This window comes from Seriola lalandi, unplaced genomic scaffold (genome assembly GCF_002814215.2).
Source record: "Seriola lalandi dorsalis isolate HSWRI2012SDOR001 ecotype SW California unplaced genomic scaffold, Sedor1 jcf7180002054568, whole genome shotgun sequence".
Taxonomy (NCBI): Eukaryota; Metazoa; Chordata; class Actinopteri; order Carangiformes; family Carangidae; genus Seriola; species Seriola lalandi.
The window spans coordinates 985,322-1,057,410 of NW_019525121.1; the positions used below are offsets into that span (position 1 = coordinate 985,322).

Sequence of the window (72,089 nt, forward strand, 5' to 3'; positions counted from 1 at the left end):
GCATTATGTGTGTTATTACTGTCTCTGTGTGTGGCAGGTATCGTGTGGTGGTGCCCTACCCCCCGCAGAGCGAGGCGGAGATCGAGCTGCGGGAAGGAGACGTGGTGTTTGTCCATAAGAAGCGGGAAGACGGCTGGTATAAAGGCACCCTGCAGAGGACGGGACAGACCGGCCTGTTTCCCAGCAGCTTCGTCGAGAGCTTTTGAACTGGAAAAAGTAGACAAAAGAGCACACAATGTTCCTGTTTCTGAGTCAGAAAACTCACAAACATGCTACCAGTTCACACAACAGCAGTCACACACAAAGGTTGGGCTGATATTGGTTTTCCAGAATGACACTTTTGGATTAAATATGGATACCGACCTGCAAAAACACCTGTGTAAATTTGATTTAAAAAGCTGCTAGCCCTAAAAAAAAAAAAAAGAAAGAAAGAAAAAAAAAAGTCTGGAATTCAATGGAGAATTTTACTTTCAAACTTTACCAGAATAATCTGTCAATAAATGCTGAACTAAAGAATATTTAATACTGTCACAAAACATCATTCATTTTAATAGTCTCAGAAACCCATATCGGTCCAACTTATTCCCACATACAAACACACACACACACACACATATACAGGAAAGCTAGCCCCAGCTTCGACCAGCCCAGCCAAATAGGAAGCAGGTCAGCTTTTCCCCGTCACTCGCCTGACGACAGCGTTGGGTCAGAGTTGCCTCGTCCGACTCAGTGTTCGGACTTGTGACGTTGACTACTGAAGGCACACAGACTCAAAGAGCACAGAAAGACAAACCTCTGCCTCCCAGTTCTCCTCCTTGGCATCATCCACCAGCAAACACTAGCACAAAAAGCATTAGCTCTGCTTTTCCACTGAGACCTCAGAACTTGAGTTTGGGTGCTTTCTTTGTTTGAGAAGTGAAGATTTACCACCAGGTGATGAGGGAAGTGTGTGAGCCTACACACCAGGATCATTGTAAGCACATATCTGTGTCTAGTTTGTGACAACAAGCAGAGGTGTTTCTTTTCAGCCCAATATATGTTAATAACAATGCATGTAGCATTATTATGTTTTTTATATGTTGAAATAGATGTTTGTGTTGTCCCAAACTAGCCATGCTGTGATGATCTGTCACAGGATTTTTAATTTAAAAAAAATAATTGGTACAAAAAGTAAAATATGAATTAGGTGATTCATTTTTTTTCTATTTATACAACCATTTTTTTTTTACATTTCATAGACCTCGCAGCTGCATTGAACCGAATGAACTGATTTGCTGAATGTAGAGAGAAACAGGAAGTTACGCGAAAATTCTCTAAAGAACTGATTTGTATTTATAGAGTTGTGTTTGATCTTCTGTGTGGGATTAGAGACAGAGAGATGCACTTGATGATATCTGATACAACTTGCCAATATAGCTACATATACAGTATTTTACACACTTTCATTATTTATTTGACAAAAGGGACTTCCATGGCTACTTCACAACATTGTATTTTAAGAGCAAGCATAAGTTTTCTTTAAGCAGGTACAACTATTTTTTAGTAGGATAAAAATCATAACAAAACTTTTTTACAGCCATTTCAGTTTGAAATGTGTGAGTTGATGATATAGTTGGTGCCAGTAAACAGCAACAGGAATTCCTCTTCCCTCAGCCCTTTCTTCACATACAGATTTTTTTTTTTGTCAGACTGCAGCAATATTGTGGAACAAATCATGTGCAGATTTGATGCTTGTGGAGGAATGTTCGGTTGAGGGGGAAACACCTGTGAGTCAGAGGACAGGGACACAAATTTGTCATCACGCAACTGCCAAACAACTTTTCCTCTGATCTTGTCAACCTTTAACAAGTATTTTTGTACCGTTTCAGTCAGTGTACAGTGTGGATTAAGGCTTGTCTAGTTTACATCCAGCCACAACTATCTACCTTGTTCCCCTGTTTCTGAAGATAGAAGCACAGTGAAACTCAGAGCTTGACTTGCTCACTGTGTGTGTGTGTGTGTGTGTGTGTGTGTGTGTGTGTCTGTGTGTGTGTGTGTGTGTGTGAGTGAGTGAGTGAGTGAGTGAGTGAGTGAGTGAGTGAGTGAGTGAGTGAGTGAGTGAGTGAGTGAGTGAGTGAGTGAGTGAGTGTAAGAGGTCAGCAGGATTTTAATACCGGCCATGTATTAGTAAATGGAGTGGCTCTCCGCACCTTCTGTTTTTTAAAGACACTTGGCCAGAATTTAGCACAAACTGCTACAGGTCATGTGCACACAGGTGAGGCTCAATCACTGGCTGAGCACACATTTGTCTAATTGGGTCTAACTGGACCATAACCAGGTGAGAGTCTGTCAGTGGATAAGCACACCTTGGTTAACTGGATTCAAGACAATAAATACAAACTTCCAGACAGACGAGCGACGGTACAGATGACGAATCAAAATCAAAAGCCTTATCAACCTTTTTCACGCCATTAGATCTAATGTTTTGATCCATATCATTATTTTCAGCACAATACTGACCTGTCATGGTATTGCCATTGAGGAGACAAAAGAACAGGCAATTTGTACTTGTTTGTTTTTCCCATTATTAGATTGTTGGGGGGAAAAAATTCAAACGTAATCCCTTAAACTGTGAAGGAAAATGAACAAAAACAGGGAAGGGAGATACATTTCACAAAGTGAAAACACACACAGTAATTACAGAAAGAAACATGGTCTGCAATCGTTTTCTGGAGGCTGGCAGTGCTCTATGGGTAATTCTGTGCATGTGGAGCAACAGATGAAACCAAAAACACTCTGCAATTTAGATTTTTTTTTTCTCCAGCAGGTCACAGCTCACACAAACTAGGGCTAGACTGACACATGAAGTTTTTCACTTACAATTTTGGCTATAAAGCAGTTGGTCTGATTTTTTTCACTATTTAATTTCCGCTATTTTAACCCCATTTTATGTAAGTGAAATGAGTAAAAGACTATGATAAATGTTACAGCTTTCAGTGGGGTGTTTTAGTTCAACCAGGTAAAAGTGCCATTCTATTTGCCATGAAAATGTCAGAAGATATTAGTTACTGGAAACTTCAATCCAAACATATCTGCATTGGCTTTCAAAACCTGTCAGTCAAACCCTAGTGCCTACAAACGCCAACACACACACACACACTCACACACACACACACACATATATATACACACACAAATACACTGTATCTGGCAGAACAGTCTGTCTTTCCTCTCAATCTCTTCTTTCTCACTCCCTTCATCTGCTATGTCGGTACGATGAGCCTGCTGGTTGTTTTTCTTGCAGATCTGTTCTGCTTGACTCCATTACAAAAAAAACCAGCAGATCCCAGAGCAGCTCTGCACAAAACCCTGAGCGAGCGTCTCTTTATCTGTTTGTACACCCGCTGAACAGAGGACTCTAATTTCTACTGAGTCAAACTTAAGCACAAGTCCTCGTTTGTGTCGGAGATGAACGTGTCTCGACAGTCTTTTCTTTTCCATGAGGCTGATGCTGTGAGGAGGAGGAGGAGAAGAGTTTACACGAGTCAAAACATCAGGAATACAACCACTGCACAGTGGTCACTTTACATGAAATAACTTGAACCGCTGGTTTCACAAATGTTTTCATGTGTTTTATTTACGTGATGTGAGCTTGTCTTTCGCCTCAGCTTCCTGGTTGTAAATACCACTTGAGTACAGCTTGAAAAATGTGAACAAGCCATTAACAGAGGTGGTTATTGCCACTGGACATGAACACAAACCATCGCACATCCAAATTTTTTTCATTGGACTTCATATCAAATTACTGTCCACTCCCTTTTTGGAACATCCTTCCAGGAAGTCTGAGCACTCACCCTGCCATCTTGAATTAGATGTCAGCCATATTTGTTCCTATGGATACTTGTGTGTCTGTGTGCGTGCGCATGTGTGTGTGTGTGTGTGTGTGCGCGCAAGGGGAAGGGAGGCCTCTGTATGTAGCTCTTTACAGGAAAAAGGAACTTTATGAAAAAGTTTGGCGTGATGTGGACGCTCATGCCTCATCAGGACTCAGTCGGGTTGTTTGAGTCGAGCGGTACAGCAAGAGAAACCGAAAAAAAAGAAAGTATATATATAATTCTATATTGTGCAGAATATTTATAGGCCTTTTGTGCCATTGAAGTCATGCTCTGCGCTGACCAAGCCCAGCGCTCTCTACCATGTGATCATTATACATCGTCTTGTACTGATGACCCGTGGTTGATTTGATTGTTTTTTCATGTCAAGTGCATTTTTCGCAATAAATGCCTTTGTTTTAAAACAGATTTTCAGTGTCTTTTTGAATCTGCGGCAGCTTCATAATAGAGATCAAACAGAGTGTAATTGGGAGCAATACACATTTGTGTACTCTAATGCGTAATAAACACATTACCTGTATAGCTCATTAGGATTTTACAGTTGTCCCCTGGATGATTCGACCTGAGAATCATATTATATTCTGCTCTAATTATAATTACATGAGCTCACAATGTGCTCATTATGAGCTCATGGAGTCTTATGAGCAACGCTCCAGGTGAGGTTATCTGCCAGTGTGAATTATTGTCTTTATCATGCTGGTAAAGGATGTTCAGAAATAAAAGCAGACACTCTTGCTATCTTTTCATCATTCCCTCCATCTTTTCCTCTCCATCCTCCTGCATTCATTCTCTCCCTGCCTCTCTCTCTCTTGTGTTCCCAACACTGGCATGGTCGAGGTGTGTAATTGGTAATTTCAGAGCGTCGCTGGCACTCCCCTTAAATGACAACCTCTTCTCTCCAGCAGCCGGGCCTGTCTCCAATGATCACCTCCATTTGCATTTAGAATGAGTGGCAAAAGGTGACAAGGGTATGTGTATGTGAAGGTCTGTGTGTGCCAGCACACGGGTGTGACAGTTATCTTGGATGTAAGCGCACTTAGAAAATCTTGACTCAAACACAGAGGGTCTACCAGGTGTATTTAAGGTGTGCAGGCAGCAGATCTAGATTTTTCAGTTTTCTGCAGTGTAGAGATAGTGTTTGCCTCTGCCAGGAAAAAACTGGGAGAAATCACTTTCCGCCCAATAGACGAACAAACCAGAGTAAATAAAGGTGTCTGTACATACACACATAATCTTTCTCCACCGTTTGTCTTGGTGAATGGTTATCATCGGGGTGTCTTCCAACCTAACATTGAGGTGCTGCAGACCCCTGCAGGGGGATCAGCATCTGGCTGCTTTACGCCAGACCTGTCTGTCTACCTGTCTGTGGGCCACCTCTGAGTCACATGAAGGGCAACAGAGCTGGAGGGTAAGACACTGCAGGGAACAAGACCTCTACCAGTCAATACAGGGCAGTCCCTCTGTGTGTGTGTGTGTGTGTGTGTGTGTGTGTGTGTGTGTGTGTGTGTGTGTGTGTCTGTGTGTGTGTCTGTGTATGTGTGTGAATTAAGCAAGTGGTGGGCAGGGGCTGCTGTCTCCTACATCTTTCTCTAAAGGGTGATCATCCTCTGTCCTCTTAGCTTCTGATAAAGGGAAAGAAATACACATTACTTTACATTGGACATTTTCCTTTAAAATGAATCACAGGGGTGTGGCGAAATTTAGTCAGGAGGTTTGAAAACACTATGCAGATGCCTTTACACACACCAAACAGCAAATGTATACTTCATACTGTATACTGTAACATTAACAAAATCACATGTTGATTTCTAAAAGGAAAATACTGGAACAAAAAAGCCCTCACTCAATACAGCCCAACCCAATATTTGGTGAACTCGTTCGCACTATGTTTGAAGTGAAGTCATATTAGATCATTCCGATGTGCCCTCCAAGAGACTACGTCTCCAAGACAACCGATTTAGGCATGCTAGCATTTGATTGACTGAAAGGACGGGGGCTGTCTGAAGGCTCACGTCATGTGAGAATATTACAGTGGTGATTAACGTCACCAGAAAAATGTCAACTGATGTTATTTAACCATGTTAGCTAGCATTATCTAGCAAGCTGACCCTGGCTTCTGTCTTCTGTCGGCTAGCAGTCAGGTTACTAGAAGGAGTAAACATAAAATGCTGCATATATCAAAGTATGAGTTTAATTTCTGTAAAAAAAAATCCCATGAAAATGTCACCATGAATACTATGACATTTTTGTGCCTTACTATACTATGACGTTTTTATGCCTTATTATACAACAGTTATACCAAGTAATTTGATGGAGAAGCATTCCATCTGTGCATGAAAGACAGAGTGCTAACATAGAGTGGGACTTTTAACTTTGTGTATAACTCCACTTTACAGGTTACTCAATAAATCATTAGTGTTACATTAATTGAATTAAATGAGGATGAATGGAAGAAGCCTGGATAATTCAGCGCACAACTGAGGTAACGTGTATACAAAGTAGCAAGCTAGTGTGTACTGTACATGTCAGGACAATGTTTATGTGTTCAGTTGATAACTGGCGACTCTAATGCCTTATTATACGATGACTTTTTATGCCTTACTGCACTACAATGTTTTTATGCCTTAGTATAGGTTAGTATTACATTTTTATGCCTTTCTACACTATGAATTTTCTACACCTTACTATACTAAGATTTTTTATGCCTTACTATGGCATTTTTATGCCTTACAATACTATGACTTTTTATGCCTTACTACACTATGACTGTTTTATGCCTTACTATGCTTTGATGTTTTTATGCCTTACTATATGATGATTCATTTATGGGGCTCGGTGGTGCAGTGGTTAGACCTGCCTCATAGTGAGAAGTTTCTGGGTTTGCAGCCCAAGCCCAGGGCCTCTCTGTGTGGAGTTTGTATGTTCTTCCTGTGTCTGTGTGGGTTCTCTCCAAGTACTCCAATGTCCTCCCACAGTATAAAGACATGGTAATGAGGTTAATTGGCGACTCCAATGCCTTACTATACTATGGCTTTTTTATGCCTTTTTATACCTTATTTTTACACCTTACTATGACTCATGACATATATGACATAAATGTCCCTATATCAAGAGGGATGTTACCATATGTGTCACCTATAAGAAGATATATTATAATGACATATACAGTATATACCTTCTCTGGATATATGAAGATATAAGTTTATTACATACATGAAATAAAATGCAACTTTATTAAAACATGCTTCTCAAAATTCTGTTAATATAGGATTGTCTTAAAAATTTCTTATTAATTTCTAAACATACATGTCTATATTTTATATTGACATGTAGCAGGGCAGGATAGTAAGTAGGAAGTGACATCACACACAAGAGGAGGGAGGAGAGGTTACAAATCAGAGACACCTGAGCTGGGAGAGGGGGGGAGCTCAAACAAAGGAGAACAAAGGAGGCTGAAGCAGAAACAGTGTGAGAAGTGAGACAAGGAAATGAAGGAAAAGAAACCAGTACTGGGATCTAGAACTGAAAACTCTGAGTAAACTGGAGGTGGCAAAAGAAAAACAAAAGAAAGGAACAAAGGATCGGTTTAAGGAGACGAGGATTGAGCTCCGGGGAACAGGCGACAGTCTCAGGCCGGTTTTGATCTCAGCGAAACACCTCTCTCTGTCCGGGTCAAAGCCCGCACTCCTTCAGATAAGTCCCTGCACCCCTCATTCTCCAGGCTTCTCCAGCTGACTGCCCAACTCACCTGCCCCTCACATGCTCACACACACTTACACTCATCCTCAAACTCCCCACTGACTTCCATTGCATTCATTCATTCAATTGCCTTCATTCTTTCATACACCCACACCCCACAGAACTCCTCTGAACTGAACTGAACTGAACTGAACTGAACTGAACTGAACTGAATTGAACTCTTTCAACCTAAACTGAGCTGAACTGCTAGCCTTTGATTATCATTATTATGAGCCTGATTACGGAGTGAATTAAATTTCTATGAATTAACTGTTTAATTTCTGTAAATTGATTTCTGAAAACCGGTATTGATGATTTATTTAAGATGATGATGATATTTGTTTTAGTTGCTGACTGATTTCTAAAGACCGGTATTAATGATTAATTTCAAATGATGATGATGATATTTGTTTGTGGTTGCTGACCTATTTAATATATGAATATTAATTTAAATAATTTAAACATTTGATAGGTTTAAGGTCGATTAACTTTTGCCTGTCTGGCGCCAAACCTTATTCTTTTTAGGAGAGGCAGCTTCTACGCTACAGACATATATAATATGAACATATACTGACAGGCTTTGGGATGGATACATATTTATGTAACATATATATAATAATATAAACAGACATACTAAATACATGTTTGTATTAGCTAGATATACATGTCAGTAGGTGATATTGGTCCAAACTATTTTCATGTAATTTTGACATATATAGGCTATACTTTAAATTAATATGATTTTACTTCATATGTACATATATTTCACATATGGAAATTCCAGACATGTACATATATTACATTTGCACATGGGCACCCTGTTTGGGTGAAGGCATTAAAAAGCCAACCTCTTTGTTTTGGAGGGGTGACAGGGTTGTTGTGTCCCTACCAATGTTGAGACCAAACTTACAACCTTGCTCTGTATATTCTCTTACAGAGAATGAGCGAACACAGCGCAAACAAGTTCCCGGGACGCCCCGTTGACCTTGGCATTAAGGCGCCATCCATGAACGGTAATGTCCCTAGTTCATATCTGGCCGGGGACCTTTGTTGTGTTATTTCCTGTATCTCTCTCTGTCTTTATTTCCTGTCACTTCTCTAACTGGCTGTCCACAGAACACCATAAAAGAAACAGATTTCTCTTCATTAGGACTTTGATTGGGAGTGTTCTGAGCAGAGAATTCTGGGTTGAATTCTACAGTTGTGTATGTTTTACAAATCATGTTTTCAATGTGGTTGCTTCAAAAGTAAAAAAGAACCCATGTTTCCTTGCATCAGTGATCTTCGAGAGATGGTCTTGCACGCATGCTGGTGTATGACTGATCAACAGTTGGTAGCAAATTGTGAGATCAACAAACAGACAAGAGTATATCATGACAAAAATACAAAGATTTATTTAGAAAGAAGGAAAAAAGCTCCCAAATAACACTGTTTATTCCTTAAATACAAGTGTAGTACAAATGGGTCTCAGACAGGCTTTAGTCCATTAGGCATCGGTGTGTTTCCCTGGATGTCCAAGTGGATAGTGTATAAACTTCACACAGGTAAGGCACTAACACATCTTAAGCTCTAGTGTGAATATAAAGTGGCAGCATTTGTGAGTAAATGTTGGTTCAGATATCACACTTGTACTGGAAACCAGCAATACAGTGTCATGATTTACTCTGTACTGTAAAAGGCTACGAGGTGTGAAACACCAGGGAGAAGTGAATAAAAAAAATTGCTTAAAATATAATCACAAATGCATCCTCCTCCTCTTCCTTTACTCCCTCAGCAAACACTGACTTGACATGTTTGTCAGCTCTTTTCAGACAGACTGTTTGTGTCAGCAGGAAAAATAGGGGAGCAAGTAAAACACAAGATATATAAATATATGCTGTAACATGTACCTAATCCAAAATCAAGCCTTGGCTTCACCCCCCTAGAAACCTGTGATTGGACGGGAGAAGTTCAACGTTCAGAAGTGAATCAACAACAGGAGTATCAGTGTCACTCCTGCAGGGTTTTAGTAAAGCTGGTGCATTCATATTGAAGGCTTATAGCATCAAGGAGGTGTGACAAAAACAAAAATCAGAATACACCCCAAAAAAAAAACATAATACACAAAAAAAGGAGAAGGAATTATAATGCCCTGTGACCATAATTATAACAACTCTGAAGAATGCGCTAAATCAAGCTTCAGAAATTATCAGATACCGCTTGAGCCCTTTTCAGAAATGGATTCTCTAACATTGCTGGATTTAGCTACATGTCTGTTAAATTAATAGAATATTTGGCCTTTCAAACATTTCTGCATATGCTGCAATGCACACACTATATACCTTCTCAGTGCAGTTGCACCACTGCTGGAGAACAGCGATTAAAAGGAAAAATAGTAAGGTGAAGTTGAATATTTATCTCTATAGCTTAATTAATGACCTACTTGGCCCCACTTCTCAGTACTGTAACCAACCCTGTAGATCCCCTGATAAATTTTTATCATTTATTTTATCAATTATTATTCTGCTGCCTATATTATTATTTTTAAATATAGTTGAAATTACATGTTGTATCTAAGCATCTTGCTGGATTTTCATGGTATAAGTAGCTGGTATGGATGAAAGCAGAAAAGGAGGACTTATGATTATTGTGTTTTTTTTGTTCTCCTTTTGTGAAGTCATGAAAAGAAAAACAAAATGAAAACATATCTTAAAATTACTTATTTGACATGACAGTAATCTCTTCTCTCATTTACAGTATTTGTAGATTATTAAACAGAATTTATTTTCTTTGTGGATTTAAAAATAAAAGAATGTAACCCTCTTTATCTTTTAAATGAATTCTGCATTTAATTACAACTTGAGCTGCATTGGACATGTTATGCAAATTTCAAGTTCTACACTGACAGATTGCCATTGCACCTTTTTTTGAAAGAGACTTGGGCATTTGCAGAATTCAAACTTTGAGACAAACATGTAAAACTGCTGGCAATCTTACTCCAGGAAATGCATGTCTGAAAGGGGCGGTATAATAATTTACTGTATGGTACAGATTATTTGGAAGGTCACAAGACTAGTTTGCTTCATTATAAAAGGAGGAGTCCCTCATGATACAGTAAAGATTTGGCAGACATAAAATGTGACTGATTAACTGTATTATTGGTACCTATCCATGTCTGTGTACAGCTTCTAGTGTGGAGGTGGTGAGGATCAATCCACTGAGGTATCCTCAGTCTGAGCAAAAAAAGGGAGGTATATGAAAAATAAATGTTTTATATAAAAATGAAAGGATAAATATAAAATATTACACAAAGAGGTATAAAACCCACAAAGGAGATTAAAAATACAATTGAGGAAAGTGTACACAGGGTTCTTGGGTACAGTCATTAAACTTTGGCACATAATCAAACTCACACTTGCACACACTGCTGGTTTGTGTGGGGTTTTCCTGGTTAGTGTTTGAGACTGGCCACAAAGGGCTGGAAAAGATGTGGACAGAATGCCACTGGTTATACTGGTCATAATGGAGTGTACTTCAGAGTCTTCACATAAAGCCAGAACTAAAAGAGAGAACAAGGAGAGACAGATGTACATCAGTGAGTTGAGAATCAATTTTACAGCATAAAAAAAAAACATACTGCACATTATATTGTTGAATTTGACAGACACCACAAGCACCTTTATCTTCCTCTTACATCTTTAGCCTATGTGGCCTTTCTTCCATTTCATTATGCAGTCCTACATATCATTAGGGCTGTGCAATTAATCAAATCTTATTTTCGATTACGATTTTGGCCTCCAACGATTATAAAAACAAGATAATCAAGAGAAAACGATTATTGTGCGCTTTCAGTTTCACAACAAATTTCAGCCTCCCTACAAAAACCATCCGACGTTATCAGGTCCACTCTCAGTACTGAAGGAATTAGGAAAATAGATTTTGTATTTTTTGTTGCAACATAAAAGTTCTCTTTCACATTCACCAACTTTGTTTCTGATGAAGACATTCATCTATGATGCATTTTTGCTTTTCTCCACACAGAAGTTCATCTGCATCTCTCTCTCTGACCCTGTGTGTGAGGGGCGGGGCAGCGCTCTCACACACCTTGGAGCACCGTGTGCAGGTGTGTTTTGTACGCTACAGCCTGGAGCCCACACACATTATACCAACATGGGTTAATGATGAAACTGACCATCATCCAGCTGATTGTTCTGGGTGTGTTCTTAAATTCAGTCTGAAATGGACAGAGTATCATCTGAACTGTCCTTTAGAAATTCAGTTTCAGATCGGTGTTGGTGGTGGGTATCATGCTCAGATATTTTTTACTTATATTGTGTATAATGGGAATAACCACATCGACACAGTGCTTTTTGTTTTGAAATCATCTTTTTCCCCGTTTTTTTCCTAAGTCAATGAGAAATCGTGCTGAATAATCGTGATCTCAATATTGATCAAAATAATCATGATTATGATTTTTGCCATAATCAAGCAGCCCTACATATCATTCTTATTTTATTCTTCTGTTCTTGTTTTTACTGTCAAAAACTAGAAAAACAATCACAATCAATATCTGATGAAGTCTGAAACAATGCAACAAAAAAAATGAACAAATACCACAAGTAGCATACAGTTACCACAAGTGTAATCAAACCCACCACTCGTCGTTAAGTATGTTGCCCTACATTAGTCTTTCCAGCAAGTGGCAATATGTGCACAAGTAATGACTCAGAAAGTTTGATTTCACCATTGCAATCAACAGAAGTGTTATTGGATCCTGAATCCTAAACATTTTCATAAAATACAAGCATCAGCTTTCAGAGAAGCCTCTTACTTCTTGCGGTCCTTGTCCTTTTTGCCGTTGGCGGTGAGACTCTGGGCCTGCAGGAGCTGAGCAGCAGCTCGTCTCTTACTGAAGGAACTCTGGTCCTCGTCCAGGAGTCTCTTCTTTTCCTCCAAAGCAGCTTTCTCATCTGCGTGGAGGCGCTTCAGCTGCTCAAAACGGCTCTGCAGCTGAAAACCACACAGTGACAGGGAACATGATTAAGATAATATCAAGGAGAACTAAGTACCATTTCATTTCAGTATCATAATGTGATTGCTCTCTTACGCCAAATCCAAATTTCATGTGAAATGCCAAAAAAAAAAAAAAAAAAAGGTTTTGTTTCTTGGAGCGGAAATATTGTTGTAATATCGATTTACTGAAATACTAGAGATGAGTAAAAACAACTTTAAAAAACCAAATGTTGGTAAAATCATGCACGTTGAATATATTCAAAAATAAATTGAGCTCAATTTACTACATTCAGTGGGAATTAAATAAAGAGTTCATTACACAGGGCTAACAAAGAAGAGATTTTGCTAAATGTAAGTTAACTGATTCATAGTTTCCAATATTTTATCAGTTTGAGAAAATCAATTCAGCAATTCATACCTCATGGGTGGATACACATCTGGCATGTCTACGTACCTCTCTCTCAGCCTCCTTCAGCTCGGCCTCCTTCTCCTTCACCCTCTGCACAAACATCTGCCTCATTTCATCCTCTCTCTTCTGCAGCTCCACAAGGAACTCCTGACGCTTGGCCTCATAAGTCTGCTGCAAACTACACACACACACACACACACACACACACACACACACACACACAGACACACACACACAGACACACACACACAGACACACACACACAGACACACACACAGACACACACAAATATGTATACAGGACAATTGTCAATCATGTCAGTTGTACATTTTTCTTTGCATAGATGCAGGTGTTTGTGGTTAACAGCTCACCTGACAGGTTTGCACTCTGGGTCTGTGTCTTTGAATCCCATTTCCTCCAGTTTGCAGCGTCTGTACAGCTCATAGTGGCGAGTGTGTGTCTGCTCTCTCAGGTCCTCCATGTTTACACAAATCAGCATCTCTCTCAGCTTCACAAAGTCGCAGTGATTCTCATTCTCCACTGAAACACACATCAAATAGAACATTAGACAAGTTACAGGGTTACCCGTATACGCTGAGGGATCTTTTTATGTCAGGCTAGAAAAGCCTTTAAAACAGCATTAAAACCAGGATGGGACACTAAAACAGACAGTGATGACAAATTTTACTGCAGGCTGGCAGCTGCTTAAAGTAGGACAAATTAGGTTTTTACACAGTAAGCCCAGTGAACAGGAATGTGCTGATTTCAAAATTAAATCACACTGTGTGGAGCTCTTTCTTGCAAGGGTAAAAAATGTTCTGAGGGGATAATAGATGTCCACTATATCAATTAACAGCAGGATTTTTGGTAATGCTAGCCAAGTTGTATAGAAACACACAGTGATCCATCTTACCTTGTACAACACCCCAGGGATACTGACGAGCCTTAACCATCTTATTGCCAACGCAGACTTCCTCTGTGCTACCGACTACAGCAAATGGCAAATGACCCTACAAAACCAAACACAGTATGAAATTTGACTGTGAGAAAATATATCACATAGTGAGATTCATACCACTGCAAAAAATGACTGGTGTTAGGTATAATATGTAACTTTATATACTTATTAAGTCACAACTGTCCTTTATACCAACTCCCACAGCAATTCTTCCTCACCCAAGCACAAATGCCCACATCTACAGTGTATCTGTATTATGTTTATGTACATTGCTGATGCTACATAGAAATTCAAGTTCAGTTCTGCAACTGAACTATATGTGAAAATAAAGACAACTGCACACCGACAGACCTTGGTGAGAAAACTGTGGGAGACACTATGGCACTTGCCGTCAAGTGTGTATGTATGTGTGCGTGTGTGTGTGTGTATATATACACACACACACACACACACACACACACACACACACACACACACACACACACACACACGTGTGCGTGTTCTCTTACGTTCATAGTAGTGTTGACTTTGGCCACGGTCTCATCATCCAGGGGGAACTGGTAGATTTGGACACCGTTGCTGACCAGCTCACTCATGATTTTGATCTTGAACTTATGCAGCTCACTCTTACTGATGGTGTCAGCTTTGGCAATCACTGGGATGATGTTCACCTACATCAAGATAGGACACACAACCATTAACCCATTTGTCTTCCTCAGCTATTATTTACTACAAATATTTAGGCTTCAGAAAAAAAATATAACACTGTAACTTATAATAATTGTTATAATTAAATGGCTAAATGTTCTGGCTACAAAAATTAAGAAGAGGTGACACAAAGTATTACAGCTTAAGAACTCAGGGGAGCACCAAGGTCACTATTTCAATTCTACAGTTAGGGTTTAAATGATTCACTCTGCTTAAAATAGTAGCAAAGGGTAAAACAAAGAAACCACAGAGCCTCCTCCTTGTATGTTAAAGAGAATTTTCACTTTATTGCAATTAAGTTCTCATCATAAGCACCTTTTAAACAGAGATCCTACATATTGCTGTTAAATGGACCCCTCATAATGCCGGCTTTACCTTTTTACACTGAACCAAACAAAGCCAGCATATTGCTGCCCCAGGGTGTGATTTTAGATAGTATGCCGTTGTTCTGGACACAGAGGTGTGATTTGTAACACAAGCGTCTGAATGTCTCCATTTTACACAGATGTTGATTCAGCTCTGTGACGACCCCCACTGCCGCATTATAGGCTTAACAAGAGTGTCCTCCCATTCCATGTTTGTACCTTTTATACAGAACAGTGAGGCGGAATAAAGGCGCTACATTCCTGTCTTGAACAGACTCTATAAAAAGGGGCTATAGATACAGTAGAGCATCTTTTCCATTGATTATGATAAATCATAGCCACTAATTCATCAATACCAAAAATTACATATATCAATATAGCCACTGTGGTGTTGTCATTGTACTTATTGTTCATTTGAAGGCAGTTTTTTTATATAACAGTTTGTTGGTAGGGTTAACTTCCCTAAACTAACTTAACTAGTAACTGGGCTAAAACAAGCTAATCTCACTGACCAACGTATCATAGCAATACATGCAGAAGCATTGAAAAGACACCAATTGGTCTGAAAATTAAAATACAAACATCAGAGCAATTCAACAAAAACTTTGACTATTCCAGCAGTATTTGTTTCTATTTCTTTATGTAAAATTCTTTTTTAAGAACTGCTTTTAGATGTGTTATATAAATCAAATCTACTGATGTTATTTCTGGCCCAGTAGCCCTCTCTGCTGTCCAGGTCATCCCACATTCCTGTCTGTCCGTCGTCTTGTTGTACCAGAGATAGAGGCCTGGAATGAGCTGCTGTCACTACACAAGCTTCTGGGCCAGACCACACACCCGTACACACATACAGAATACACACTGATCCCAGCAGGGAAAACAAAACAATGCTAGGAGATCTGTTCCAACAGCTGTCTGAGTGATGGACTGTCTTTCTGTCAGTCCTGCACATTCAACAAATGGCTCTTTCTGTTTGTATCCGTACAGTGACACAAAAGGACAACTCGAGTGTGTGTGCGTGAAGTGATTACAGCATTCCACTGCTTTTTCTACTCCATTCACACGCAAATCCGGGGCTACTGACACTCCAAAGCAGTGAAATCACACAAACACACAAAGAAACACAAAGTCACTGCACACAGAGAGCATGGGAAAGTTTCTGACCACTTCAAGAGCTGTGGGAGGGGTTTTAGCCAGTTGGATAGTGAACCACTCCCAACAGTCAGACAAAAAAAAACACAGGAAAGTCTAGAAACAACTACAGCATATGCCCATATCCAGAACCTCCCGCTGCACATACACATCACTTTATAATCAATTTTTCATGTAATGCTCACATTCACCTTAGTGCCCTTCTAATTTCCCACAATGAAACAAAAGCATGTGACACTGAATGTAAGTCAACATGCCAAACAGCGATGACTCATATGTTCTGGAATCTCGATCGACAGCTCATTTGATTTAATGAGTTCACAAGGGAGTGTTACGCAGCAACAGTTTCAGCAACTAATCCTAAAAAGGTAAATATAATGTCCAGTGAATATAATCTCCCATGAGACAATACTGTATATCAATAAATGAGCTAAACAGTTTGTCCTTCACCTTGAAAACAGCAGTTGACAGAACAGCTTTCACTCAAAGTCCACTTACTCGCTTGTTGTAGATCTTTTGATACAATCATTCTTGTCAATTGCTGTTTTCTAGCTCAAGAATAACCCATTAAACTTAATTCTTAAGCTAATATAATTAATGTGTGAAACAACTTGCACAGTATATTCTTGGTTACTCCATTAAAATGAGCCATTTGTCCAATTTCTAGATATTCCTCTTAGAATTCAAAAAAATTCCTGTCCATCTTTATCTGGGATACAAAGTTCCTCTCAAAATGTTGCTTCAGAAATCCTACATCAAAGTGAATATTAAAAATCCACTTGATGTATTATACAACACTGGTCTGACTCTTTAGCGCACATACACAGTGATCATTTGCCTACCTTGCTGTCTAGTTTCTTCATGGTGACCAGGTCCAGAGATTTGAGTGAATGACCTGAGGGGGAGATGAAGTAAAGGCAGGCGTGGACTCGCGAGTCATGGTAGTTGTGAAGAGACCGCTTGATTTTTAGCTCCTCCTGCAGATAACTCTCAAATTGCCTGTCAATGTAGTCCACCACCGGCTGATAGCTACAGAAGAGACATATAAGGCTGATCAGTGATGTGAGTAAACAAAGATTAGTTCACAACTGCAGTGAATTTAAAATAAGATGTTTACCTAAACTTTCATTCTTAATCACATTCACTCTTGTCAACACTCAAACTCTCTTTGAACACACTCTGAGACTGTCACTCTTCTTCCCCTTCCACACACTCTGCTTCTCCCACCTCTCTTGTTTGTTCATTTGGTCTCCGAAGCCCACAGTGTTGACCACAGTGAGGCGTAATCTGACGTTACTCTCCTGCAGGTCATAGGTCTGGGCCCGCAGCTTCACCTGAGGCTCAAAGTGGGATGACTCAAAGTTCTCAAAGTTGGTATTGAATAGAGTGTCCATCAGTGTAGACTTGCCGATACCGGTCTCACCTACAGCCATAAAGAGATGTGAAACCATTTTTAATTATTAAACTTCACAGTTGAGATGCAATACTATACTCTGAGCATCAACAATGCTAAGAAATCTAATAACCGTAAAATTCTCCTTTGCTAAGTGAGGGATGTCTGAACACCCAAACCATTTTACCAGCTGGCTGAGAGATTTGAACCAGTGTCCTCCTTATCACAGCACTGCTGCTATGACCTCATGTCAATGACTAACACAAAGCCACATTAACCAGATGGATACTAAGTTATCAATCATTGCCACTATGGCCAGAATGTATTCTAAGGGGAAACAGAAAAGGAGCTTTAAAATCAGACGGACCTAAGCAATTACATGCACCCATGACATTGGTAGTGACATCCTCAGAATGTGACAATATAAGTAACAGTGTGTATAATGTGTATGTACCAATGCAGAGAATATTAAAGCAGAAGCCCTGGCAGATGGACTTGTTGACAAGCTGATCTGGAAGGCTGTCAAACCCCACATGGCCTGCCAAGGACAGGGGCCGGACTCCTTTATCCTGAAGAAGAAATCACACAAACAAACAGATCATCCTCAAGAGCCTAAAGAATCTTTACTTCACAAAATAAGAAAAAGGATTATCCCAGGGAGGTGGGATCATTTTAGCAACAAATAAAAAAAAAGATAAACTTTTATAATTTGTTCACGTACATCCAATGAGTATTATTGTAGGGGAAATTGTAAGAGAAACTGACATATCACTTTAATACATTGAGATTTTGTTGTAGGGATGCACACTAATCCATATTAAGACAGATAATAAAAATATTCCTACACAATTACTGCTCAATACATTTTTTTTTAGTATATCTAACTTTCTTAGAATTAAAATGGCTTTGTGATTTTGAAGTATTGCATTTACAAGTGGCTCAGTATCTCACCCAATCAGACAGAAACATGGGAAAACACTACCATGAACCAATCTTCCTAAACTGTGCTCTTCCGTTGTCCTCCTCTGACCTGCTCCGATCTGAACTAATCAAAGATCCAGAGTAGAGCCTGGTATGATATTCCTCATGATAGACCTCCAACATACGATCATTTTACTCTATGATGATTATGTGTGAAACGATTAACGATCACACAAGTATCAGCAACGTCAGTGGCCACCAACTTTCATTCAAAAATGTAGCGATTTTGTGGTACTTATCGAGCTAGCCACTAAGTTAGCTAGCTAACGTTACCTACAAAGGTTACTCCTATTACATGAACTAGCTACATTTTTGCCAGTGTCGGTAAATGTAGCACACGAGTCTTCAACCGTGCGGCACACAACTATTTTCAGAAACTTTTGACTGCTGAATGGTTAAGTTAGCCAGCTAGTGCCCCCCGCGGGTGTATTTTGATTGAAGTTGTAATACGGAATCCCTCCTTAAAAGTTTTAAATTAAAGCCGAAAAGACCCGCATGATATTCTGAATATATGTCGACGTCGCTGCCAAATTTAAACTAAACGAAACTAAACTAAAAAAGTAACTTGAAAGACAGAAACTAGTCATCAGGCTAGCGGGAGCTAACATAATGGTAGCCCTGGACACTCCCTGCTCAACTGTCAAGAAAACTGTCATTTGTCAACCACAAGGAAGGAAAATACTAACCGGCTGCCGAGCAACATCCGAAGAAGCCATAGTTTTAGACAGAATTTAATATCCCCAAATAGTTTTACAAAAAATACAACAAAACTAACTAATGACTGACAGCTTTTTTTAGAATCTTGGTCAGGACCGCCTCACAGCGTCTACCGTCGACAACTGGACAGACTACACCACCCACAACAACGTAGGAATTAGGTGAGGTATTTAGTTTGTACATTTGCTTTAAAACTAACATTCTGCAAAAATTAGACAAACTGTGAGGGGATTCAAACATATATCATTTTCATGGAGCAAAATATGCTACAACTTTAGGAAACTGCAGTTAAATAATATTAATTTACTGTATTAATACATATCACCCCCCTTCTTTGCATAATGGTACGGCGCAACTTAATTTTCCCAGTCGCTTCCATGGTATGTTGCGGACTGTCAGAAAAAATTGTAAATCCAAAATCATTAAAACTATGCAGTTACTCCTGATGATGATGCTGTCAAACTTGAGTTTTGACCTTAAAAACAAGAATTATGAGACTCTTTTGAAAAGTACTTTATTTTGTCTGCTCGGTTAGTTTTGAAAGAAAGAAATCCAAAGCTAACTCAGGTTTTAGGATAAAACATTAATTTTACCAGGCTAGTTACTGTCTTTACATCATTCTGTGTACGATAAACAATTGTAACTTTTCACTCATTTAATTAAGCTTCCATGGACTTCCATTTGTTGTGTATCTGTTTACTGTATACAGTCTATGCCGTTGACCAACAAGATTACCATGGTTTGTCTTGTTAAAACAGATTATCAACGTGTTCTATTACAAATCAAAATCAGTTTGTTATTTAATACTGGTCCTAAGTATATTTCCAAATCATTCTTACGCCATCATGGCTAAATCGACTTTAAATAAACCCACACTTTTCTCCAAAAATCTGTACTTTTACTACATGGTCCATTTTTCGAGTTATTGAAAGTTCGAGTTTACGAGGAGCACGGGAACGCCACATGAATTTTGCAGTGGTGAGCGGTTTGCTCAGTTGTTTCAGCGACGTGCGACCCCTATCTGCCGGAGCCCGACACAGATCTTCCCCATGGAAAAGAGGAGGAGGCCGGAGAAGAAGATGCTGTCATCCGTTGTCACCGACCCCAGTGAATGACAGCAGCATGAACATGGAGTCATTTTGAAACGTCCTTGTGCGACTTGATTATCGTTGCGCGGTGTTTGGGCCGTCCAAGGATGATGATGGCGTCCCAGTGCACGGAGCAAGCCGTGCAGGAGTTCCTGATGGAGAGAGGAGGGAGGGTCCAACAGATGGAGTTGATCGATCATTTCCTATCAGGTCTGGGGGAAAATGACCAGTCGAAGGAAGAGGTGGATCGCGACGTGCTGAAACGCATCGTGGACAAAGTGGGTTTCGTGAAGGTGGAAAACGGTGTGAAATTTGTGTGTTTGAATACTGAAGGCAGCGCGGGGTCGGTGATGCGTGCGGACGCGGACGGCTACGATCAAGCAGAGTGCAACGGCAATATCCAGGAGACACTGGACAACAGTGTCAACGGCAACCCTGACAACGGACACCAAACAGGTGAGGGAGATGCACCATTTGTGTTCATTTTATCCGATATTATCCTTTGTTTTGTCCGTGATTTGTTTGTTTGTATTCCACTAAATTGATTACAGCTCGTCTTTACACATTTAACCAAGGTTATATTTATATTTTTGTTACTGTATGTCTAGTTATTTACTAATTTGGTAAGGTTGTACTGTCTCCTCACCAGATGATGAACAATATCAAGTACCAAGGTTGGGCCATTGTTCTGTATATGTTTAGACTAAAGCTGCCAAACTCCTATCATTATGCCCTCTAATTGTGGCCTCTTTAATGTCAAAGATGCGGTAAAACATAACAATTCATGATAACAATAATGACCAGAGATGATTAAGATCATTAACAAGATTTTACTTTACCTGTGCAAGATATAATGGAGTTTGAGTTCATATTATGCAACAACCTGTTCAATTCTACATGTACATGTAATCAACAACCACATCTTACAGTATCAGAGCTGAGTGACAATGACAAAAACATGTTCAATGGTTTCACAGGAGTACCCAGCCAACCTGGTGCAGACCTGGACAATGACAAGCAGTCAAATGGCAATGGGCAACCTGCAACCCCCTCCCAGAATAAGGCCAACACAGGGACACCTACTTCTGGTGGAGAGGTGAAGCTGAGGGACAGGAGGAGGCGAGAGTCAGCCCCAGTTATTGGGATGCAAGATGTGGACCAGGCTCACCCTGGTTGGCAGGTGAGAGGGGCACGTAGAGTGTCCAAAGGTTCCCAGCGTGCCATGCTGACCAGCTGCCTATCTGAAGACAGCGCCTTGGAAGGGCTGGACCCTGTTGGAGATATCAACACGCCCAAGGGAAGTCGCAGGAACTTCATAGAGCTGATGATGAGTAGTTCTCCTCAGGTAGGATACCACGTTCCTCTAGCATGACAAAAGCTTCTAAGTAGATTATTATTGTTAAGTCACAATTTATTTGTATGTCAACTTTACAAAGCTCTCTACAGGGCATAGCAGTTAGAACAAGTAACAGTCTAAGCTTGTAAAAACATCTGTTTATCGGCTTCAACCTCTAAAAACTGACTGATTCAGATGTAACAGAAAAATGCTGCAGCACTGCTTTGATTGTTTCAAACTTTGAACCATGTTATACTTTTGGCAACACCTAAAGCTGTGATGTCATGGCAGGTGTTTCACCTCTGGGTGTGCACCAAAAACCTGAATGGCACACAGCTGTTCATAGATGAACCTGAGCAGGTTCCTCTGCCTTTGCTACTGTGGCAGCATGGCCCAAACACAGAACTTTGAAAGCTGATAGAAAATAAATCACCAATTGGGGTGTGATCACAAATGCAATATGCATGACAAGTAATTCCACAGCAACAGTTATCTATCTTATGTAACTGGGTGATTTGACTCAGTGATGTAACACATTTTGCCGTAACTCTGGAGCAGGTTGACCTATAAGCTTCTTTTGATGATCATCAGAAGGCAACAACCGACAAAACTGACTATGTGATTTGTTGATTCTCAAAGATGTCTTTATACAATTTACTCCAGTTAAATGCTTTACTGTGATGAACAATAGTGGTCAGTGCCCTGATATCAGGCCTACTTTTGTTTATCTTGTCTTTTGAAACTGTTATTTATGGTGCAACTAAGAACCCGTGAAGAGCATGATAAAGAGCTACTGTATTATCTGGTGAAATACAAAACCATTGATGTAAAGTGTACTCCTCTTTCTCTCCCATGTTCTTCCTTTTGCAGGTCCGGAGGTCTCTGATCAATCGTGGCTCACGCCTCCGGGACTCAGTTAGGAGTGATGGCGATTCGGCATCACTTCTCTCATCAGCCACTGATGAAGACTGTGCCTCAGTGACCCTGGACCCACTAGAGCACGAGTGGATGCTGTGCGCCTCAGATGGCCTATGGGAAAGCCTGCAGCCCCTGCTATCTGTCGAACCCAGCCTAGTGGCCAAGAGAGACTTTGTGACCGGCTTTACCTGCCTCCACTGGGCGGCCAAGCAGGGCAAAGCTGAGCTGCTCTCCCAGCTGCTGGCCTTTGCCAAAGAGAATGCTATACCTGTGAATGTAAACGTGAGATCAAGTGCTGGATACACACCGCTACACCTGGCAGCCATGCATGGACACACACAGGTGGGTTGCTTCGATGCTGCTGGTGGTGATGGTGGGGTGTAATGTGTTACATATGCTCAGTGATGCAGCAGATAACACACTCACTCTGTCTGCTCCAGCTAGAATCATTGGAGGGTCTTCTTCAAAACATGGGAGATGATCCATGGAAAGAAAGAACTAACTTAATTTATATCACCTGTTGTTTCTTTTTTTTCACTTTTTTCACTTGCTATTAACTTAATCCCAAACACAGCCCATTGTAAATAGGTCTAATAATGAAGGTAGCAATCTGACAACATAAAAGTCTTCCCTACGCTAAGACATGGGGATGTCTTGGGATGCATCGTGTCTCTCTCTGAATTTTCCTCGTATGTGATTGACAGGTGGTTCGTGTATTGCTGTCAGACTGGGAGGCAGACCCCGAGGCTCGAGACTACAGCGGGAGGCGAGCCATCCAGTACCTTTCCCCACCACTGGCCGCTGACCTGCAGGAGGAAGGAGTGGTCACCTCACCGTGTGCCGAGTCAGACAGCGAAAACACTAATGGCAGCAGTGGCGGAGGAGGACGTGGCTGGAGGTTTCCTAGAGTCCTCCAGGGCAATCTGAATCCATTGCGGCTGCTGAATCCACCAGCTGAAGCAGCAGAGGAGGCAGTCGGGACTGGGAAGACCAAAGGGGGAATGCAGAGGAAGTCGTCTCTGAGCCGGCTGAACGCCCGGCTTCACAGAGGGCGCCACCGAGCCCAGATCATCCACAGCGCCTCCTTTCGAGACACGGGGGAGGTGGGAAGAGGAGAAGAGCTCCCCAGCAGTCCTCTCCGAACCCGACCGCTGTCCAACCTGTTTGGATGAATTTACATCCGTGTGAACCAGCGACATAGATATTTAAACCAGTTTGACATGTTTTACAGGATAAAGTTTACTCACCTTCATAAGCTGACAGGTCAGACATTTTTGTGACCAAAATGAATAGTACACATCCTAATATATAGTATCAAGCTGTTTTTAAAGTTTTATTATTATAGAATTTTCAATAAATAACCACAAATATGTTTTTCTAAAAATATTATAACTTATTTTTGTTCCTTTTGCAGTTGTTAAGCTTATGTTGACTACTAACTGGAGGACACTGTTCATGTAGATTTTTTATTTTATTTCATTTTTTTGCTGCGACAGTTCATTGATTGAAATCTGATCTACTGCTCTTTGAATTCATTTTGAACTTGATTTTTGTGTTAATGGGTTTTTCTATATTTTTTAGGCTCTGTAGGTAGCAGTTAGCAAGTATCACACCAGTTTTTTTTAGTTTAAGACCTTACACTAGAGCAATGTTCACACAAATGCAAAAGCAACAGGAAGGATTGTATTTGGTTTTCACTTTAGTTTTCACTCACAGTGGCAAGGGATTCAAAATAGCACTTGGTTTCATTCAACACAATCATGTTTTTGCAGAGTAAATTAATATATTTCTAGAACTTATTTTCTATATTTCAACCTCCTGTGATTGGTTGGTGCTGAATTTTTTTAGTATATTTCTGTAATGTGAATGAGTCCTTTTTTTTATTTTCAAGTAGCAGATTTTCTTATTCAAAGTGCTGTAACCACTGAATTCTTGTCTGTTTAAACAACCATGTACAGTCATCATGTTTGCACTTGTCACTTTGACGATGGTTGATGATAAAGGGAGGAAACCACGACAGCTGTTTTTGGTCCCAGTTCACATTTACATATTAATATTGTATACACAATTTAAGTGGGCAACCAAATTGTTACAAATCTAGATGTATGTATGTAATCTACTGCATATATAAAAGTATAAATGAGACAATGAAATTTTTCTATAACTTTTCACGTATGTTGATCAATAGTTGTCAAGAGTTAGCTGGTTACACTGATGAATATTTCCAAGCTACCATGGCTTTACCTGGATCCAATTAGCTATATAAGGACTGATCACTATCACTGTTTCAAAGGGTGGAAGCACAGGGAAAGCTGACAATGTTTATATACCTTTTTCTACTGACCATAATGTACCTCAGATCCACGGAGTCTTGTTTACTTATTGTTACATTTCTTCTTTGTGGGGGAGTTTAAGTGGTATGAGTCTCTGAAGGTCAGTTGCTGTGTTTCACAGTGTTTTCAGATATTTAATTGTATATATTTGACTAATTTCATTCCAAAAATTATTCTGAATAATGGTACAGATTCACCATTTCATGCAGGATTTACAGTTTAATAATTCCGTGACAATAGATACATAATGTAAATGAGAATTGGTCCAGGTCTAGACAACCATTGACGTTGACACCCAACATGGCACTGATCAGTTTTACAGTAAATATGCAATCAAACAAACTGCATCATATGATATTGAATATAAGGTCTATACTGTCCATGTGTAGATCTAACTTTGCATGTACACAATCACTTGCTCTTTAACTATGTCTGTTTCATCTGTGAATATTGAAGAGTCTAGACCAGAATATGCTGTATGTAGCTGAGGAGCACATGACTTTTTGACTGTTTTCCCAAATATGTGAACCTTACTTACTCAATGACACATCCTAGATTTCATGAATGTTCCCTTTTGTAACATTTGTACTCAAATCATAGGGCTTCATGTAATTGTGTGGTTGATGCATTTTGATGTAGAAATGTATTATACAGATGTACTTTGACATCACTTTTTCATCTGCATGAATATGGGAAATGTAAATACTGTGCACTGTTAATTTTTAAGTCTGTAAGACATTGTGTCTGTCTTCTTTGTGAAATACTGTGAAGTTGTTATGTGGTGTGAAAACACTGTTGTCACTGCCATTTTTCTCTTCATTCTCATCCCTGGATATGATAAAGCAATAATTATTTGGATAAAACTAGAGTCAGTAGTCTCTTCAGTTCAAATGTTCAAGTCAGTGCTCAGTTAGTAGACATAAGTTTTTTGGGGGGGAGGGGAGGGGGGTGATATTCACTATTTATAAATGATCATTTTAATGTCAGAATAGCAAATCAAACATCATGAATTCTGGTGTGGCATCCAACCAGAATGCACTAACGCCCCAAATGAAGCACGCTATTTCATCTGTCATTCCTGCTGACACCAAGGGATTGTCCTTGTCTGGTGGTGCTGAATAATTGATGATCTGATGACCCTCTGTGCCAGCTTTAATCCAGCATTTACAGCATGTCCACTGCTTCGTGTCCGCAAGCTGCCTGTGTAACACTGGACCTGATATATTCACAGCCAGTCCTCATACTGCACCTGTTGTGTTGTGTGTGTGTGTGTGTGTGTGTGTGTGTGTGTGTGTCTGTGTCTGTGTCTGTGTATGTGCACTTCTATTGTTAAAAGGACAAACATCCTTTAAAGATTGTGTGATTGAGTCTACACTGGTCTGGTTTGGGTCAAAGTGTTAGGGTTAGGATATAAAATGTAACATGCAATGCAAGTTCAGAACAATTTCAAGTGCAGACATCAGTTTTTCCAAGTTTTATTTGTATATTGCTCATGATAAGAGGTGACATAGGACAAGTAGTTTTGATTATTTTCTTTTTCTATTAGCCATGTAGTTTAGCATGTTATCCAGTCACTGGGATAAGAATTATCAATGCAAAAAGCAGATAATATTCATTTGATATTCATAAGGCATGTGTGTAAGAGGGATATAGTACATTTCCAGCCAATGTGCTCAGCCCCTGTGACGGGATAGATAACTACAACTCTGACAATCCTCTTGTGGCACTGATGTTCTTCTAGCTTCATGTCTGGGCCTGTTCTGTATTTCATGTTTACCAGATCAAAACAACCATTTTAAAGCAGGATTACATGTAAACGGTCATTACATACCACGAATGTGTTGCTTATGTAAATGTAAATGCTGTAGAGTCAGAGTCTGCTCTTTTGATGTTTCTGATCTCTCTTATTTGCCCTCCTCTACAAGGCAAATAAAGATTTATAGAGGTCACTGAAGGGATGATTTTTCCTCGGCCTGTGGATTCCAGAGTTGCCTTAGGCAGCCTATCTGTTAGATGACTGCTGATCTGGACAGAGTAGAGAGGCTCTCTGACTGCAGCTACTGACCTACATACACAGCGAAGGGGCTAATGCCTATTATGTAAATTCCTCTGCCATCTTTTCAGAGAAACTGTGCCAACTTTTTTGCCTGAAGCCTCCACTGTTGCACTAATCCATGTCCAGTCTATCCGTATCTCTCCCTCTCACCCCAAATAGTTACCACAGTGATGATGACACTCATACAAAGCCTAACTTGTGACTGACTGTGCCAAATAGGCATCAAGTTTTCAAATGTGCACTGTTGGACGTTCTTTTGTCTTGTAACGTACAGGGCCTATAGAAAATATTTCACGCTGAAAGAGGTTTACATGTTTTATTGTTTTACAACATTAAATTAAAGGCTTTTTTGATGCCAATCATCAGAAGGTACCAAGTAATATGAATTTGTTATTAATATTAAATACTTAATACTTGTTTGCAGGTAGAGACGTATATAAAATGAAATCCCTTGACTACACACAGATGATTTCCATATAACTAATTATGTGACTGTCAAATTAACTACCTGCTCCACTTATGATTTTGGTGTGTCATATCAGAGGGGATGAATTCTTATGAAAACGTGTGGTTTTTATTTCGAATGAATGTGGTTGATTTTGTAGAAATCTTTATCAGAAAGCCACATCAACCCATGATCCATTCTTCTTAACTATAGGTTCTTGTACACTTTGTTCCACACGGTGTCACTGTTCCGAAATAACGTGACCACAGTGCTGCTGTTTTTAAGGTCAAAGTTCACAGCATGCGGAAGTGGCATGTTGTTGGTGTTTTTCAATTATTTTCCGGCACGGTTTTGCTCTCTGTAAATCAATAAAAAAAGGTGTGTTGATTTTTATGTAGCAGGAGGCTAACTTCTGTTAGGTAAGTGTTGATTAAATATTTTGTAATGCCTGACGTTTGTATAACAGCATGTAAAAGTAGTCGGACGTTGTTTGGAAGCTGAACCGATAGTTACACAGCACGTCAAGCTAACTAGCCCGCAACTAGCTGGAAATAACCCTTACGTTAGCTGTTGTTAGTAACCAAAGCACCCCGCACGTTGTGCTAACGTTTTGTCCAGTATAGTTTATGAATTGTTGACATTAGTTATTTGTTTCATTCAACAGTCCTTGAGTTTATCCCCCTTTAGGATCTAATACTAGCTAAAGTTTACAGCTATCGTTATGCTAGTAACGTTGCAACCAGAGATGGGTGGCGTTTCAGCGGGTCACCACAAACAACATAAAACCTTGATGGCAATGTTAGCAACTAGCTAACTTCGTTGAGTAAAGCTTGAGGGTTTAGTGAGACGAGGCACTAGTTAAAACTAGATGTCGGAAAAAACAAATCTATTGATAGACAGGCGAAAGTGTATATACGGCTTTCTGAATTAGGTGTGTGTCGAGCATAAAATGCCACCCCTTTTTTGTGATTTCTTTTTTAATGTTTTTAATTCATATCGTAGCATTGTGTGTTTGCAACAATGCTGCGACTTGATATTTCATATTGTTGAATTTGGCATGAAGATGTCTCCACATGATAGCGCAGCATGTTGACAATTTGAATCATAACCTTGAATTTGTAAACCACAGTTTCTGCTTTCATTTCAAATACACGGGAAGGTGTAAAAGCACAAAAATTGTCCACTAATTCAGGGTTATTTCTATAACAGAAAACATATGCTAACGGTCCTTACTCTTTCTCCAAACTTATTGCAGCTTCCTCATCAATCTGCAACAATGACCACCATCGTCCATGATACTACAGAGGCAGTGTGCCTCTCCACTGAGTACAACCTGTACCTCAAGCCCATTGCCAAAATGACCGTCAGCGTGGCTTTGCCCCAGCTCAAGCTCCCAGGCAAGAGCATCTCGAACTGGGAGGTAATGGAGAGGGTAAAGGCCATGGTAGCTCCAGAGCAGTTTTCAGCGCTGAGAATCTCCAAGAGCACCATGGACTTCATCCGCTTTGAGGGAGAGGTGGAAAACAAGACGGTGGTCAAGAGCCTGCTGAGCCGTCTGGATGGGAAGAGCATCAAACTCAGTGGATTTACTGATGTACTGAAGGTAAGGCTGACAGTATAGTGGACCGCAGACCCCTTGGTGAAACTTTTCAGGTTATTTTGCTGATTGCAGCATCTGCAATTGGTACTTTCTTGGTTATTTTGAAGGTTGTAGTTTGCGCTGCAGTTGAGTTGCACTGTGTTAAACTGACAGATGTTCCTAATATTTTGACCATCCCATTTATATCAACAAGAGACTAAATATTAAAAACACATATCAGTATAATGCAATACAATTAAACAGCACCGCAAAGTACAGCCTCCATAATGGCCATAATGACCATATTTATTTAAACCATGGTTTATTGCAGGGCTGTTTGTATTAGACTGCATTACTTTTAGCTAGGTTTGCCTAACAAACTGGAAAGTGAGTGAGTGTACAGCAGTGCTTCTCTCCTTTTCCTTTCTCAGGTCCGCGCAGTAGAGAATAAGGTCGACTTCCCTACACGTCATGACTGGGACTCATTTTTCCGCGACGCCAAGGACATGAATGAGACACTGCCAGGAGAGAGACCTGACACTATCCATCTGGAGGGACTTCCTTGCCGATGGTTCAGCCAGAAGGACAGCCAGTACCCGGACCGGCCCTCTGAAGAGGTCCTCATTGCTGTTTTCCAGGCCTTTGGCAAGGTGGTACATGTTTCTGTTTCTGCATTTCATACTAGGCAGTAAGGCACAACTATTAATGCGCCCTCCACTGCAGACATAACACACCACATGGGACATTACTGAACTACTTTTGATTTTTTGGCCTGCTAATTTAGCATAGACAAGACTGGTTTTACAGTATCTCTATATACATTATCTAATTACTATAGGTTTTTGGAACACTGATCCTTACTTTAGGTGAAATGATGAAGGTGTGGAAATCACTGTAGCTGTAATCCCCCCTCAAACTGGCCAATTCTGCATGTATTGAGTTTTGTAATAAGTAGAAGTTAATAAAGTTTGTTTCACTCAATCAATTAAATTCAAAGACATTGCTATGATTGTTTTCATTATATTTAAGTGATTTGACACTTAAACACTTATTTAAACATCGTAGTTAAATATTGTAAGAAATGTCCAAAATCACCAAAAAGATGACGTTATTTAATTTTTGTCAATATGCCACTGTTTTAATTGTAGGTGCGAAATGTTGACATCCCCATGTTGGACCCATACAGAGAGGAAATGCTGGACAAGAACTTCAGTACATTCAGCTTTGGAGGCCATCTGAACTTTGAGGCTTATGTCCAGTACCAGGAATATTGTGGCTTCACCAAGGCCATGGACACTATGCGCAGCATGAAGCTGATGTTCAAAGGAGACGATGGAAAGGCAGTGGCTTGCAACATCAAGGTACCGCAGGCTGCTGTAGTCTTATAGTGCTACACTGTGGCATGTTAATGTCAATGGGAAGAACACAGTGAAAGATATTTTGTTTCCCCATTATTCGACTGCACCTCCAAGAACTTTTGGGTTAAGTAAATTAATGTCCAATCTCCTAAAAGCTTCCCGTTTCTGAGCTTTAGACGTTCAGTCCTAAAGATAGAAATGGATCAACACAAACTTAGGGAGTGTTGAGAAAATTCCAGAGTTACTCGTTGTCATGGTGTATAGGGATGGGCACTTGAATAAAAGTTTTCCTTATTCGATCATCGGGAAAATTAATGATCAATTATCGATTCTTTATTTATATATACATTTTTGATATTAAAAAATGCCTATGGCAGAAAATAGACATATACATACATACATACATACATACATACATACATACATACATACATACATACATACATACGTACATAAAGAAAGCGTCTTTTTCCTCAATGAAACCTTTGTGACAAGAAGAAATTATAGACCAACAACAATCTTCTTAAAAAAGGCAGTTGAAGTTTAATTGTTTTACTATTAAACAGAACAAAAAAGACACACTACACAACACTACTTCGTTGATACCACCCCTAATGGTGTATAACGAGACTTCTTTTTTTGTTCGTGGGGCCACCAGTGACTTTCCACTGCTAAAATTTTGCAACTAGATTGTGTCGCTTGAGTCACATCGCAGCTTTAAGACCTTTTAGTGGAATGAGAATTGAATCTGCCTCGTCATGATTTCCAAGGTAATGAGGGTAGAGGAGAGTAAGGTCTCTTAATCCACAGAATAAAGCCTCAGTGTGAAAACTAAATTAGGGTTGAAGAAGCAAAGGAGGGTCTGTATAAAAGAAATGAGACACAAAATAAGATATTGTAAGTTGGTTCTGTTGTTAAATTACGTAAATACAAAAATAGAGGGCATCTAATATTTGTAGTAGCTCTTGCCAGAACATGAGGAGTTTTATCTTTCTTACGTATGACATAACCCAACCTGATCAGCAGGATCCTGACTCTGAGTCACTTTTACCCAAGGCACTGTGGTAATCATCATTACATTATCCAACTATATACTGTGGACTACAATGTTGTAATTCACATTTTCTACCATCTGTTCTTCACTGGAAGGAATGATCTGCCATGTCAGAATAGCCTTAAACCTTTTAGAGCAACCATTTGTTGGATTTACTGAATCTGACTTGATTTGTTTTACTCTCCACTGTGACAAGACTAATGAGACTGGTTTTATTCGACAGGCTCCACAATACAAAAAGATACAGCAGATTAATTAAAACTGCAATAAAAGTTACTAGATCTCCAAACTGTTATAGTATTTGAAAGAGAGACTCTTCTACAAAAACAAAGATGATCTTGCACTTTGTCCTAAGTACACCATAAAAATGTGTGCATTTTTGTGTTTTGTCCAGGTGACTTTTGACACGAGCAAGCACCTGAGTGAGTCAGCTCTGAAGAGGAGGAGCCTGGACAGGATGAAGTTGCAGGAGCTGGAGAGGCAGAGAGAGGAGCAGAAACGACGGGAGAAGGAAGAGGAAGAGCGTCGTAAGGAGGAGGAGAGGTATGATGGAAGACGAAAGAGCAAGGGAAAACTTGTTTATAATGAAAAAGAGCCCCCAGTGTGAAACAGGGTAGTGACCTCTAACACATACTGCATTCATATTTTATGGGAAAGACATTAAATTAAAATAGTTGGCGAAAATCATTCACCTTGGCCAGCAGATAGCAAATATTCCAAAATACAGTTTTACTCACACTTTGGCTGATAAATATGATTGAATAACTTAAATCTAAGCAACAAGAAACAACCAACAGTACAGTGTCATGAACAATATATCGGTTCATCATTTCGTGACTTCATCTCTGACAAAATAATCCAAAGGAAAAAATTGCAAGGATTTAGATTCTGGCCCAAAAATGCCAGAGCAAGGGTTAACGAAACATAACGAAACGTTTTCCTTCCCAGTTTTTACACAATGAAATTAAGATGTTGCTTTTTTTCCCCAGAAATTGGCAGTGTGTCTCACTGCAAAGTGCTTTGTTTTTTTCTTTGGTCGAGCGAAGGGCTCTTAAACTGAGCAATAATCAAGTATAGATAAAGATGAAAATCATGCTATAAATGAAAATAAATTAAGTGCAATTGTTAAATATGAGTGTAACTTTTTCTCATCTACTGTCAACTACCTTTCTGTAAGAAGATAGCAGCTTTGAATGAGGAGCATTAAGTGATTGTTTGGGAATTCATCATTAGTATGATGAAAGGAACAATTTTGTTTAGTAGATTGATTAATCATTATTGCTGGTGTTGAAATATTAACTCAGAACTGTACTCGGTACTGAGAAGAGAAATAATGCAGTACTATGTAGTACTATTTGACAAGAGTAAGAATAGAAAATGACTCATCCTACCAGCAGATATTCACAGATGCCAAACTAACCTTTTTCAGGAAGCAGAAGGAGCAGGAAGAGGAGGAGAAGGAGAGGAAGAAGGAGGAGAGGCTGCGGAAACGAGAGCAGAAGCTTCGGGAGAGAGAGCAAAGGAGGAACCTGAAGAGGGTGAGGCGACAGCAGGAGGAGGAGCAGAAGAAGCTGCAGATGAAGATTGCAATGGAGGAGAGGAGGCTACTGCTGGCTCAGCGCAACCTGGAATCTATACGGCTCATAGCTGAACTGCTGGCCAGGGCAAAGGTACAACATGCACACGAAGAAGAAATACACCTCCATTTGGTAATACACTTCTTATTTGATTCCAGTACTCTGGTTAATATTTGATACTTTAATACTCTTGCCACCTCTGTACTGAACTGGAAAGGCTGTTTTTTGAGAAGAGCTCTAAGTTAAGCTTTACTATTTCAAACGTCACAAGCCTCATTAATATTCAACGCCAGAGAATACATGTAACTTAATACAGAAAGTACAACTTTATGTAGCATGTCTGTCATCACATACGGGCTGTTGATGTTGGGTTAATCTTTAAAGGAATGGTTTGACATTTTAGGAAATGTGGTTGTTAGATTTCTTGCCTAGAGTTACACAGCCTTTGCTTGCAGCACTGCTACTGCCAGCTGTATCTTTCTGCATTGAGTTTGCCTTTGATAATGGCCATCAATAATCAAATGTTATTATTAACCTTATTATTAACACACACGCACACACACACACACACACACACACACACACACACACACACACACAGAGCACACTGGAAAAATACTGCCCTGCACCTGTTAAATTATTGACATCATATAATTATAGCCTACATTGGGTTTCTGCTATGGCCATATAGAGCATGTGGTCTCCACTGTCCAATATGACTATCAACAGACCCTCTCCTGTATCTCTATTTCTAGAGACACCAAAATTGTAGATGACGTATCGCAGCAGTGAGCTATGAGTTGCGTGTCTCATGCAGGCTGTTTGGCTGATCTAACCTGTTAACATGGGCATTCTTCAATTAACTTTCTGTTCAGAGAAAAAACTTGTTAATAAATGAGCTTTAGAGGTGCTGAAGGTGGTTTTGATATCTTGCTTGATATACAGCAGAAAATGAATTTGATGATGTTGTAATGTCGTGTCATATTGACCGAGAGTAAGGTAGAATAGTGTTTTGTCCTGACAGACTTTAATTTCGTAAACGATGGTGGTGGAGAAGTATTTCTTACCTACATTGTTACCTTCTCCTCCACAGGCCCTGAAGCAGCAACAACAAGAGAAAGAGAGGGCTCAACGCGAGGAACAGGAAAGGCAGGAGCAGGCACGACAGAAGGAGGAATTAGCCCGGCTTCAGCAGCTGGAGGCATGCCGACGCAAGCAGGAGGAGGAGCTTCGGAGGGTGGAGGTGGAGAAGGAGCGAGCGCTGGAACTCCAGCGCCGAGAGAAGGAGCTAAGGGAAAGACTGCTTTGCAACCTGTTGAAGAAGAGCAACGAAAGAACAACAAAATCTCCGGACACGCAGGACCAGGCTGGACCTGTAACGCCTGACGAGGCCTCTGTTCCTGGTGGCACTGATGTGATGTTGGGGGTTTTTGGCAGGATGAATGGCGTAAAGGCAGCTAAGAGCAAAGAGAAACATGTGTCCAAATCTAGTGCGCAGGGCCACGTTTCGGGGCAAAACAGAGCAACGGAGGTGAGGAGAGGAGGGGAGGACAGGAAGAAAGGCCGGGAGGGAAGGAGGGAAGAGGTGGTGAGGAGCAGACATAGCAGGGAGCAAGGGAGAGAGCAGGACCACTCCCACAGAGAGAGGAGTTCCCACAGCAGGGGGGTGGGGAGGCGCTCCCACAGCCACAGCAGGAGGAGAAGGAGCTCCAGCCGCCATAGGAGGAGCTCCAGTCGTCACAGGAGGAGCTACAGTCGCCATGGCAGCAGGAGGCACAGCCATAGCAGCAGAAGCACCAGCTCGAGTAGAGACAGGAGCAGGAGCAGCAGTGGGAAGAGCTACAGCAGGGGGAGGAGTAATCGACATAGTCACCGCAGATACAGCAGAGGCAGCTCCAGGAGCAGCAATAAAAGTAGAGACAGGAGGAGTCACAGCCATAACAGTCGAAGATACAGGAGACACAGCAACAGTAGAGACAGGAGCCATTCCAGACGACGCTAAACTCATCAGTATAATCAGTTTGTTAATTCATATGTCAAGATATTTTTGGTCCCTTAATTGGCATGGCACTACATAGTAAAAAAAGAAATCTTAGCTATTAAAAAAAACATATAAAAGTCAACTCAACTACAGAATCAACTGAAACAACAGTTGTTAGTTGCTTTTACCTTTATTTTTATTTTTTTGTTACATTTCATATTGTTGGATCAAAGCTGCTGACAATTCATTGTGTTCAAATATTCAGCATCTTTACACTTTGGCATAAAATGCCAAATTTACTATTCGGTTTCGTTAGAATGTCATTCTATGTGTGAAAGATACTGTATCGTTCATTATTCATTTGGAGGGAAAGACACTGAAACACAACTCTGAAAGTTAGAATAACAAGAACAAACATAATTGGATATTACAATTTGTATCAGTGATTAGTGATCACTGTATACACTAATCACTGATATTCAATATATCGGCAGTTGAGAACACAGATGAGCCTGTTGATTACTTTTATTTTCTCCAGTGTGTCATTGTGCATGAACAACAGTGAGCTATAGAAAGTGGCAGGTGCTGAGAACAAATTGCATTAGTCATTTTTGTTGTGGCACCAGCCTGTTCATCCACAGCTGCAGCCTGACTTCAGACAGTAAAACACAGCATCCTCTACTGACTTCTAATCGAATTAAAATTTCAACAACTTTTACATCAAGCCTCCAACAAGCACCTGAACTCCCCCTCATGGCTGCCATAGTTGTAGAAGACTTTTAAGTGGACTAATGGACTGTGAAGAATGGCTGCTGCTCCGGTACAAATGTGAAGTTTCCACACACTATAAGACTATAAGTGTTTGGGCTGACTGGTAGACATACTGGTCGTCGTCATGTGTTAGCTGCCTGAAATATTTCTTGGAATACTGCTTCAGTATTGGCTGTGTTGCTGTTAAGCAGCTCAGAAAAAAACACAACAATGGACAGCCTTTTTGATGTTCACATAGTTTCCGTTAAGAAAGGCTGATTTTTTTTTTTTTTTTTTTTTTTTTTAAGTGTTTTGAATTTTGGAATATTTGGAGGAATTGTTTTGTTGGAAATGAAAGAGTGAGGAGTTGCGTGAAGGCTGTGTCCGAAATCCCTCCCTGTTTACTCTATAGTGGACTAAATTTACTGTCTGCGATTTTGTGTGAGTGTCTACATGGTAAGTGTTTAAACGTGTCCACTATGTAGTGCCCATTATGTCAGAAGTAGGGAATGAAAGAGAGATTTCAGAGACAGCCTTAATGCTTCATAATGAAGATGGCATCATGACATACTGGACCTGACTCAGCAAGCAGTGCACTCCCTCTTTCCTTAGTCATATGTGACTCTTGAATACAGTGATGGATTTGAGACCACTTTAGTTTTTCAAGTTTGGAACAAAGTTTAATTATTGCTTTTGGGTTTTTAAATCAAACCAGCACAGTACCAGGTACAAATGGGATGCGAGGATGTAACTCCTGCTTTCATGCTCACATTGTATACTGGATACATTTCTTTAACCTTGCTAGTTACAGTACAAACTGTTCTTGATGCAGAATTTAAGCTTGGGAGACTTCGGTCTCAGTTTTGTTGACACTTCTACTTTGACATAGCTACTTGTCATAGCAAAGCCCATTTGTTCTGTATACTGTATGCTCATCAACTACTAGAGCATGCCTTGCACACATGGTTAAAATAAAAATCCAAGCTGGGAACTTTTAGAAAGAATTGTTTTATTTCAGTTAATGAAAATGTACTTTGCAATTTTGTCACTATAATAAGCTTTCAAAATATCCCCCCAAAAAAAGTTCAAGTATTAGGTTTCTGATTTCTTTCTGCCACCTAAATTTTCAACTTTAAAATTGTATTATGCTCCACTGTGATTAATTTTAACTCTGTGTCAAAAGTGATTATTGTCAGTGTTTTTAAATGCACTCCTGCATGATTTAATGCTGTTGGTACCACGATCTGAGCAACGTATGTCCATTTTTATCTCTCTATATATAAACTTATTTCCCGAAAGCCTTGATCAAGGTTACAACCTGCCCAACTCCAATCTTTATTCTGTCTGTACACCTCTGGTTTAATGAACTGTGTGGATGAATGATGAATAGTCAAACTGATGAGTGTCTATGTAATCCCATCAAGGCTTGTGACGCGACAGGCTGTATCATTAGATTTGAAATTACCATTAGTCTCTCAGCATAAGTGCAATCAGACCATATGGAGAGGAGAGGGGCAGCACATCTTTTAGAGGACAGATTTCTTCAAAGGTTTGGCCGTCCCAAATTGTTGACCACGTTTTGAGGTCATGAAAACTCTGGTATGAGAATGAGTGAAAGTCTCCATCTGAGTGATAATGAACAAGGCAGCAGTGTATTGCCACAGAGTTGTTTCTTTGTCTAACTCAGACTGAACCCCTGCTCTAATCTGGGTTATCTGGCTGTAATCAGCTTAGCCCACTGCTACTCTCACTGGTTCTGCTGCTGCTGCTGGGTGGGCACTTTCTGTAGCTTTAGTCTGCTTTTGTCCTCACTGCCATTCAGACATACACCTGTTGACGGGTCTCAAGAGACAGACTTGAAGGGAAGTTCAGTTCACAGGTAGCAGAGCTCTGAGAACCACGACCCTCAGTATTGTTTTTGGGGTGTCCTGTCTAAGACCTGGCCATGGCTGAATGTCAAGAGATGACTTCAACTGAGGGGACACCTGCTGCAGACGCATACCCCAGGAAAATACTGGAGTATATGGAAGGATTCCTTATCTCGAAGGTAACATGCACATGCTGTGTGTGGCCAAACCTTCACGGGTCATTTATGGGCCTTTAGTGCACCTGTACTCATTTTAACCTTACCGGCACAACAGAGCTTTTTCACAGCAGAAATGTTGACTTTTCATAGCTGAAAAAGCACAGGTGTTACAAACACCATTAGCAATGGTCCCATTCTATTCAAGTGTCCAGGTAAACCATGACAGTGAGCCATCATGCAGAATACCAGGACCCTGCAACTGAAGCAGCTAAATTGAATTCTGCCATCATTCATTTTTTTTATTTATTATACCTGTTCATTTCATTCTGTGACATCAAAATGTCTGCTGTGAAAAAAGGCCTACCTTGGCTTAAGAGTTCACTAGAGCAATTGATCCTGTAGCAGTAACAAAGTTTTTGTTTTGATTTTTGTTTTGTCAGTTTACCGATCTTTTTATTTACTATTTCTTTACAGAGTTCATACATAATCATCATGTACATTGTAAAAGATGCTGCATAGTGAAGCTGTAATGGTCCAAATAGACGAGTGGTTGGAAACAAAACAGAAAACTAAGGCAACAATGTGCAGGACATTTTTACTGGTGAATGCATTCTGCTGTAGGGATCACATCAAACCTCACATCATCCTTCAACTGTACTGTATTCACTTGTGTTTCGTTTCATTAAAACCTTGTATTTACAGGCCATATAATAGAGTTTTTAATCCTTTCACTGTGAATGATAGCCTACTGTCACTCAGCAGTGTATGATAAAGTGTTGCATCAAAGCAAATGATCTTCTGTGGACACATAACTGTGGTGCTTTTTGTTGAAATAAATAACTAAAGGCATTACTGCCCATGTCCTGATAAGTATAAATATATAATGGTTTGAGTTTCTAACAATAGAACTTAATAAGTGAGGGGGCACTGCAGATAGAACACTGTCTACTCTATTGTGATTCTACACCACTCTTCGTGCCTCTGCGTCTCCTCTCCCTCTGACCCAGACGGTGTTCGCATCCTGCGAGCTGGGTGTGTTTGATGTGTTGCTGGGTGCAGAGCGCCCCCTGTCTGCAGAGGAGATCAGTCAGGCGGTGGGTGCCAGTCTGGATGGCACGCAGAGACTGCTGGCTGCCTGCACAGGCCTGCAGTTGCTCAACACGCAGCAGGACCAAGGACGAGGTCAGCATACACATACGCGCAAGTTGCAAAGTCTGAACTCAGACAGTGTTCTTACATTTTGTTTCAATGTTTTCATTTCGTTTTGTCCACTTGTCACATGTTAGAAAGTAATTACATTATAGATTCTTATAGATACAGATTGCTGCATCTCTCCTGTGCACACCTCCTCCGTCTGTCCTGTCTGTCTGTCTCTGAAACATCTGCAGTCATTCATTCACAGTCACTCTCCTCCCGTGTCTCTCCTGCTTCACCTCTCCCACCATCTGTTTCAGTGTTATACAGTAACACAGAGCAGGCCAGTGTCTACCTGACGCGTTCCAGTCCATTATCTCTCTTCCAGTCCATCCAGTACAACTCCAGAACCATCTACCTCTGCTGGCACTACCTGACTGACGCTGTCAGGTCAGTACACAGAGCACAGTCAGATCCCTGCCTGCAGTTTGGAAACATTTCACACTAGAAAGAATTTATTTAGTATTCATGGCGAGATGCAATCCTGATCCCAGCAGGTTGTTACAAATGACTTCTTTTTTTTTAATGTTTAATGGCATCAAACAATTTCATGATTGAAGTTTTCTGAATACTTTGAATGTTTCAGATTAACACTTGTGTGCACTTAACGATAGTTGTGAGTGACATTGCAGTGCTTTTATATTAGTACATTTTTGCCTTTTCTCCTTGTTGATAATGTCAGACTACAGCTACAACAAACATCTATTAATCTGTTGATTATTGTTTCAAATAATATATTCAATCTTCGTTCTACATAATCTAAGAAAAAAGTGAAAAATGTTTTTTTCCAAAGTACAAACCAAAGCACAAATTAGTTTTTTTTTTTATCAATTAATGATATAAAAACCAAGTCTTTACATTTCAGAACATTTTGACATTAACGAACAACGTAAACAATTCAGTTATACAAATTGTTGATTAAGAAGTCTGAGAAAATGGTGTCTACCCCCTCATCATGAGTTGCCAAGAGATATTTACCAATTACATTAATAGCTGGAGTGTTTTCATAAAGAATGGTGTTTTCTTTCAAATTGCCTACAGTGCTTCTTGTAATAGTTAACAGACCTCGCTAATTTGACAGATTATACTGGTTCCTCTGTTGGTAAATTGTATTTGTTCCTGCTTGTTTGCCTGCAGGCCCATACAGTTTAGAGTTTAAGATTATTTTTTGTTAGAGCATCTGTTAGTCACAAAAATACAATAAAAAAAACAAAAAACTTGGAGACACAAAATTCTGTAAGGGGAGGTAAACCAAAAGCAACAAACAAAACACTGGCTGCCATTACTGCTCAGAAAACTGTTCAAGGTTAAAAAGACAATGCTACAGCAAAAGAACTGATATTATTCAGTTAAGTGAACCAGCTAAGAGTAGAATCACACACAGTTCGGCAGTGAGGAGGTGTGGACTGCAGGTGTGATTCGTAGCCTGAGGATGTGGATTCAGGTTCCTCCTTTTCTGTTTGAACAGTGTCTCAAGATGGATTTTAGTCTCATTGTTATGTCTGAGGGAGGACAGCCAGCAGCTCTAAGAAAGCAAGACTGGATTCACTGTGGCTGACAAGTAGAGTCCATCTGTGGGACTGACTGAAAAAGAGACATCAGTAAAGGTGTCTAAAGGATAAAGGCATCTCAATCTAAATTATCAATTTATTTGTGCAAGTTAGGGCACAATAGGAAAGTGTATCTAATTAGACAGAACATGATTGTGAATTCATGTTTAAAACACTAGATATTAATGATGCCGTCTTGCTCAACCGTGGCTGTGAGGTGAAGCTGAAGCAAATTTTAATTTGAAGTACGATCATCAATACCTGCATCAGACATTTTGTTCACTTGCCTAACAAATGCAAGGAGTGAACAAGCCATATAGAATATGCATTTAGCACCATATCATGTGGTTGTCACATATACAGTGTATATTTTTTCATGTCCTAGAGAGGGAAGAAACCAGTATGAAAAGGCTTTTGGAGTCAGCTCTAAGGACCTGTTTGAAGCTCTCTACAGGTAAGAAACTGTCTTTGTTTAAGACACGCACGAGCACACACGCACACACAAGATGAAACACACGCTCTTTCTCATTCACATTCCATCCCTGTCTCTATCTTAAGCTGGCCTGTCACTCTTTTCTCTCTTCCCCACTAAAAAAAAACTGACTTGTGGGATTCATTAGGAGGCAGGGGATGTGTGAGAGAGAGAGAGAGAGAGAGAGAGAGAGAGAGAGAGAGAGGGAGAGAGAGGATGTGGGCAGTGATCTGAGGAAGCTTGGGGCAGAGAGAGAGAGAGACTACATCTGCCATTGTCCTTGAGGTCTCGTGTGTTTATAGTATCTAGTGCCCACAGTTTTAATGCTTCACTGATCTGCTGGTCAGCAGTTTTCAGGGGTCACACACTCAAAGTTTCACACTTTGTTTGCTAATAGATTTTGATCGGCCTGCCTGAGGCCCTGCACTGTAAAACACTGAAACACGGTGGAATAACTTGCTAAAACACCCTCCCTCATTGTTCTCATCATGGCATGATTTGCAAAACTATTGTACGCTGATGGAAGGAGAATGCAAGATGAAATAGATGTTGAAGTGCAGTTTCATTATTGCTTTACATTGTAATAATAAAATGAAATGTACCGATACCAGTGTGCATATTTTCAAATTTGAAAATGCACTCCTTCAGTAGATGTGAAGTGGATGTAATCTACCATACATTTTTTTATCTCTGGATTTTGACATATGATGCAATCTAGGTTTTTGTATGTTGCTTGTAGCTCAGGCTTGTGCATATATTGCTGTATTTCTGTATTTGCCATTTAAATTTTTGTTCTCATGTTCTTTCGAAAAGCAGCTGCTGATCTCACAGAAACCACCTCATTAAAAAATGATGCATGCAAAATGAGAATATTCAGAATACGAACCATGCACACATAATGTCACATACCCTCGTGCAGATGAATTTGCAATTCAGTTTTAATTGATTGAAAATGAAAATACCCTACAAGAAAAAATTCAGCACCTGCGCACAATTGATTTAATGTGGGGAAGCAGTTGTTTGTCCCCGCTGATTTCCCCTGTGAATACTGTGGGTAAATTAGCAAGGGGAAACAACCACTGAAGTCATTCACTGCATTCTTGGAGCGCTGTAGCAGAAGTGGGATGAGCCGTAGCTCGCTGGATGACTCACACTCCTGTTTACTCATCGCCATTTAACCAGCCATGTACTGCACCTGAATAATTCACAGCCCAGTCCCATCTACAGCTTGAATTCTCATACTCGAGAAAGAAGAAAGGATTTGGAGGGAAAACTGGAAAGATGGAATGGATTGAGAGAGGTTTTGAGATTTCACACTTTCTCATGACATTGCATAGTAACAAATTTTTAATCCTACAGATGAGCATTTATAGATGTCTGATTAAACCTTTAGTCTGGTCATCTGGTCACCTTGGTTATCATAAAGCTGTAAAGTGTGAATTGTTTATTGATTATTTTGGCAATTAGTGTACTTTTTATGCTAACAGAAAATGATAAAAGATTCATCCATAAAACAGCATTTTTTATCTACTGCCTTTTGTAAATACAGGCACTTAAAGCCAATATGTTCAGAATTTACATTTTCAGTGCCCACAGTGGTACTACCATAAAAGACACTGTGGTAGACAGCACTGCAGGCCACCACACACAACACAGAGCTGAGCCAGGGACACTGACCAGTGAGTGGGCTGAAAGCTTTTGCTTGGAATTGCCTGGGATTCTTCTACAAACGAAGAAAAAGCGGAGGGAGCAATTTTTAATTAAGATTTTGTACTACAGTGGTAGGAAAAAGTAAGTGAACCCTTTGGAATTATCTGCACTTAAGTATAAATTTATCTAAAATTTGTCCCAAAATATGACCAAAATATGGTCAGTTACAGTTATTCATAATTAGCATATACATTTTTGCGTTATGGCCAATAATGTGTGTAATGAGGTCACAGTGACCTTGACCTTTGACCACCTGAATCTAATCAGTTCATCCTTGAGTCCAAGTGAGCATTTGTGCCAAATTTGAAGAAATTCCCTCAATGTTTTACTGAGATATCTTGTTCATGAGAATGGGACAGATGGAAACTGAGGCATAAAAATCATTGTATTGTTTTTGTCCATATTGATAAAGTATGTGAAGCCCTTGGCTAATGACATTAACAAAGGTCAGGAGTTATCAAAACTAGAGTCCAATCAATGAAACCAGGTTGGACGTGTAGGTTATAGCTATCTTTGACTTATAAAAAAAACATTTTGAGTTTGACATTCACAAAAAGCATCTGCTGATGTGAAACGTGTCTCAGAAAAAGGAAGATCTCAGAAGACTCAGTGTCAAGAATTGTTGATTTGTATGAAGCTGAAAGTGTTCATGAGTCTACCATATGCAAATCATGTTGCATGGTTGAATGGAGCATAATGTCTGTGGCAGGAATAGAGGAAGCCACTGCTCTCTTTATAAAAAAAAAAAAAATTCAAATCACTGCACACCCGTAGTTTGCCAAAGAGAAGCTTGACACTTCACAACACTACTTGGGAAAACTACAGAATGAATGTTGCATTGGCCCAGTCAGAGCCCAGACCTTAACCCAGTACAGATGCTGTGAAATGACCTGAAGAGTTGTTCACACCAGACATCCTGAGAATATTGCTGAGATGGAGCAGTTCTGTTGGAAGAAAGGTCCAAAATTCCTCCTGAACGTTGTGCAGGTCTGATCAGAAGCTACTGGAAGAGCTTGTTCGAGGTTATTGCTGCCAAAGGAGCTTCGACCAGTTATTAAAACCAAGGGTTCACTTACTTTTTCTCAGCAGCACTCTGAATGTTTAATGAGTTAAGTGACTCTTTTCTATTATCACTGCTTAGAAGACGGGGAAGCCAAAGCAACAAGACAGCAGTAAAACACAGAGCAGTGATCAGGCAGCCATGGAACAAACAGTAACTGAGTCAGTAGAGAAATGACAGAGACCTGCAGCGATGTTGAGGACACGTCTGTGCCAAATCATAAACCATGTGATGTTATAATGATGTATACAAGGACAAAGATAGGCCGGCTAAGCCTGTTTTCCTCAATGTGAATGGAGACAGGATGAGATAGTGTGCACGCAAATTTACTCCATTGTGGAAAAAAAGAGCTGCAGATGTTGTCGTTGGGGGCATTCGATACATGTGTTTAAAATGTTCTCAAAATTGAAGCTGACAGTCTGCCGTTTGGCCTCACAGTCATTTCATCTTTTCACTTCCAATGCAATCAGAGTCTGAAGCTGCAACAATGAGTCACTTTCAAAGTCCTTCTGGAGGTCACTGTGCCATCTGAAGTTGGCTCATGCATAAGAAGGCTGATTGGTTTGCTACAGGGAAGAGAAGTTTGGAAATTCTTGTGTTACAGAACAGAGGATGCTCAGAGAGAGTGTGTGTGTGTGTGTGTGTGTGTGTGTGTGTGTGTGTGTGTGTGTGTGTGTGTGTGTGTGTGTGTCTGTGTGTCTGTGTGTCTGTGTGTCTGTGTCTGTGTGTGTGTGTGTGTGTGTGTGTAAGAGCCGTCATGGCTGGGCAGAGTGCTGGTTGATGAGGTGGAGATTCCTCAGAGCAGCAGCAGTCACCACAGGCTATTCTATTCTGTTGCACCCTCTCTCTCTCTCTCTCTCTCTCTCTCTCTCTCTCTCTCTCTCTCTCTCTCACACACACACACACACACACACACACACACACACACACACCTCCCCTTGTATAAAAAGTTTCCTGTGGCGACACATGTTTGTGTGTGTGTGTGTGCGCGCGTGCGTTTGAGTTTGTTTGTCTGCTTACAGCTTACAAGCCTCAATACAGAAAGAGATATATGAAAGAGAAGACTAAAATATAAGAATAAAAAGAAGACTTGCTATTTTTTCTTTGTGTGTGTGTGTGTGTGTGTGTGTGTGTGTGTGTGTGTGTGTGTGTGTGTACGTGTGTACGTGTGTACGTGTGTGTAGGTCTGATGAGGAGATGGTGAAATTTATGCAGTTAATGAACTCCATCTGGAACATCTGTGGTGAAGACGTGATCACGGCCTTTGACCTTTCGCCTTTCAAGGTTATTTGCGACCTTGGAGGTAAGTGTGTGTGTGTGTGTGTGTGTGTGTCTTTGTGTGTGTGCGTGTCTTTGTGTGTGTCATCATATCTAATTTCCATAAGGTTGTGGGTTCACAGTCATTAACATTTAAAATTGTTTGTGTCATGCTAACTGAGTGACAGCTGGCCTAGCCACACACATATTTATACAGTACAGTGTGGTGTGTGTAAAAAAAAAAAAAAAAGCACAACACACACTGTCAACTGTGACCTTTATAAGACTTGCCCCCGGCCTCTGCTAGTTACTGACTCTTTATAAATCAGTCAACCATCACAACACTCAATACTCTCAAAGTCACCTCCACCTGGAGTTTCCCTTGATATCCAGCCACTTTGTCACTGTTACATTACTGTGTGTCTTTGAGAAAAACAGTTTACAGTACATAAATACATAGATTTTTTTGCACAGCCTGATCTTGATGTTAATGCCCTATCACCAGAAACATGTAGCTCTAATTTGCTGCAGACTAATGTAGCATTCAAGACAGGTTGAAGTGAACAGCTCTGTGAGTGTAAAATGTAGGAATGTGAAGCCTTAATGGCGGTCTCCTGCCAAAGTTTATTTCTGAAACACATTTAAACACAGCTTAAGCTGACCGAAGTGCTCCACAAAGGACATTTAAATATAAAGTAAAAACTCAAAGAAAAGCATACTAACGACACCAATTACCAACCAGGGACTAATACAGAGTTATAGACATTACAACAGATAAAAGATGAGTGGGCCAAAAAGACTAGTGAATAAAAGTGTATCTTTAGCCTAGATTTAAAAAGATGGAGGGAGCACATCTAATTTCTAACAGAAACTAGTTCCACAATCATGGAGCAGCAACTGCAAAAACTCTGTCACCTTTTAGTTTGACTCGCGAACGTGGGAGAGATTTGTTGCCAGATCAAAGAGACCTAGGACCTGAGTGCCAGAGAATAAGGTCTGTGATATAAGATGGGGCTAGTGTTGGGTGGTAAAAAGTATTCTGTGGATATGTGAAGGTAAAAAGTCAGCTTTCGTCACTGTTCTCTCTGTGTTCTGCTTTGTCAAGTCAGATTTATTTGTAAAATGTCTTTGAACACCATGTTCCTAACAAAATGCTTTACGCTAAGAGCAAATAACACAATGATACCAATGTGAGGGAAAAAAACAGAAAGAACAAACACAATATGAACTCCACAATGTGCCACAAGAGCTTCCAAGAAATGTAGAGACAAGCCAAGAACAGAGCAGGATCAAAAAGAGAGGATGAAAACAAATATGAGAACGTAAAAATTAATCTTCCAGTGTCATAAGAGTTTTCATCTCCTGCTGAAAACGTTCATGATATGAATAATAAGGGGAAAAAAAAAGCTTTAGTATGAGAAATGTTATCTGTGCTTTCTCATTTTGTCTCATCCTGTGTTCTCAGCTGGAGTGAGAGCTGAACCCTGTCTCCGCTCCTGTGCTCCTCAACCCGTCAAAACTAGTATATGATGAATGACAATGTAGCAGTGATGTAAACATTTCAAAACAAACGTTTCGTCTGTCGCTCTGTCCACACAAGACTCAGTGATAATCAAGTTGAAATGATCCAACACATTCTCCATGAAAATCCAGTATTTTATGATTTGGAGAAGTCCCACTGTGTTAAATCAGCTTAGAGGCGTTTAAAACCCACTCTAACCAGACTGAAAGAAAGATAACAGAAAGTGTGTCAACAAACAAAGGCCAAGAAAATACATGTATTTTATCAGCTGTCATTTTCACTTAAACGTCCCGTGTGTGACACCTCAGCTGACCACACAGGGGAGCTGTGAAGCCACTGAAAAGCACACTAAAGCACATACAAATATGTGAATACATGCACACACACACCCTGGACAGCCCTTCCTGTCTTTTCTTTTCTTCTCTCTGTGACTTTCTCAGCATGGCGTTGTGTGTTCATGTTTATGCATGAAGGGGCATCACCAAAAAAAAAAGAGTGTACAAGTGGACAGCAGGAGTGTGAAGGGCGTGACTGCAGTGTCCCATTAATACTTTGTCTCTCACACATCATCTGTTGTGTCTATACACACCTGCTGCTCAGGTGTCCAGTCTGTCTGTATGTATGACTGTCCAACTAGCTGCCAACTGGCTGATGTGAATCCAATTCAGGTACAAGTCCACATTCAGAGTATACTGTATATCATTTATTTGATGGAGGTGGTTTGCTCTGCGTTGGCTGTCTGTGCGAAGTATCTACATTTATTTTAATGTGACATTTAACAAACATTTCAGTGGTACATGTTTAAAAATATATAATGAGCTTAAAGGTTACAGCAACTCTGACGATATTTGCGGTTCTGAAGCGTCATGTTTTTTTTTTTTTAACCTAAACAGCTATTTCCCGCATGTTGCTATTATATATTTAACACAGACAGTTAAACTATTGTTCAAATGTTAAAAGATGCTGTCCATGTATTTAAAGACCTGCCATTCAGGTTGATAATCAGAGCAGGTCCTGACTGTGTGGAGGTGGGATGAACATTTTGTTAACATTGGACTATTTATTGTGTCTTTAGTGAGATAATCCAGTGTTTTAGTATCTCAGCTCCATAACGTTGGGGCACCTGCAAGGGGCAGATTAAAAAATGTTCGTTATCATTATTATGATTAGTATTATTAAACTGGTGTTTACTCCCCTGTGGTAAATGTTGCTGTTAAAAAATTCTTGAGGTCTCCAAGCTGAGATAACCCTGAAAACATCATCAGGGATTATTTTCTCAGACTTTAGAAAGCTCCCACTACAGCCACAGAAGACTTAATAGAGACGTTTTTCACAGGCCGCCATGTTGAGGCATCATCAGTGGTTCCTCTCCACAGTCGAACAGGTTAAATGCAGACATACGGTCCACCAGTGTCCAGCTGCTGACACAGTACTGATGCAGAGCACAAGCATGATTCTAACAGAGTTACTGCACAGTGGACGTACTGACCTATATGAGACTAAAACATACAGAATTTTATGAAACACCAGAAACACCAACACATGCTAGAAGTGGTGCATTTTAAACATGGGAATTCTTTGTTTTGTTTTTCATTTTAATTAAATGAGCCCACATATGCACGTAAATGCGTATCAGATAACATGCAGACAAAGTACGTAGAATGAAAAACATAAAAAAAAGAGAGAAGAAAACATAACAATGATACAACAGAAGCAATCACAAACCTCCCATCAAAGGCTTTCATTAACAAACTGAGGCAGCCAGGTAAGCTCGGGGTCTTGTGCAGCGTGTTGTGTTTGGTTTTGTTCCTCCTTGCTGCTCTTTGATTTTTATCCTCTGCTGACCTCTGTTTGATGTGAGAGCCAAGGAGTGAGTGAGTGAGTGAGTGAGTGTGTGTGTGTGTGTGTGTGTGTGTGTGTGTGTGTGTGTGTGTGTGTGTGAGTGAATATAGACTGATAAAGTAGCAGCAGGTCATGTTAGGAGGAAGGCACTGCAGGGCTAGACAGTTTGCCCTCTAAACACACACACACAAACACACCAGTCCAACTGTGGCTGGCTTTGTAGGTTTGTCAAAGTGAGATCCTTTGATCCTGTATTCCACCTCACTGCCTCTCCATTACTCTATCCCATTTATACATTCTTCATCTAAAACCCTCTTTTTCCCAGTCTCTTTTTTTTTCTCTCTATCACTATCCGGCACTTTCTCTGTCTCTCTCTGTTTTAAATTCACTTTGCTACATGAAGCATAAACAATGATAATAATGCTGCCAAGGGATCAAGTCAAAAGTTTCATATTTTTTACATTAAATCCCAGTTTCTGTCTTTGCGTGTGTGTGTGTGTGAGTTCTCATGCTCATTTCAATGCCTTATTTTCCACTCACATCATCGGGTCTGACCTCTACCCTACAAAAAGTTACAGTTCTCTCTATGAGGAAAAGTAAGCAGGACAAAAGCAGCAGTCTATGGCCGTGCTAGCGGCGCTGTAAGGCTGAACTAAATGCTAATGTCAGAATGATATCATGTGCACAATGATAATGCTAGCATGTTGATGCATAGAAGGTATAATGTTTCCCACATTCACCATTTAAGTTTAGCATTTTAATCATGCTGAGATTTGCTGATTTGCAGTGAAAGCAAGGTGCAGCTGAGGCTGGACAAATCTAAATTTTGTCAAGATGTTTCAGTCTAGACCGAAGAAGTGCCCTGACTGCCTGATGTACAGGCCGGCTTTACCATCCTTTGAGCCATAATGTTACCATGGCTAAAAACAAGGATTTTCTAATGCATTACAAAGTAAGGGTTCATATTTGAATGCACATGAAATCTGTTTTAGCCAGATAATCAAATTGTCTGTGTGTGTGTGTGTGTGTGTGTGTGTGTGTGTGTGTGTGTGTGTGTGTGTGTGTTTGTGTCCTGTATGTTTGTGTTTGCTTTTCCTTAGATTATATTCCCTTACTAGGATTCCTAGACAGCCGCTCTGCTCTGTTTCTATAACAAGCATCTTTCTCTCTGTCACTTTACATTCAGCTCAATTCACTCTGGCTTATTGGCATGAATGTTAGATGAACCATATTCCCAAAGCCGCCACATACAACTGAATACAAATCATGCAAATAAATAATGGGTACATACCTGAAAGCATCTGTTACGCTTGTGTGACTCTCTACGTGTGTGTGTGTGTGTGTGTGTGTGTGTGTGTGTGTGTGTGTGTGTGTGAGAGAGAGAGAGTGAGTGATCCAAGACCTTGTTTATAAAGACTTTGTGTATTCATTGTGCCGTAACTAAGAGTAACTCTCTCTCTCACACACGCTCCCTCACTCTCCAGGCTGCAGTGGAGCATTAGCCAAGCAGTGCACGTCAGCCTACCCAGAATGCACTGTGACGATCTTTGACCTCCCCAAGGTGGTGCGTATGTCGAGGGAACACTTTGTCAGCGAGGCTGACCAGAGGATAAGCTTCCACCAAGGTAACGTCATTACGACTTGGTGAAATCACTTGACATTTGTCTTAATCGTATACAGCCAGTTCAAGTGCAGTTCCACACGCACACACACACACACACACACACACACACACACACACACCGCACACAGAGTTGCGTCTCGATGACTTCAGAAGACATTACATTGACTTTTATTAATTTCCGGGAGATTTACTCTAACCTTAACCATAACTACTACTTGCTTAACCCTAACCTTAACCTCAAAACGTGTCTTCACCTTAAAATCTAATAATATATGTTATGGGGACTCATAATGTATGTAGTGTAAACAGATTTACACACACATACACACACACCTACTAATACTATAAATAAAAATAGAAATACCTGCAGTCTTCTAGTCTTTCCCAGAATAAAGTTTTCAATAAGCTTTGTAAAAAAGGATCTGTCAAAAAACATTCACAGAAAAAAATTTGACTAAATCTTCTCAGAATTGATTAGTATCCATGTTATGTCTATTTTTTATTTTTTTAACATGCTAATTACATAAGCAAAGCTGGCATGTACCAGTTCACAGAAAGCGACGGTGAAGTTAGGTGACCTTTCAACTTGAGAGGATTAACAACATGGTGCCTGTGTAACGAAAGTGTGATATGATGTATTCCTCTGTGCTATAGACCCGGTGACTCTGTCCTTCAAAAACTAATGAATTAAAAACACATTAATGAGCCGCACCATTGCCCAGGGTAACATGTTCTTTCATCACTGTGAACACACACACACACACACACACACACACACACACTGTACTTCACAAACTCACAAATGGTGCCATAAATACTCACTAGTACACCACATCCATTGCTGAAAATCCCCACCATATGCAGAATTTAGTCATGTTTGAGCAAAACTGGCTAAAAACTAAACGTGCCCTGCTGCTTCAGGAAATTGCTGAGCCTTTTTTTTTTTTGTTATTATTTAAAAAAAAAAGAAGGTTTATGCTTTTGTTTGTTTCTTGGCTGATACACTATATTGTTATCAGATTTTTCAAACTCCCAAATGTTCGTATCAGAATCGCCTCAAAAACCCAGTGTTAGTCGGACACTGATACATTGAACAAAATTCCAAAATAAAAGCAACTGACAGGTAACTGAGATGCAGTAGTAGACGCGTAACATTTAAATCTCAGTTGAATTTTGGTTTTGGCATTGTTACAGTCTTTCTGCTTAAAATCAACACAAACATCTAACAAAACATTTCTTTAGATAGGAAAGTGAGTCTGAAAAACATCTTTTAAAGATATTAAATTCAGTGTATGAGGTGTGCATGTCTCCATTGTCCATCATTACTGTGCACTCACCGTTTTTTGTCAATACACAGTACAATCATGCTCGGATCTGTTCTGAAAATGAAGGAAGAATAAGACACCCTTGATGTTGTCACCTGTGTGGTTCCGTTCTCCCACTGAGCTGTTGCTGTTGGATTTAGAAATATTGCGTAGAAAGCTGTGAACTGATACCTCGCGCTTCTCTTGTTGTGTTGGGTCTCCATACAGCAGCTCATGTGGAAAAAAAAAAAAGTTCACAGTGGCCTGCAGTCTTGAAAACCCAGAGCCAAAATCAATTCCTGCCTCTCCTGCTGTTCTCATACCCACAACGGTGTTGAACGCCACAGGAACAGTAACATAGAAAACACAAAAAAATGAAATGTACTGATTTTGAGTCTGGTTCTTTTATTTCTTTTTTCATTTCTTTTTTATTTCTTTTTTGGATTAATGGATACCTCTGTGAAGTTTATTTCATAATAACTCTCAGTCATGGTTATGATGGACAACAAGCACATGGAATTGAATACAAATGTACTTTTACATTTTTTTAATTTTACCATTACTGTTTATCCACTGTTAATAAATAACAGCAGTGTTGTTTATTAATTATCATGGGAAGTTAAACAAACCACTTGTAACCAAAAATCCCCAAATCATGTCTTTTCCCTGGTAACTAGTTTATCACTGAATGTTAGACGGCAGCTCGAAATATGCTGCAATCAGCTGTTAGGTCAGATGCATTTGACATAATTTGATTGCAGCAGGCATCACCCCTTTGTAGTAATTATGTTTGAGTATGTAAACCACTAATAGAGTCGTTGCCTTATTACTAGAGGGCCTGTCAGCAGAATAAAAAAAAATTATTAAATCAAATATAGCATCATCTTACAAATACAGTGCATTTGAATTGTGCATGTGGATGTGTGAGAATGTGTGTTTATGTGTGTGTGTGTGTGCGTGTTTGTTTAGGAGACTTCTTCAAAGACCCCCTGCCGGAGGCTGACCTCTACATCCTTGCCAGAATCCTACACGACTGGACAGACGAACGCTGCATAGAGCTACTTAGTAGAATCTACAAAGCCTGCAATCCAGGTCTGTGTATGTGTGCGCGTGTGTGTGCGCGTGTGTGTGTATGTGTGTGTGTGTGTATGTGTGTGTGTGTGGCTTTGAGTGTGAAAGGGATGAGTACTTTTTCTCCTGCTTGAAATGAGATGGCAGATTGTATCCCACAATGCAGCTGATCCCAGAAGAATCTGTCCTTCTGACTTTGATCAAAGACACACATACACGCACATGCACACACAAGCACACACACACACACACACACACACACACACACACACACACACACACACACACACACACACAAGCAGCAGACATTATCAGGAGGCAGAAAACCCTCTCATATGTTTTTGCCTGTGTATCTGTGTGTGTGTGTGTGTGTGCGCGCGTGCGTGCGTGCGTGCGTGTGTGTGTGTCCAAGAGAGCAAGGAAGAAAGACAAAGACATAAAGAAAGTAGGGAAGCCTAGTTTTAGATGGTGAATACAACCTACTTCTCAGTGGAGTCACAGAAAAGGTCTTTTTCACAACAGACATTTTGACGTGGCAGGATTCACACAGGTGAAACTAATGACATTAATTACTGCAATGCAGCAATCAACAACGGTATGAGTTTCACCTGTGTTTGACGATTCTGTTGTGCAAAATGTCAGCGGTGGAAAAGGTCGATAGGAAGCTCAACAGTGAAGTCATAAGCATAAACATTCATGCTACCGTGATTGCATTACTGTTTCAAAATAACCAAATGAAATTAAGTAGTTGAGCATTCAAAGTAAAGACTTACTGCTTAGCTGGCAAGGCTTTTGCCAGGAGACCTGTCATTTATAGAAGAAGAGACGGAAACAAAGAAAGAGAAGAAAATGACCAAAGAGACAGACCGAAAGAAATAAACAAACAAAGCTGACGTTTTGGTTGATTCTGTAGGAGGCGCTGTGTTGCTGGTGGAGGCGTTGCTCCATGAGGACGGCTCCGGCCCACTGACAGTGCAGCTCTACTCCCTCAACATGCTGGTGCAGACGGAGGGCAGGGAGAGGACTGCCGCCCAGTACGCTGCCCTGCTTGCTGCTGCCGGCTTCACCAACATCCAGCACCACCTCACTGGGAAGATTTACGACGCTGTGCTGGGACACAAAGAGATGTAAGATCAAAAACCTAGGCTACTCGTGTACCGGGGCTGAAAGATCACACCACATGAAAACACTGTGTTACTATTTGTGTATTCCTTTAGGATTTGTTTTAATTGTAGCTGAAGGTTCTTCAAAAAAAAATTAAAAAAGACAAAAACACTTTTTCACACAACCTGACAAAATCGTATTCTTTATCATCTTGTTTAAGCTATATGAAGCTAAAATTGGTGTAAAACATTCAAATACAAGGCCCTTTTTTATGGCCACTCATTTCTTATCCAGGTTCCCTGTATTTCGCATATTTGGTTTCGCTGGAAACTTGTTGTGATGGGTTTGGGTTTGAGTAATGCTTGGCCTGAAAACATCAGTTTGTAATGGATCCAAGACTGTGTCCTACACTTTATAAAGTAACAAGACCTGCTCAGCTATCATGAACAATGTTAGTCCACAAACAACACTCAAAGTAACGTGCAATGTGTATTCTCGCTAAACAACAGAATCAAGAGGCAGTAGGCTTTTCTAATAGTGTTTCATAATCAGAGAAATGGGTGGTTTTGTTTTGAAAACAATTAGGAAGTGTCAAATATGACTTATGACCGACCAGTTAGTATGATTACCGGCCCATATTGGCAAACCTGATTAAATGTGGTGGTTTAATAGACTGTGACCAAACAAAAAGGAAACCTGGTACCGAACGATATTTTGATAGTTTGCATGGTGAACACATCTGACGGGGGAAGAAACACAATACTGCAGTACAAGCCGGTTGCAGGTCTCATCGTTTTGTGTGATAACAACATCACTGCTGCGTCTTTCCAGCTGCCAAATGTTGCAGTTCCGTCTCATTATTTGTGTAATGTTGTTACTTGTTTGAGTGGGAGGTGTTGGTAAATGATGTCTAACAAGGTCATCGTCATCCGTGCACCCTCTCATCTCACTAACTCACTGTTTTGTCAGTGTTTTGGTGAATTTTGCTTAATTCTTGCAACTTCCTGATGAGTTCACCTCCGGGAAAAGCTCTCAAACTTGGTGAACATGACACTTGATGTAATTATATGCAGGGCTGCTATTGTTATTCAGCATGTATCGTGAGAATTAGCTTATTGGTTAGACAGTGCTATTGATAGACTGTCAGAAAAAAAAATTGGTTTTAAACTAAAAATTGAATATGGCCCACTTGGCTTTGATACAGTATGATCCATACTGGTATAATACATGACATTACAGTTAAAAAGGCAGAGTTATTTAGAGTTTGTATGGAGCCTAATAATGTCACATCCCTTTATTCGTATTTTTCTTGCCACCTACAAAAAACTTAATTCTTGTGTTCCACTTTCTTCACCACTCATTCATTTTCTTTGCCGTTTGTTTTGTACTGAACATGTAGCGTTATAGCAGCTTCTATTCTGGGAATAGCTGCCAGCGTATTGGTTTTGTTGATCCAGGTAATTAAACGAATTAGCTGAAAGTTACAAGCAGCTGCGGAGTGATGTGTTGATTCTCAGTGGGACCACTGGCATAAGAAACCCTTTTGCATAACCAGGAGTGCTCTCATTGAATGTGAATCTAAAATATACTTCTTAAAGTATCTTTAATATTTGAAGATAAATTTGTTCTCTGTGAGTCAGGACATATTTAGCAAACTTCCAAAAATTGAACAAGTTGCCAGCCAAAGCTAAAGTGAGCAGAAATGTTATCATTCTCAGGTGATTGCGCCGGCAATTAACTTTCTTGATAAAAGCTATATAGTTATCTAACAAGTCCTCTGATTAAAACAAGATGTGACTCTTCTGTGAGATGTAATTTATTTTCACCACTGTAGAACTGCAATGTGTGACAGTGTGTAGTATTTGGTAAAGCTAAGTACTTACAGACACACAGTGTCCAGGGCAACGATGTGATGAGTTATTACAGCTGGAGGAACACTTACTGTGTTTCATGCCTCATTACCACCTAAGGACATTCCCTGTACTAATACTATTCCTGCAGCACGGCCAGTAGGGAGCAGTGTAGTACAAAGGTATATGATATCATACGTGAAAAATGTATGATATACACGGTTTGTGTCACGGTCACCTCACACCCCAACTCACCCACCCCCCGACATACAGTATAAATGCAGCAAGAGGGGATAGTAAGGTGTGGGAAAGCATGAAGAGAACATGCACAGTAGTAGAAACACTACCTCTGCTACTTGTAAGAGTGAAATAGTGTCTATGGTAAATTTAAATCATTATCACTCATTCATATCCTTTATTCTGCGTCTCCAGTGTCAGGGTTCAAAAACACCCTGTGGGAACATGCTTATCATGTTTCTAACAATAAAATACCAAAGCTTGCATATATTAGGGCTAAGTTTGCGCCTTGACCTGTTCCAAATCCAGACAATCAAGAGAGAGACTAAACCTAGTCCAGTCTGATTCTGCCGTTAAGTGATTAGCCATACTCTGCAAAGGTCAACCACTATTAGGTGGTGTGCATTGTGAGCTTCCAGTCTCATCGTTAAGAAGATGAACTTCCCTCCATATCTGTTCTCATCGCTCAATCCTAAGCCCCTGTCTCTGAACCCCTCGCCTCTTACTGTTCTTAACAGCATAGTAAAGCTTTCTTTGTACCGTGTTCTTTGTAATGTTGGATGTGACTCAATAAATCTTCTCCACAATGGCCCAGCACATCTTTTATTTCACCTCCTCCGTGCACAGGATGTATTCAAAATGCAGATCTCAGCCTTTTATTAGAAAGCCAGCCTGTCTCTGTGCTCCACCTCTGATGTGACGCAGTTTGCCACACAAGTATTTGTGAGGATGATTCATATTCAGTTACATTAATATTAACTGTCATTTACTTAGGCAGAAATCTGCATACGAAAAGATAATTGCACAATATATCAGTTGTCGGCCTCCTTAGCTGAAAAAGATCATAATCAGCCTTCAGAAAGCCAATATTGTCTGCACCCTGGCATTCAGACCACTGTACCACCACTGTTCACTTCTCTGTCTCTTTCTTATACACCCACTCATTCTCACTGGCCTCTCCATCCTCCTCTCTCCTGCTTTTTCTCCCAGTAATTGTGAATTAATGAGACTTCAAAGTGCAACAAATTAGAATTGATGTCAAATCCTTGTGGACAGCTTTACAGAGAGTCAGCCTAATGAAGGGAAATGAAGTGCTGAGTCTGAAGACAGCTTTGACCTGTGCGTAGACAGTGGTAGTACCCAGTGATTTGGTGCAGCATTACCAATGTCATGATGGTCGTCTAATACTGAGTATCACTTGGTGCTTGGTGGTGATGCCTTTAAGAAATATAGTTTTTCCTTGAGGATGAAATGATATGATTATATTTGAAGCAGAAAAATGCACAGGAAAAAATAAGCTGTGCTTCCTCTTAGCATGTCATTCAAATATGAGGCTGAATTAATCTAAATCTGTAATTATCCCTATAACTTGATTTAACTTTTGCATAATTATTCTCTTCCCTTCCGCTCATGCTTAAACCAGATTAGATAAGGATGAGCTTTTTAAGTGCTTCCACTTTTTTGAAGAAAAAGGTAAAAAAGTTAACTTTCTCAGAATTAAAGTATCACACTGCTATGTATTTTTTTTAAGTAAAAAGGCCACTGGAAATCACAGCTGTTTGATTTTTCAGGGGATTAGCTAAAGAAAAGTAAAGTTGGAAGGCAGCACAGGAGTAAACATAAAAAAAAAAGCTGTGTATAGAATTACAACAGTGAGTAACATTTAGAACGATTCACCCAGTGATACTGCTTTTCAGACACGATGAGAAACAACATGTTGGTTTTTACTCTGCATTTACACAAACCAACTTTCTTTTCACTCTTCTGGAAAATCAGCTGTACAGTAATTCTGTGTCAGTATCTCCTCAAGTACTTTTCCCTCGCTTTTCGTCAATGATTTAGACACAAGTCACCGTTTTCCACTTCAGCAGAGAAAGGTGCATACATCTCCCCTCTCTACACCTCAGTTCCATTTACTGCTCCATCTCGTGAGGCTATTATTGTGCTGGCCTCAGGTTCAACCTCAGTGGGTTTTGTGGATAGTTCTAGAAAGTTAGAGCGATAAAAATATGAAACTGTGACGGAGAAGAGGACAGATAGGTGAGCCGAGGACATCTGGGCTTCTCTGTTCTCCCTGTGCTGAATGTGTGACGCTAGTCTGACCAGAGGAAACACAGAATCCCAAAATTATGTAGAGGATGTCCCTGTTTCACATCTGTGTAACCAGGGTTGGATTCCAGCCAATGACCTTGTGAATTTCATGCCCCCTTGACTCCCTGTGTTACTTGTCTGTCTGTCAACTATAGAATAAAGCAAAAAGAGGATTATATGTAGATTACATATATGTGTTTGTGATTTGATTCCCATGCATAAATTATCATCTATAGCAGCGCATTTCCCTCGGGAAAGAGATGAAAAGAAAGGAATGATAAAAAACAGAATTCTCAGGAGTATCTCTTAATTATGGCACAGTAAGTAAGAATTATGACTCACGGCCATGTGTGTATGGAAGTGAGAGTAGATGTGCTGCTTTGTATCAACGTATGTATGAACCGGTGTATAGGAAAGTGTGTGTGTGTGTGTGTGTGTGTGTGTGTGTGTGTGCGTGTGCGTGTGCGCGTGTGCGTGCGTGTGCGCGTGCGCTAGACTGTTTGGGGATGCTCTAAATCTGCTCCACAACTCACGCACCCTCCCACCCTCAAGCTCCGGGATGCCACTTTAAGACAACAACTTCAGGGCATTTCAGGGAACATACTCAGTTTATGCCCAGAGACTTGTGTGTGCATGTGTGTGTGCATGCTTGCAAGTGTCTGTGTCTGTGTGTGTGGGTTTGTGATGCTTATTAAGGCTCCAGGCTCTACTTTTGTGATGTAGTTATGTTTTCATTCCAAAGTTTTCACTGGAAACTTAAAGTTAAGACCTGCTTTCCTTTTTGGAGCAGCAGTCAGAGCAAAGCATCACATCTCAGTGTTGTCAAACAGGAATCTCTCATTGTGATCAAAAGAGTCGCTGAAATACTCAACAGGGACGAGCTGTTCCCGCTTTGGGATTTTATTTGTGTTTTTTAAACATATGTCTTTTTTTCCCTCCAAACAGTGACTATGTAAGACATATTTAAAATGTTATTTAAAGGTTTTATAGATTCATCTGACAACTGTGTTCCAACTCTGAAGATATAAAATGTACAATGTAAGAAATGTACAAATTTTCTATGAAGAAAAAAAAACCCTTAACCAAGAAACATTTGACCTTCAGGTTTATTAAAGCACCCAGCTTTGACTTTTGTGTCATTAAACAAGGATATTAAAAATGTCACAGTGGAAAGTAAATTAACTGCATGTGAACCTCTGGTTCTATTCTTAATTCATGTCAATACATTTTATCATTAACGAGGAACTTCACTAACAACTCCTGGCCTACAGGTAACATTGGCAACAAACTCTGGACACTTTTTTAAATTCATCACATTAAGGGTTAATTTAATGTGATGGACATGAAAAAAAATTAATTTAATGCGATTGTCATGCAACTCTTTACTGATGGAGAAATTTACTATTCACCTGATTTGTTTCCACATCACGTTATTGATGTTTCAGAGTTTCTTCTCAGAATTTGATCCACCTGTGTTGCTATAGTAACCTGATGTGGTACGGTTTCGCTCTAGACAAGAAACAAACTGCCTCCAAAAATGACATGCACTGTTTACCTTATGTGACATGACCTATTTATTTAGTATTTCAATCACCTCATGTTGAAAACGTAAAAGGCTCCAGATACATACAGAAATAATTATAATAGAAGAGTCACTCCGTGGCTGAGAGAACCAGTGTGCCATCAGTTTAGAGGAGAATAAACTTATAAATTGTGGCTGGGGCAGGGACATCGTCACCTGGATGACTACGCCTTCTTGCACCTTGCTGTCAGAAACCTCAAACCTTTAAACTGCTGTTTGTGTTGTTTCGGCAGCTGCATGTTAGGAAAAGGTAGAAACGAGAGGTTGTGGTGATAGCCTCATCAGAGGGATGAGGAGCGAGAGTGGTGATCTGTGTCTTTTTCATCAGAACCATGGTGACGGATTCAAAACATACAGAATGACGCACAAATACACACACACACACACACACACACACACACACACACACACACACACACATACACACATACACATACACATACAAACACAAACACACACCCATACCCATACCCATCACATCTCACAACTCAATAAAAGTGTCTCTTGGCTGTAAGCCGTGCTTTGTCACTTCCAAACACTTCCATAATTCATGTGCCGGTGACAGCAGTATTGAACGGAGGACAAAGATGTCTGCCCTGTAGGCTACACACGCACGCACACACGCACGCACACACGCACGCACACACGCACGCACACACGCACACACACACAGATTCCTTACCTTACCAACAGCAGACTGACAGACTACCCTGACCAAGTGCAGACCAGTATATCATTTTTAAGAAAAAAGAAATACAAATGTAATTTGTAATTTTCTTTTAAAAATGTCAAGAGGAAGTTGACATCTGTGACTTTGTCTGATACCTGTCTATCACAGAGGGGACCTCTGTCTGTGGTGAACGCAGACTGGGACATGAATGCATACAAAGGCTTTATCGATGTCTTTCAAAAATGGATCACTGAACTACATTGTTTTTAAACATGCTACTTCAACAAATATTCTGAAAATAATTACATACTGTAGTGTAACACTTTATCAGCACTATACTGTATTGAAGACTAATATTGCTAACGTAGTGGTATATCTGAGATGCTGTAGTTGTGTCTTTTCATTTAGTTGATTTGAGCAACACAAACTCAAGAGTTCCATGACAGAGCCACAGCGATGCTCCAACCAACAAGCTGTGGCTTATTCACTCTATACATAATGTTCATGTCAATCAATAGTTAATAATTCTCCAGCTATTTTCAAAGAAGATGAATGTTTCGATTTATTACAGACGATTCTTATCACCTGAGCTCAGCTGTTACTTTCACTTCAGTTCTTTAAAAAGTACCAGATATCTTAATTCACAGTGGGAGGCTTTTTTCGCCAGTTAGCGAAGTAGCGAAATTAGCAAACACTTCACCACTGAAATTTGAATATAATATCAACTGTTAATTTTGTCCAGTGAAGATGTTTTCAACTCAGTGACATTTGAAACCTTTAAACTATAAATACTTTCAGACCATTACCATTTCAGATTCACCACAGACACATCACCAACTCTCCATCTGCTGCTGCCAGGCAGCTGGTCAACAATACATAATGCAGTTGAAGATGAGGGTTGACAGATCACAGTTGAGCATCCCAAAAAAATCACAGTTTTTTTTACTTTCACTCTTTATCATTATAACCAATATCTTGCAGAAAACACACAAATCTGGCAACTCATTTACTGGTAACACAGAAAGGAGTTAAAATGGCCAGATTGCAGCTGCAGGCTTGGATAGTATGAATAGTAAAGTGTGGACCTTTTCGCTGATGTGCATCAACAAACAAAATCGCATTCCTATATATTGAGGAAGCAAATACATCTTACATTTGATTGAAATCCAGTGCTTGTGAAAACTGGTCAGGGGAATTTAGATGTTTTCTTTTTTTCTACTGAAAGTTTGATGTTAGATGTGTTAATTTAAATGAAAAGAAATTATCTTTTTCTGACCCTTTTATCTCTAACTTTATCCTTATTGTTTTACATATTAGATATTTAAATTTTTTATTCCCATGCCTTCATTTTAATACAATGTGAGGCTTGAAACTAGTTAGTACATCCACTGAAGTTGAGTATTTTCTTCTTTTTTTTTTACAGAATGATTAAAACATTCAAACACCTGCAGGTACCCTCTTGGCAAAATGTTTTTTCCTGGCCCGTTGGTCCGCTGTGGGTGAGTGTGCAACAATAGGGAGGACCTCACAGACACACACATGCACCTAGTGTTGTAGATTTCCATGAGCTACAAATATGTTAGTAGAGACCATTTGAGAAGTGATAAAGCTCTTCTGGTGTGTGTGTTTGTGTGTGTGTGTGTGTGTGTGTGTGTGTGTGTGTGTGTGTGTGTGTGTGTGTGTGTGTGTGTGTGTGTGTGTGTGTGTGTGTTAGTTTTTGTTACCTCTTTGGGACCTTTTCCAGTGTAAACACCTTTTCGGTAACAGTAATCCTGACGGGGACCGAGCCCGGTCCTAATGAGGCAAATGTCAATTTCTGAGATCCTGATTAGAGTTAAGGTTTGGGATATGTTGTCCACAATGAATGGGAGTCAGTGCAATGTCCTAACAAAGATAGCTGTGCAAACTTGAGTGTGTGCAAGTGTGTTGTGCGCGAGTGTGTGCATGTTACTCTTCTCCACTTGATAATGACTAATCCCTCCGTTTTTGCCCTTCCTCCTCTCTGTCACTTACTGTTGCTTCTGTTTTTTATATCTTTGTCCTGCCCCTTAGCATGACTAAATACAGACCATCTCACACATACACCCACATGCATGCATGCACGCTCGCACGCACACACACACACACACACACACACACACACACACACACACACACACACACACGCACACACACATACACATGCACACACAACAGGAGGCTGTGCCTGTCTGGCAGACATATTTCAGCCACAAGGTTGTCACTTTTGCTCCTGGCAACATGTCACCCACCCACATGCCCCCCCTCCCAAAAAACGGACCAGGGACAGAAATACCTCCTCGTCCCGGTTTTGACGTCATTTGGTCCTTCTAGCCAAACTGAGGAACACACTCACACAACCAAATGTTTTCTCTTTATTAAAGTGATTTTTCACAGGATGGACGCTTGTCCTGCCAAAGCTGAGAGTGAGAGTAGATGGCATGACACTTGTCATCGCTGCATTTGTACCAGTGACGCTGAAGGTGGCATCTAAATTTGTTTACACAGAGCCCTGAAATGACTTCCGAAATGGCAACAGGAAAACAAACATTATACTGCTCTTGCATCACATAAAACAAATGAAGAAAACTGACATTTCGTTATTATAACTTAAGGAACTCCACATACAAGGTGACAGTTGAAATGTATGCTGTAATTTTCAAATTCGTTTCATTTTTATTAATTAACTGTAGTCAACTGTCAATTATGCAGTGTGTAGTTACCAAAATAGGGTCCCAAGGAGTCTTTGAAGTGGATCCAAGTTATTTCTGTCAAACAATGAAAACCAAATACAAACAGATAATAGCTCATTACAGGTTTCATTTTTGCCATGATTATCTTCCAACACACAAAATGCAGACAATTCCATGGGACATCAACAGCAAATTAAGTGACATGTTGTTAGAAATACATCCTTTATGCACTTGTCAAGTACAAACAAACGAGTCACAAATATCTTTCTTCCCCCTCCTCACTCTCCCATGTCTCTGCGTCAGTTTATAAGGTGTACTTTTCGAGACCTTGCTTCACCTACTACAACAAAGTCCTCTGCTCTGTTCAGATCTCGTACACTCTGAGTCCGTCGTTAGTTAATGCAAACTGTTCGACACATTTCAACTTTGTCTTTTAGAGCATTTACAAAGCTTCATTTCCGACAATAATTGGCGGCTTAAGTTCTGATTGCATCTCATAAAGACAAAGGACATAAACCTAAAGCTCTCACATGGTTATACCAACACTCCTTTATCTCTGTGAATTCTAGTTCAGCTTGGAGATTGGTTGACCTCGAGTTAAAGCCTGACAAAACATCATTACACTGTGTACACTTTATTCTGTTGTATTATCTCTCCATACATACAGCGCAGCTGAAGGCTTATTGTTCCGAGTTGGGTGCAGCAACTTTACTTTTTTCTTTTCTCACAGAATTGGACCAAGCCACGTACCGACTGTCTTAAACAGAACAAATGCAGCATGCTAAGTTTGTAATCCCGCAGACATATTGAACAAGCAGAGGATCCTTTGTACACACACAAAGGGAATGAGGAACAAACAAGCTCAGACAGATTAAAACCTCTCACAGATTTCTTTTGTGTCATCATCCTGAAGTTAAATGGACAATTCATTGTGAAAAGACAGGTGTTATTCCTTTGACAGGAGGCTCTGTAATTGAAACTAAACAAGCTTTTATATAAATTTGTTTCCACCATTATAGATTCACTTTGCCTTTATTTCATTATATTAAATGCTTTCTTCATAGTTCTTTTTAGTAAATGTGAAAACAAATGGAGACAGTATAACTTTCTTATGCTATTGCATATATAATAAATGATCTATATTTGTATTATAGCTCAAAATTAAAATTGTCATTTGTGATTAATGTTTAATACTCATTGTCTTTATTCTTATTTTTCGTACAAGCTGTACAAGAGTTGCATATTATTTTTTCGAATGTAAATAAGCATGATATTCATGTTACATGTATCCTTACCATATCGTACATGTACCTTGCTATGTATTCATCTGATTAGACATATTAGGTCTGAGCTGGCCTGAAAATTCCTTCCCTTGCAGCCATTAAAGGCCAGTTCAAGCAGCCGACACTGCGCTGTAGTAAAGTTCGGCTCATTTCCTCTTTCGTTCTGGTTTACCAGAACGAATTAGTCCTCCGTGTATAACTGATCATTTTCAGCATTTTGCCCCGTTGAACAGAATCATTCCCACTTGGTAATGATGCTCCTACAAGCTCTGTGACCATTTATACATTTTTCCTTTGGGTTCTTACCTGTAAATGTCACTCAAGCTGTTTTGGAGACTCTAATGGATAATCTCAGCTCTTGTGACCCAATGGCAAAAAAAACCAAACATCAATCTCTCTAATGCAGCGCAGTGTATAAAGTACAACACATGCATGGGTCAAATACAGAGCCATAATGGTTATGGTTAAATGGATTCAGTTGCCATAGGTGATTACTCGCAGGAGCATCTGGCCTTTTTGAAAGAGCACAGTTTGTTTCAGCCAACCACAGTCAGGCAGATTAACATATTTCCCATGATTGTTTTCATTAGTGTGTAAATGCCAGGGTCATCTCGGTCCCTGTCCCTGTCCCTGAGGGAATCAGAACTGGCGAAGCACACTGCCTGTTTGACGGGCAGGAGGGTGGATGGGTAGCTCATTAATATTCAGGCGCCATAGGTTTATCTGTAAGCCTAACCCCACATGCAAAAACATGCACCTGCTCCTCTACATGTTATCTCACTACAGAGTGCTACTAATCTGTAATACACTGTCAAGTTAGAACATCCACAGGAGGGAAATGACTCCCATTCATTTAATTCCACGGATTATTAGCTGCCTCCACTCATGTTGATTCGGTGCATCAGTTTGAGCAGTAGGGATAGAGGTTAAGCTCGGCTCTGTTGCAGCACTCTTTCAACTCCATCTCTTTTTATATACTTCCCAGGGAGGCAAGGAATGGTTCAGGTTTTGCAAAAATACCGAGCCAGTTTAAACCTGCAGTAACAATTGAGCTTTTAGCGGCTGTGAGTAAAAGGAGAGGTAGCAGCAAAGCTGTATGTCTGACAATGACACAGCAGGGGAACTGACATTTTTGGAAAAATCCAAACAACACTGCGGGCCTCTTTCAGCTGTTCATCTTCTTGAGTGCAAGCCTACAAGCACGTGTCAGAATGCTATGATCACAAAAAATTATTAATGTAGCAGACTCTGATGTGAGCCTCAATAAAAATATGAATGTTGCTTCCATTCAGCGGCAGCTTGTTGGTCTCCCAGCAACATATCTTGTATAAAGCTCTTCAGCATAGTACCCGTACATTAAGACAGGTCAGAAAGAAGAAATTCAGGTTATATGGATTTCATTTTTGGTATGCCCGAGCTTTTGTAACGAACAAAAGACGGCAAAGCTCTTAGTGCATTAAGCCCTTATGTGTCATTATGGCATGAGGAGCGACGCTTTGTTAAGCCCAGCCATCCTCAGTTACTGTAGATACTAGGCTTGTGCATGTGTGCTGAAGTTGTTTACAGTGATAACACAGATTTATCTCATGAAATTTATAGTACATTTTTAAATGTAGACAAAGCAGATCAAAACAGTCTTATTTTTTCTAGTCATTGCAGTCTGGTTTGTAGACTTGCAGATTTTAACAAGTTTAACTAGCTTGGTAGTTTATATCAACTCTGGGAAGCGTTTCAAAAAGCTGTCTCCGGCTGACTCGCTTTAATAAATGAACTCTGTAAAAGGCTCCTAAATCTGTCATTACTTGGCTCCATACAGATACTATGCTAAAAGACCGAGGATAAAGCTACACACACTTTCCAGGGATAAGTCAGTGTCCTCACTGGCTGATGATCAATGTAAAACAACAAGCAGCATTGTTCCTGCACTGCAGAATAGAACTAGTTACCCATAGTATTACAGTACAGTAAGTTTATTTTTATTCTACCTTAATCGTTTAGATGTTTTTTTTTAAAGATATGTTTTTGGGCTTTTGTGCCTTTATTGGACAGGATAGTGGAGAGAGACAGGAAAAATGAGGAGGCAGAGAGAGGGGGAATGACATGCAGTAAAGGCCGTCCGATGCGGGACTCGAACTGGGGCCAACTGCAGCGAGGACTGTAGCCTCTACACATGGGGCGCCTGCTTAGACCACTACGCCACACAACGCCCCATCGTTTAGATGTTTACTATAGACAACCAGCCTACTCGTACAAGCAAAGTTAGATTCAAGATTTGTTTGTTTGTGTTTTAAAGCGGTATTTGACTACTATAAGAAATAAGAATAGGAGTACAAAGACTAAGGACAGAGCTGCTAATGTCACTCTAAACTCTGACATGGTATCATCCTGGCAGACTCACATGCAGTGGGGGAAAACTACACAGTGGACAGTTACCTAATATCAACCTGGGCCTGGAAAGCAACACTATGTTAGTGTTACTGCTGTTTGTAGTGAGCTAGTTTGACAAACATGCAGCAAACACACTGTTTAATCAATTCCTTATGAACCCCCCCCCCCCAAGCAAACCGTTTCTGTAAAAAAACAAATAATGGTGCTGTCAATGACACCAATGGAATTTGAAGGGGTGACCATGATGATTGACCACTAATGAAAATAAATGTCAGCAGAATGCATTGGTGCACACATAAAGGCACAATGTTACAGCGGACATGCACACGCTAGCAAATTGCGTCCTCATCAGGAAATTCCGTCTCTTCTCTGCTTCCACGTTCCCGCTGTTATCATCCATCCGTCCGTCTTCCTGCGGCTATCCAGAGCAGCACTTGCATATAGCCGCATCATCCCCTCCCCCCGTCTCTAACACTAAGATGACCTTCACTAGCTCAACATGCCAGAAGATGGGAGAAACAGAAGCCGAGTGGTATGGAGAGAGAAAGGTTGAGAAGGGGGGAGGGAGGAGATGTGGTAAATGAAGACAGAGGGGGAGAGAAGGCAAAGAGGGAGATGATGGCGGTGTTTTGAGAAGGAGAGGATGGCATATAGATAGGAGGAGGAAGATGAGAGAGAAAACTGAACACAAAAACATGTGTAAGATGCGGAAGGAACAGCGGCAGAATCAGATGGAAGGAATGAAATGAATCCTGGTTCTGCACATGAGGTGCTCTATACCCCCGTAGACCTGGCTTCAATCCAATAGCATCACCCCAATTTTATCTCCATTAAGCATTCAAAGGTAAACCTCCCTCTGTAGACATGCCGGGGAATACCAACCATTAACGCAGAAGATAGTAGTATATTCTTCTAACAAAGATAATTGAGTAACTCCTGGACGAACACTGTCTCATGTGGTTGGAATGACAGGAAAAAGATTAACTGTGTCCGTGTGTGTCTGACCTTCTCTTTATCCTTGTTTAGCCCTATTTCGCTGCACTGGAGATGAACACCCACATGATGAAGAGAGAGAGAGAGAGAGATGGAGAAAAAAGTAAGAGGAGCACTCCCACAGTGCTGCAGGCTTTCCTGCATAAACTCTGACTCTCTCTTTCCCTCTCTGACTCATCGCAAAGTCATGAAATACTAAAGCGGGTAAAGAGAGATTATTTAAAAACTATTTTATACATTCAGTAGGAAAGCGTGACTGTCAGCTCCGGCAAAAGACTTGCAGAGATACGGAGAGTCTCTCCCACTGTCTCTATCTCACTCTTCCTTGCTCTATCTTGCACTTCCACTCTGTATAATCTTCCCCTCATTAGCATTTCAAAAATCATATCTTTATGAGTCATGCATTGCAGGCACTCTGGTGAGTTTGTCTTTACTTGGTTAGGAAACCGGGGCAACTCAGCCTCCCCGTGCAAGACCCAGTTCAGGGTTGTCGGAAGACATTTCACATCCTGCAAACACACAAAACACACTCTGCCATATTCCGGCAAAGGAATGAATATGACTCGATATATGCAAGGACACAGACGATTAGATGAAGATTTACTGATCGCTGTGGAGAAACTGGGTCATTGCAGCAGGAGACGTTAACAGAATTCAGCATGATATAAAGAAATGAATAAGAACTGAACAGATGGGAGGTTTAAAGTGAAAAATGTCGACATGTCAAGAAGACCGTTTTGCCTTAAGTTGATACAAACAAAAAATATACACTTTCTGCATATCTGCAAACAAAACTCATCTAGAACAGCAAACTGTGGAACAAGACGACATCACAAATCAGTGCTGAACATACCAAACAAACAAAACAATCATCAAAAAGCTCAGCCAGCATGTGGTTTGTATCCTGTTAACCCCAAATATGTCCAAATAAGAGGATTAAAAAAAACATTTATAGTATATTGATACACACTTCCAAATGTCTCCCGTGTTCAAGCAAGTAAAACTTCATTTGACCTTTTTGCATCAATTAAAAGGTTCGGTGCATCAAATGAAAACTACTGTACCTTCCCCTGTTTGACTTCCACATTTGTTCCTCTCTGTGGCGGTTACCTTTTACATATTATAGACTTTTTTTCTAATGTTGTAGTGTCGGAGGGCTTTTGGAATTTGAAATGAAAACTTTAGCCTGTGACATAACCAGAAATATGCAAAATGATTAAATGATGATTCAGTCCCAGATTCTCTGAGTCACTTATTCTGTGTCAAACCAAATGGTCAGACTTTACCAACATTACTGATCAGTAAACAGGAAGGTCAAAAAGCAAATATATAAAATAAATAAATAAATAAATAAAATATTTATATATATATATATATATATATTAATAATTATACACTAAGAACCTGGTGTAAATTTATTAATTAATTAAATTTTATCTATAAAAAAATGATTAAATGATGCGTCATTTTATAGGTTAAATTTTGGTTCTCAGATTATTGCCCATGTCTGTATCAAACCTGAATCCCATTTTCATGTGGGACCTGGAACAAATAAACAGCCACAAATGTGCTCAAATGAATCATTAGAGCCTTTGACCTGAGTAAATTAATAATCTGCAGGATCACTGAATACAAAACTTGGCTCAGTGAGACTCATTCGAATGTTATCTCCAACAGAAACAGTGTGGTTTTTTGTAATGTATACTCTGATGCACTGATGAATCATGGGACTCTGACATTATCACCTCAGATGAGATGCTACATTAGCCACGACAACAATGTGTGTTGAATTTGGTAATATTTTTTCTATTTATTCTATTATTGATCAATGTTCTTTAGTCTTTAGTGTGTTTTAGTCTTAATTACAGTTACAGATTTAAAATCTGAGGAACTCTCCAGATTTACATGAGTAGATGTTATACACACGCACACACAAACAGTAACAATGTGTCATTTAGGGTTACACCACTGAAAAGTCACCTGCATTAATGATGGGATTAACTGCCAACATTCAGGAGATTAAATTCCCAGTGGAGTATGTGTTCACACAAAAACACATAGTTCAACACTAGCACACACAGTCGGTGTCATAGCAAAACTAACAGTGTAGAGAGCATGTTGTACACACATCCTCTTCAATGACACAGTGCACCGCATGCCGCATACAAAATACAGAAAAGGAGGTGAAAGAGATTTTATTTCCATGAAAGACGAAAAATTAATTTTTCTCCCACATCCGTCTCCTGCAAAAACATCTTCATCCCTCACACTTGAAAACTCCGGAAAGGAAACATGGAGGGAGGCAGAGCGACTCATCAGTGCAACAGCTTCTAGAAAATATAGAGACGGGATCTGTCATGTTTTTAACCGTGACAGGAGGAGAGGAGAAAATGTGACAAAGAGTAGACTGCATCAGCAGAGAGAAAAGGAACAGCTTTTTTTTTTTTTTTTCTGTTGCCATAATGCAGTAAGGAGTGGCTTCTCTGAGAAGAACAGTCACTTGTTGAGCATGATTTTGGTTTGTCAAGACTCAGGAATGATGATAATTCAGACCAGAGTAATGTGAGACGTGTTGTGGGCAAAAACTATATTTTGCATGGAGGTTTTTTTGCGTTTGACATTAGTGTCAAACATTTTGTTGTGCAGTGGTTCCTGTCTGTGTTGCAGCTAACGACTCGCTGAAGCCGCAGTGCTCCTGTACTATTCTGAGCACGCGTGTCAGCTAATGAAAATCATGTCAGTCAAGTGTTTGATAATTATCACCTGCATAAATATGATGTTTGTTGCAAGATGAGGCGACTGAAATGTCAGAGTAGCACAAAGAATGAAAAAAAAATTATCAGTAGAAGTCTGAATTTTCAGAAAAGAGGAAGAAAAAAATATTGGATGTCATTTTGAAACATCTTAATTTGATATCTTACATGATAGGGACGATTAAAGTGTCAAACACAGTTACAAAAAAAAGGAAAAATTAGTATCTATTGCCTGTTTCCAAAACACAGTTGCCTCTAATGTCCCCTCACGTGCATAACATGACCCAGGACATCAGTGTACTCCAGTCCAACTCTTTGTTCCTGTGCTCATCAGGTGATTCAGTACATCAACAGAGGGGCCAAATCCACCGTGACAAATGTGACGCTCCACTAGTGAGTGTAAACTGAAATGGAACATTTCATGAGCTGTCATTGATGCAAAACTAACGACTGTCCACTTACATCTGTGTCTGACACTGTGTCGCACTTTCAAACTTCAAACTTTCATACAAAAACAGTATCTACTTTAGGGTGAGAGATAATGTGCAAAACAAGGTGACCATGACATAAAAATACAAAGCAGAGACCTTGCATAAGTGCTTCCTCAGGCGTTTTTCACTTTACTGATTCAGGTAGTTCTGATTTGGCACTTTACATTAAACTTAAATAACATTTAAGCTCCTCATTTCCCTGACGAGCTGGATTGGCGAGGGCTTTGACCTGTAATTTGTAATCATCTACTGATCTGACTAGTGGTGAAAAAAATAATGCCTTCACACTGATTCCAAACCCTAAGTTTATGTAAATCTTTCAGTGGCCAGATTCTCATATTGTTTTTTAATAGCTTTGCACCTCCATGACCTAGGCTACTGCTGTGCATATAATTAATCTCTTTTTACTCCAAACATGACAGTGACTCATTACTGCCTTGTTTAACCAGTCTTTCTTTAGTTAGGACAGAAATGGAGAGATGCTTCCCAGCAAAATTATGATTCTTGATGTGGACTGGTGGGCCTGGAAACATTTTCGAGTAATAGCTAATTACATGTTTGCTTTCTTTCTGAGAGGTAGATGTATAGATCGATATCACTGTCATATCTGTGTCAAGTATGGGGTTAAAGCCAGGATGTGTCTAGCTTAGAATAAACTGGATAATTTATTAAAAATTAAGATTTAGTGTGATAATTAGCAAACTTTAAAAGTGCAGGTATCCGCATTGGACTGGTTCCAGTCTTCATGCTAAGCTAAGCTAACAGTCCTAATACTTCATGCGCATATAAATGGTGTTATCGTTCTTCTCTCAGAAAGGAAGCAAATAAGCATATTTTCCAAAATGTTGAACTATTCCTTTAAACATTGGATTATACAGAACAGTCATTAATATTCAATACCACACCTGAGATGAAAAGATGAGAGGCAGTCTCCTCACTCTGCCTCTGCATCCTCTAGCTAGTGTGATGCTAGCTGTCCCTGTCGAAGTTTTGTTGGGCTTTAATGTCACACACCCGCTGGGATGGAGTTCATCAGACTCTCCCTTGTGCTGTGGAGACATCTGAAACACCCTCTGAGGACGGTAAAGATCCTCTGGATAAACCCCGGGTATATCTCCTGTCAGATATGAAGACATACCTCGTTAACCATCACACTGACAAGCTAGAGTCCAAATCCCTTGATAGAACAATCAATGAAATGTGGATGAAAATGTTTTTCAATACATACATATACAGATGAAGGAAATTAAAGCAGGTAATCAATATTTTATATGAACAATTGATCAAATCTGTATGTACAACTGTTACAACTTTATAAGGTAATAATGTATCAGTATTTGTGTTGTCACACTCTCCTCAAGTGTCTTAAAAATCAGTGAGTGCAGATTTTAAGATCATTATTATTCATAACTCATACGCTATCTAGGAAGCACCTTTTGTAAATCTGTTTGGTAAGACCTGATGAAGAATAATGCTGCAGGACTGAGCCATTATCACTGCATGATATTGCAATCGCTGAATGATGTGTCATCGCCCTTCAAAAC

General features: G+C 40.0%; 5 protein-coding genes across 7 annotated transcripts in view; 4 read left to right on the top strand and 1 right to left on the bottom strand.

The window, feature by feature from the left end:
• Positions 1–4,276, top strand: part of LOC111662708 (E3 ubiquitin-protein ligase SH3RF3) — a 93,191-nt gene extending 88,915 nt beyond the window's left edge. For both annotated transcript variants that reach the window (XM_023416659.2, XM_023416658.2), the window contains exon 10: positions 38–4,276. In XM_023416659.2, the coding sequence (XP_023272427.1) occupies positions 38–206 (169 nt within the window). In that variant the 3' untranslated portion in view covers positions 207–4,276. The remainder of the gene's footprint in view (positions 1–37) is intronic.
• A 4,703-nt stretch (positions 4,277–8,979) lies between these two features.
• septin10 (septin 10) lies at positions 8,980–19,403 on the bottom strand. Of its 2 annotated transcripts, XM_023416669.2 has the most exons (10): positions 19,255–19,403; positions 18,042–18,156; positions 17,422–17,617; positions 17,037–17,223; positions 14,479–14,640; positions 13,925–14,021; positions 13,383–13,551; positions 13,057–13,189; positions 12,421–12,599; positions 8,980–11,148 (listed from the first exon to the last, which is right to left on the bottom strand). In XM_023416669.2, exons 1-10 carry the CDS (start codon positions 19,282–19,284, stop codon positions 11,133–11,135), a joined length of 1,284 nt encoding a protein of 427 aa, XP_023272437.1. In that variant the 5' UTR covers positions 19,285–19,403; the 3' UTR covers positions 8,980–11,132. The 2 variants fall into 2 exon arrangements, with proteins under 2 accessions (XP_023272437.1, XP_087032861.1); XM_087176735.1 differs by lacking the exon at positions 8,980–11,148 and having other exon boundaries at positions 12,417–12,599.
• An 852-nt stretch (positions 19,404–20,255) lies between these two features.
• sowahca (sosondowah ankyrin repeat domain family Ca) lies at positions 20,256–25,823 on the top strand. The gene is made up of 4 exons (XM_023416633.2): positions 20,256–20,829; positions 21,351–21,718; positions 22,580–22,969; positions 23,332–25,823. The coding sequence occupies exons 1-4, from the start codon at positions 20,481–20,483 to the stop codon at positions 23,797–23,799; spliced, it is 1,575 nt and encodes a 524-aa protein (XP_023272401.1). The 5' UTR covers positions 20,256–20,480; the 3' UTR covers positions 23,800–25,823.
• A 1,916-nt stretch (positions 25,824–27,739) lies between these two features.
• akap17a (A kinase (PRKA) anchor protein 17A) lies at positions 27,740–37,086 on the top strand. The gene is made up of 7 exons (XM_023416671.2): positions 27,740–27,880; positions 28,717–29,064; positions 29,472–29,690; positions 30,189–30,401; positions 31,847–31,995; positions 32,882–33,122; positions 34,123–37,086. The coding sequence occupies exons 2-7, from the start codon at positions 28,738–28,740 to the stop codon at positions 35,029–35,031; spliced, it is 2,058 nt and encodes a 685-aa protein (XP_023272439.1). The 5' UTR covers positions 27,740–27,880; positions 28,717–28,737; the 3' UTR covers positions 35,032–37,086.
• A 212-nt stretch (positions 37,087–37,298) lies between these two features.
• asmt (acetylserotonin O-methyltransferase) lies at positions 37,299–56,172 on the top strand. Its single transcript, XM_023416673.2, has 8 exons — positions 37,299–37,807; positions 38,794–38,968; positions 39,241–39,370; positions 40,916–40,984; positions 44,957–45,075; positions 49,878–50,018; positions 52,291–52,413; positions 53,306–56,172. Exons 1-8 carry the CDS (start codon positions 37,706–37,708, stop codon positions 53,521–53,523), a joined length of 1,077 nt encoding a protein of 358 aa, XP_023272441.1. The 5' UTR covers positions 37,299–37,705; the 3' UTR covers positions 53,524–56,172.
• Positions 56,173–72,089: the final 15,917 nt, after the last annotated feature.

Coding starts and splice junctions, on each gene's coding strand:
- septin10 (XM_023416669.2), bottom strand. CDS start 19,284: ATGGCTTCTTCGGATGTTGCTCGGCAGCCG. Junction 14,641..17,036: donor TGAAGAAACTAGACAGCAAG/GTAGGCAAATGA, acceptor ATCTTGATGTAG/GTGAACATCATCCCAGTGAT. Junction 13,552..13,924: donor TCCCTGGGGTGTTGTACAAG/GTAAGATGGATC, acceptor TGTGTGTTTCAG/TGGAGAATGAGAATCACTGC.
- asmt (XM_023416673.2), top strand. CDS start 37,706: ATGGCTGAATGTCAAGAGATGACTTCAACTGAGGGGACACCTGCTGCA. Junction 37,808..38,793: donor AAGGATTCCTTATCTCGAAG/GTAACATGCACA, acceptor CCTCTGACCCAG/ACGGTGTTCGCATCCTGCGA. Junction 50,019..52,290: donor GAGGATAAGCTTCCACCAAG/GTAACGTCATTA, acceptor GTGTTTGTTTAG/GAGACTTCTTCAAAGACCCC.
- akap17a (XM_023416671.2), top strand. CDS start 28,738: ATGACCACCATCGTCCATGATACTACAGAGGCAGTGTGCCTCTCCACT. Junction 30,402..31,846: donor CAGTGGCTTGCAACATCAAG/GTACCGCAGGCT, acceptor TGTTTTGTCCAG/GTGACTTTTGACACGAGCAA. Junction 31,996..32,881: donor CGTCGTAAGGAGGAGGAGAG/GTATGATGGAAG, acceptor AACCTTTTTCAG/GAAGCAGAAGGAGCAGGAAG.
- sowahca (XM_023416633.2), top strand. CDS start 20,481: ATGATGATGGCGTCCCAGTGCACGGAGCAAGCCGTGCAGGAGTTCCTG. Junction 20,830..21,350: donor TGACAACGGACACCAAACAG/GTGAGGGAGATG, acceptor ATGGTTTCACAG/GAGTACCCAGCCAACCTGGT. Junction 22,970..23,331: donor CCATGCATGGACACACACAG/GTGGGTTGCTTC, acceptor TGTGATTGACAG/GTGGTTCGTGTATTGCTGTC.